The sequence below is a fragment of the Gossypium hirsutum genome, chromosome A02 (genome assembly GCF_007990345.1).
Source record: "Gossypium hirsutum isolate 1008001.06 chromosome A02, Gossypium_hirsutum_v2.1, whole genome shotgun sequence".
NCBI classification, from domain to species: domain Eukaryota; kingdom Viridiplantae; phylum Streptophyta; class Magnoliopsida; order Malvales; family Malvaceae; genus Gossypium; species Gossypium hirsutum.
In genome coordinates this window covers 86,454,521-86,526,609 of record NC_053425.1, presented here as the reverse complement: position 1 = coordinate 86,526,609, position 72,089 = coordinate 86,454,521, and the positions used below count along the sequence as shown (strand labels likewise).

Below are 72,089 nucleotides of genomic sequence, written 5' to 3'. Positions count from 1 at the left end.
AAACATTGTACACTATATGAACTTAGATAAGTTCAAATATCTTGTAATATGTTGTTGTGATAATATGTTAACAAAAATTGTAAAAACATAATGTCACGTCACGACGACAGACCCTCAAAGTTGCAACTAGAAATCTTCAGAGGGTGGCGTCATGATCAGATACCTCTGGTGTCGCAATGTCAACCTGATAATTTTGATAATGTTACATATTATTTCTCAAAGGGTCTCGGGTTATCAAAAGAGCTTTCATAAGATTATTTAAACATTGGAGTTGATTATATAACATGTTGTGATTACGTATTGAATTTAATGGCCTGAATGAGTTGTTTAATTTAATTGTAATTTATCTTAGTTGTTCTGACAATGAATGTGACCCCTTAGCTCGAGTTAGGTGTGGGGTGTTACATTTAGTGGTATCAGAGCTACATATTTAGCTGATTCTCAAACTAAATCGAGCTTAAAATTGAGTTTAGAGGTACATGCTAAAGTCAAGTCGAGTTTGAGTCAAGATTTGAATGTTTATTGTGAATTGTTCTATTTTATAGATAAAAAGTCTGAGGAATCAAGAAATGCTATTGAAGAAGAAATTAACAGCAATGATCAATCTATTGAGGGTGAGAATCGAGTAGAGATCAAGGCACTAGGTGTTGATAAAGTTTATGCTTGAAAAACCCAAAGTCAATAGGCCTTGCTGAGAGGGTTGGGTGATGAGAATTTACTCCACGCAATAGTGGAAGTACTTTAAAGAGTAGCAGGAGCTACTCCGTAAGCTGCACCAATAACTACAGCTCGATAAGCCCCGACAATAGAAAGGTAAAAGTATGTAGCAATTGAATTCAAAGGGTTGAAAGGTGTGTATCATTCCTTATCTGAAATATGGATGGATTCAACTGAGCGAGTTCTCCAACAACTTGTGCGATATCTCTTCTAAAGAAAGAAACATATCAATGGTGGTTAACAATCACCAAACATGTGCCAACTAATCAGATTACTTGGACATTCTTCTAGTCTGAGTTTCGAATGAAGTATGTTGGTGAATTTTATATGGAGGATTGAAAGGAGAATTTATGATGCTGAAGCAGATTTACTAGTAGTCAGCTATGAACAAGAATTCTTGCGACTTAGAAAGTATGCTCTCAAGTCAAATTTCTAGGACGCATTATTTCAGCTGAAGGTATACGGGTTGACCTGAGTAAGCTTTCGGCAGTTGTTGATTGGAAATCACCAAGAAATGTGTCTGAAGTTTGAAGCTTTTTGGGTTTGACTGGTTATTATCGATGTTTTGTTAACGAATTGTCAATGATTGCTACACCTATGACCAAATTTTTACGAAAGGATATGAAATCCGAATGGTCTAAGAAATGTCAAAAGAGTTTTGAACAGTTGAAAGTGTTGTTGGCTGAGGCACCAGTGTTAGTGCAACCTGAGTCGAGAAAAGAGTGTGATTTTCAGCAATGCGTCATTGAATGGCCTTGGTTGTGTATTGATGCAAGAGGGTAAGGTGATAGCTTATGCCTCGAGATAGTTGAAACCGCACGAGAAGAAATATCTGACACATGACATGGAATTGGCTGCTATTGTATCCACTCTAAAAATTTGGAGACATCATTTATTCGATGAGAAGTGTCGCATCTTTACTGATCATAAGAGTTTAAAGTATTTGATGACTTAGAAAAATTTGAATTTGCGTAGTGATTGACTATCACCCAAGAAAAGTTAACATAGTTGCAGATGCTTTAAGTAGAAAGTCTTTATTCACTCTGAAAGCGATGAATACATGGTTAACTTTATCTGATGACGGATCGACTCTAGCCGAGTTGAAAGCTAGACCGGTATTTCTTCAGAAAATTTGCGAAGCTCAAAAAAGTGATAATGAGTTGTAAGCTAAAAGAGTTCAGTGCCAAACGAATTGTGATCCAGACTATCAAATTGGATTTGATGATTGTTTGAGGTTTCGAGATTTCTTCAGAAAATTTGCGAAGCTCAAAAAAGTGATAATGAGTTGTAAGCTAAAAGAGTTCAGTGCCAAACGAATTGTGATCCAGACTATCAAATTGGATTTGATGATTGTTTGAGGTTTCGAGATAGGATTTGTGTACCGAAAGATACTGAACTGATTCAGAAAATTCTTCATGAGGCACATAATGGTTGTTTATCTGTCCATCCTAGAAGTGCAAATATGTATAATGATTTGAAGAAATTGTATTGGTGGTCAAGCATGAAACGAGACATTTTAGAGTTTGTAACAAGATGTTTGATTTGTCAACAAGTAAAAGCCAAACATCAAGTACCTTTAGGTTTACTTCAACCTATGACTATACCCGAGTGGAAATGGGATAGAGTTACAATGGATTTCGTAATAGGGTTACCTTTGACTCCGAAGAAGAAAGATGTTGTATGGGTTGTTGTTGATAGATTGATGAAATAGGCTCATTTTTTTCCGGTACATACCGATTATTCACTTGATGAATTGGCTGAATTATACATTGCTGAGATTGTTAGATTGCACGGGGTGCCTACTTTTATTATTTTGGATAGAGATCCAAGGTTTACGTCACGATTTTGGAAGAAATTGCAAGAAACGTTGGGTACAAAGTTGAATTTTGTCACCGCATTCCATCCGCAAACTGATTGTAAATCTGAGAGAGTGATTCAAATTCTAGAAGATATGCTTCGTTGTTGTGTTTTAGAGTTCAAACATAGTTGGGAGAAATAACTACCTTTAGTCGAATTTTCTTATAACAACAGTTTTCAATCGAGGATTAAGATGGCACCATATGAAGCATTGTATGGTCGCAAGTGTCGAACTCCGTTGTATTGGACTGAGCTTAGTGAGAATAGATTCACGGGGTTGACTTGGTTAGAGAAACCGAAGAGAAAGTGAAAGTGATTCGTGATTGTTTGAAAGCAGCTTTAGATCGGCAGAAATCGTACGCAAATTTGAAACAGAAGAATATCGAATTTCAGGTTGGTGATAAAGTGTTTCTGCAAGTGTCTCCCTAGAAGAAAATTCTTAGATTTGGTCGTAAAGGCAAGTTGAGTCCGTGTTTCATTGGGTCGTATGAGATTATTGAAAGAATAGGGCCAATGGCATATCGACTAGCTTTGCCGATAGAGTTAGAGACGATCCACAATGTATTTCATGTGTCGATGTTGCGACGATATCGATCAAATCTATTACATGTAATCTCACCGAAAGAGATTGAGATTCAACCCAATATGACATATGGTGAAGAATTGATCAAAGTGTTAGCTCGAGAGGTAAACAGTTGAGAAACAAAAGCATAGCTCTAGTGAAAGTTTTGCGGCAACGACACGGGGTCGAAGAGGCTACGTGGGAACTCGAGGAAGATATGAGAAAATAGTATCCTAACCTCTTTTATGGTAAGATTTTCGGGGACAAAAATCCCTAAAGGGAGGAGAGTTATAATAGCCCGTTTTTGGGTCAAATCGAAATAGTGGCTTTGGGACCAAAAATTCGAATATTTATTTTATTGTTTATTTAAGGTCTACAACATGATAGAATAATTGTGTGAAAATTTTGTTAAGAAATTTTATTGATTGAGTACTTAATTTGACTAGAAGGACTAAATTGCAGTAGGTGCAAAATTTGAGTTCTATAGGCTAAAGGTAGTAAGTTGTTATGAAATTCTAAATTAGAGGTCCTTAAATGGTAATTAGACCATTATACTTCTTAGTGGACAAAAATGGACATGGAGTAGGTAAAATTTCAAAGTTTAAGTGACGGGTAAATAGGTAATTTGGTAAATAAAGCCAAAATAACTAAAATAAAAGATGTCATCTTCTTCAATTTCATCCTTAGAGTTGAAATTTCAATGGAGTCCATGGATAGGGTTTTGGCCACTTTCAAGCTCGATTGTAATCCATTCTTGACCCCGTTTTTAATGATTTTTATGTTTTTGAAGTTGTCTCGACCTAATCTAGCCTTTCCAAGGACAAATTTGAAGAAGAATTAAAGTTTAAAATTTGACCCATGATGAATATGTGTGCATTTTGATGTTTGATGGTAGAAAATGCATGTTCGTTGTTAGTTAAACAACGTTTGTAAAGTGATTTTCGATAAAAAATGTTAAATAGGGACTTATTTGTAAAAGTCTATAAAATGTGTAGAAAAGTGTGAATAAATGAAAAATATGGGCTTTTATGAACATAAATAACAATTGCCTTGGCTTAGGTTGTGATGAAATTGAATGAAATTCATTTTTTGAGCCTAGGGACTAAATTGTAAAAAGTTGAAATGTTAGGGATAAAAACATAAATTTTTCCATAATGTGTTTTTGGTCTGAATTGAAAAATGTGATGATTAAATAATTTAAATTTGACATTATAGATTAAAAACAAAGTTCGGGTCTAAATCGAGGGGAAAATAAAATAATTGACGAATAGAACTTTTTATTGTTTTTGTAACCGAGGTAAGTTCGTATGTTAAATAAGCTTTACGTTAAATGTATTTTAAATGCTTTAATTTATGCATGAATTGTGTAATTGATCTTACGGACACATTTGACGACATTTTGACAAACGAGAAATCCCAATCGAACCTTAGGAGTAGATTAGGATACAAGTGACATGTCACTAGGGTTTTATGTTATGTGATTTCGGGTGCTGATCCTGTACATCCTACCGGTGGCTGAGTATACAAACATAAGTTGTGGTTACTTGACAGCTTGTGTGACCAACACAGTCTAGCTACGTCTCACTAACAGCTTGTGTGAGCAAGCTCGTGGATAGCTCGAGAGCGAGCATTTAGGTGATATGAGATAAAGGTAGCAATAGCTACATATGTGGCACCTTGTGTGCAAGGTCCTTCGTGTATCCAATATTATCATTCCGAGTGGTTCATTGGGTATGCTAACGATGAGACTAAGTATGACATTATTACGAGATGGTACATGTATGTACTTAAAGCTTATGATTTTTAATTTTTGAAATGACGATTTCAAGGTAAGTTATGACAGAAGTGAATTATGATCATGAGATTATGGTAAATTACATTATCTTATGTTATATTATTTGCATGTTAATGTATGGTAAAGTTAGCTTATCTCTTTCATACAAGCTTATTAAGCTATATAGCTTACTCTATTTTATTGTCCATATTTTATAGCCTCACCATGCTACCTCAAATTGGAGATCGTCAGAGATCCTATCACACTATTGAACTGTTATTTTTGGTACCGATGATTTTAAACATTTTGAGAATATGACATATATAAGGACTTGGTCATTTTGTTATATGTGTCATTATGAATTTGGCCAAATTTATTTGCTGGTAATTGTCAAAGGCTTGATATAGTGTTTGGCCATATAACTCGACTGATTTCGGTTGAATTGGTTGTAAGCTTATATATATACATGCATGTGCAATTATCTCTTATGTGATATGGTTTATAAATGTTGGTAAAGGGTTGAATGTGGCTTAATGGGTTTGTTGTTGAATGGTTGAGATTGGCTCATTAGTATGCTATGAAATTTATGAAGACTTATGTATGGTAGAAGTATTGTGTTAGTACTTGTGGATTTGAGTTTGGTTTGATTTGGGTTTGGTAGAATATGATGTTGTAAGCATGTTATATGTGATAATGAAATGATATGTCCTAACCTTGATCATGGATGTTTTGGTTGCCTAAGTATACCATGATTTATGTCATTTAATGTGTGTGTGTGTAGGTGTAAACAATGGTGACAAATTGCTTGGTAAATAGCCTTTATTTTGTCCACACGGGTAGACACACGGGCATGTTTCTAGGCCGTGTGTAACATCCCGAATTAGGGTCTGATCGGAACAGTGGTTTTAAGACCACAAATCCAAAGTAGAAATAATTATTTTATGAGCATTATAAGATTTATGATATGTTTGCATGCTTGTGTGAAAATTTCATGAAGAAATTTTATGCGAAATGTGTTCAATTGGACTTTAAGGAATAAATTAAATAAGTTGTAAAACTTGTGTTCTAGAAGCTTCAAGCACGAAATTGCATTGGATTATAAATTAGAGGTCTTTAAATAGTAATTTGACCAAGTTTTAAAATTTTGGACAAAAATGGACATGCATGGTAAAAATTCGAAAGGTTAAAAGGGAATTTTGGTCATTTGATAATTAAATGAATTAAAAAGGGAAAAATCAAGTCAAAATCTTGTCCATCTTCTTCAAGCATGGCCTAATATTGCATGAGACACCATGGCTAGGGTTTCGTCACTTTCAAGCTCAATAGTAAGTGCATTTAAGCCCCGGCTTTGATGTTCTTTGCATTTTTGAAGTCCTCGTAGCATGATCTATCCACTTCTACCCATATTTTGAAGTAGGGTTCATGTTTAAAAATTGACCCATGCATGACATGCTTGTGTTTTGATGATTAACGGAAGAATATGAAAGTTTGATGTGTGTTTAACATCTTTTACTAAGTGATTTTGCATGAAAACACCTAAAAAGGACTTGTTTGTAAAAGGTGTAAAAGTGAGTAGTAAAAATGTGTAATAAAGAAAAACGTGGATTGCTATGAGAAGGGGAATGAATCGGCTAGGCTTGGGTAATAAAGAAAATGTATATATTTCATTTTACAAGCCTAGAGACTAAAGTGTAAATAAGAGAAAGTTTAAGGGCAAAATTATAAATTTTCCAAAATATGATTTTTGGACCGATTTGAATAATGTGAGTGCTAAATAAGTTATATTTGATTTGTTAGACCAAGAAAAATGAAATTCAAGCTTAGATCGGGAAAGAATGAGGTTATAGACTAAATGGGAGGAAATAGCGGTTTTTGGGTTCGAGGTAAGTTCGTATGTAATAATAATGCAATGTTATGTCTGAATTGTAATGCTTATTTATTATTACATAAATTGTATGATTGGTTATACAGATGTAATTGACGAGGATTCGACAAGTAAGTTTCTACAAAATTGTCATCATTGTTTGTGACTGAAACCTGATTGGTATGTTAATTCGATTGTGATAAATTATACGATTAAGATGTTATATGCGTGATAGTGGCATATATCATGAAATATTTGATAATCCAAATATCAATTTTGATAATCCAAATATCAATTATACATTACATAATGATTGAATATGTAAATATTGGAAGGTTAATGGATAATCTCGATGAATACGTCAAAGACAAGAAAGTAAGTTCATTTGAAAATTATGCAACATGCACCATACTTTAAATGCTTGATATTGCATGTATGGTAAGTATATATAATTAATGTGATGTTGTACCATGTGATTAAATGCTTACACTTTTATTATGAATGATGTCTTAATTATTCCATGAGTATGTGATTGGTGCTATGAGTAGTGAAATTGACATTACGAGCGAGCTCAACAGAAATGTGGTATCGAAGAATCACGTTTAAACCTTAGGAATAGTTTAGGATACAAGTGACATGTTATGTGAACTGAACTCATTGAGTTGTGTCTAATTTCATGATATATGTGACATCCGAACTTATTGAGTTGTGGTCTGAGTTCGTGATATATATATATGACACATGTTTTTGCATCCGGTTCTGGTCTCGTATATGCTATTAATGGCGAGGTAGTCCGGCATGTGTTGTGGATACCTGACAGCCCGCGTGAGTAGACTTGTAAGTAGCTCGTAATTGAGCAACATGTGATTTGAGATATGAAGTAGCATTGGCTACATATGAGGCACTTAGGTGCAAGCTTCTGATGTATCTGATAATATTCCGAGTGTTCAACGGGTAGTTCAAGAGAAGCTCAATGAGTAATATTTATGTTTACATTAAGATGAAAAAATAACCTATGTTGTGCAACTGGCACAGGTATGTACCTCGAACTCATGAGAATACCATGAGATGTGACGAATATGTGGTAAGAATGTTTACAAGGAAGTTATGCTTAAGAGAATGATTACTATGATGACCATGTAAGTATAAATCTATATTCATGAGGAATAAATATGTGATGAATTCAATTGTTGAACATGTGTAAGACTTTTAGATCAATGTGACTTGAGACACTATGTGTTTATTCCTTAAGGTTGTGATTCGTTGAATGATGTCAAGTTATATGACTTGAGAAACATAAATACACATAAGTAATGTGTTTGTAGTACATATGTTGAGATGTATACTCATGAAGGGATTATGATTGCTTGACCAAAACCTAAGTACGATAAGCTATGATTATGGTTTTAAAAATAATGAGCTTTATAATCGAATAATTAGTAATTACTGTAACACCCCATACCCGTAACCTACGCTGGAGCGGAGCACGAGGCATTACCTAACTCAATCTCATGTACGCAAACATTCCCCAAGTCACCAAGACTTGGTCCCATTTTAAAACTTTTTCAATTTCTACTTTAAACTTCTTATTATAGGCCTACAAGCCCCAAATCGACCATTGAAAACTATTCGGGATCAGTCCAGGTCCTTAAACCATCTGTAGAAAATTTGACTTTGAAACAGGGCACACGCCCGTGTAGAAGGGCAACATGCCTTTGTGGCTATTTCAACATGGTCATGTTGATGGCCCGTGTGGCTCACACGGCCTAAGCAATACAGGGACACGCCCGTGTCCTCCACCCATATGGAATTAATTCTAAATGCACACGTATAAGGGTTTTCACACAATCTGGCACACGCCTATGTCTCTGGCTCGTGTCCTTCACACGGCCATGACACGCCCGTGTCCTAGCCCGTGTGCAAAAACATGGACATTTTTTTTGACGTCAGCATCCCCAAAATGTCACACGGACAAGGCACACGCCCGTGTGCTAGGCCATGTCCATCACACGGCTGAGACACACGGCCATGTCTCTGCCCGTGTGTTTACTACCATGCCTACTGACTTGAAATTTTTACGTGCAAGGGACACACGGCTGGACCACACGTCCGTGTGTCTACCCGTGTGGACAATATAAGGCTATTTACCAAGCCTCTTTGCCACCCTTACTTACACAACCTACACAAAAGCAACCAAACCAATACAAGAATAACGTATTTAAACCAATCAGCCACAATAGACTACATATCAATTAAGAAATTACTCATTCATGAGAGTAAATTTATTTGCATATATCAAAATGAATATTTTCCATCATTCAAGTCTTAATAGGGTTTCCAACTCAAGCCAACACATTTGGCCAGTTCTCAATGACGCAAAAATAATAAAGTCTAAGCCCTATACATGCCATATTCAAATATATAAATCAAACTATACTGAATGCTTCGATTGATAGTGTGATTGATATCTCTGACTTCCTTTGGTCTTTGAGCTAGATAGGTGGCACTATAAGAAAATGAAAAAGGAGAAGGAGTAAGCATAAAGCTTAGTAAGTTGCACATAAATAAATATTCAACAAAACTTTACCATTCATCAACAAGTATCATAATGCACAAGTGGCATAAGCAAAACTTACTCATCAATATTCAATACACCTCATGTAGCATATATTGAGCTCACATTTCATACATACCATATAGGTACCTGTACCACTCACAACACGGTTATACTTTCCTCGTTAACTTGAAATCATAACTTTTATCGTTGAACCATTTGGAACACTATCGGATATTCATTAAGCCTCAAACATGGGGTAAAGTGCCGATGCCATGTCCTAGACATGGTCTTACACAAGCTCTAGCATATCTGTACCGATGCCGTGTCCCAAACATGGTCTTACACTGACTTACGTCTCAAGGCCGATGCATGTCCCAGACATGGTCTTACACTGGCTCTCATAATGTGGTCGATTCATGTCCCAGACATGTCTTACACTAGCTCACACAAGTGACCCAAACGTCATGCCATAAATATTCGATTTATTTCCTAAGGTTCAATCGGGAATTCTACTATCTCTATTCTCATCACATTTTCTCATTTCCACAATCAAACAATTTATGCTATAATAATTTCAATACAATTTAAATACATATATTATTAATGTAGTTGTACTATTTACATGCAACTTACCTCGGATTACAAAATGTGGCAACTAATCGATTTAGTCGATTTGCTTGGCTTTCCCTCGGTCTAGGTTCAAATTCTGTATTTCTTGATCTATAATGAAAAAATGCACTATTTAATCACTAAATAAAATTAAGCAATCAAAAATTCATATCTTTGGTAAAATGACCATTTTGCCCCTAGGCTTTGACAAAATGACCATTTTACCCCTAGGCCTGAAAATCGATTTTTATCAAATTTCTTCATATCTTAAGCCTAGCCAAACCCTTTTTACTCTTATAGCAACTCTAAATTCCCACTATTTCACATACTTAACATCTATTTTACATCTTATGTAATATAGTTCTTTTAGGTGTTTTCATGCTAACACCTTCCACAAAAGTTGTTTATAAGACACCCAAGACTCATTTTCTTCCATAAAAACTCAGCAACCATTTAAAATCCTTTCATGTCAAAACCTTACACTCTTGATCATTTTGCAAAATAATACCCTCATTTGAAAGCTCATGCTTCAAGGGTCTCAAAAGTACAAAAAATTCAAGAAAAGCCATTAAAATCACTTACTTGTGAAGGCTTAAAGTTGCTGAAATTTTCAAGCTTTCAAAACTCTTCTCTTGGCTGATATTTTCGGTTAAGAAGAAAGAATAGGTGAAAAATATGAAGGCTAGGCACTTAGGGTATTATTTTATCACCTAATATGTCATCACTTACCTAACATTTTGACCATTTACTCTTCTTTCTCTCATGGCCGGCCAAGCTCTTTTAAAAGGGTTTAATTGCCCTTTAAAAACCCCCAAATTTTATTCTCTAGCTATTTGACACTTTTAGCTATCAAATTAGGACTTTTGAACTTTATGCGATTTAGTCCTTTTTCGCAATTAAGCTTACAAATGCTAAAGTTACTTCACCAAACTTTTCATGCACTCTTAAAACCATGCTATAAGATCAAATAATAATAAAATAATTTCTCTGACTTCAGATTTATGGTCCTGAGACCACTTTCCCAACTAGGCCCTAAATTAGGTTGTTACATTTCTCCCCCCTTAGGGATTTTCGTCCCTGAAAATCTTACCAGTGAATAAGTTTGGGTACTGATCTCTCATAGCCTCCTAGGGTTCCCATGTGGCTTCTTGGACTCCATGTCTATGCCACAAAAATTTTACGAGTGCCATACTCTTATTTCTTAACTATTTGACTTCTCGAGCCAATATCTTGACCGGCTCTTTGCCATAAGTCATGTCCGGAAGAATCTCAACCTCTATTGGCGCAATCACATGCAAAGGGTCTGATCTATATCGATGTAGCATGGACACATGAAATACGTCGTGAATCTTTTCCAACTCTGGTGGCAAAGCAAATTGATAGGCAACTGATCCTACTCTCTCGATAACCTTATAAGGTCCTATGACACGAGGACTCAACTTACGTCTTCTACCAAATCTGAGGACTTTCCTCCACAGGGATACTTTCAAAAATACCTTATCGCCTACTTGAAACTCAATTACCTTTCGTTTCAAATCCGTGTAGGATTTCTGTCTATCCGAGATGGCCTTTAAGCAGTCACAAATCACTTTAACTTTCTCTTCAGTCTCTTTGATTAAATTAACCCCGTGAATATGACTCTCTCTGAGCTCAGTCCAATATAAAGGCGTGATACTTTTGCCCAAAAAAGCCTCATAAGGTGCCATTTTTAGACTTGTCTGATAACTGTTGTTGTAGAATTCAACCAATGGCAAGTACCTTTCCCAACTGCCTTGAAACTCGCAAACACAACACCGTAACATGTCTTCTAAAATCTAAATCACTCTTTCCGGCTAGCCGTCAGTTTGCAGGTGAAATGCAGTGTTAAAACTCAACTTTGTTCCCAATGCCTCTTGTAATTTTTTCCAAAACCTCAAGGTAAATCTCGTGTCCCTATTTGAAACAATCGACAAGGGCACCCCGAGTAGTCTCACAATCTTAGAAACGTACAATTCAGCTAATCTTTTAAGGGAGTAGTCGGTACGCATTGGTATAAAATGTGCCGACTTTGTTAGCCTATCTATAACAACCTAAACAGCATCCTTTTTCTTTGGGGTTACCGGTAAACTCGTAGCAAAATTCTTAGCGATCCGATCCCACTTCTACTTGGTGTTCAGCCTTCACTTATTGACAAATAAGACACTTGGAAACGAACTCTGAAATATCTCTTTTCATCCCCGACCACCAATACATTTTCTTCAGGTCGTTGTACATTTTCACACTACCCGGGTGGACGGACAAACACCCGCTATGTACCTTATCTAAAATCTTCTAGATCAACTCTTTGTTCTTAGGTACACAAATTCTATCTTTGAATATCAAACACCCATCAACTCCAACACAAAACTCAGATTTACTTTCCGTCTCATAGTGAGCCATCTTAGCTTGCAACTCCTTATCACCTTCTTGAACTTCACGGACCGCTTGTAGAAATGTTGGTCTAGCTCTCAACTCTTCTAGGATTGAACCATTGCTAGACATAGACAACTAATTATTCATGGCTCTTAAAGTGAACAATGACTTTCTACTCAAAGCGTCGGTGACTACATTTGCCTTTCCCGGATGGTAGTCGATAATCAACTCATAATCCTTTATTAGCTCTAACCATCGTCGTTGCCACAAGTTTAACTCCTTTTAAGTCATCAAGTACTTAAGACTCTTGTGATCGGTGAATACTCGGCATTTCTCTCCATACAAATGGTGCCCCCAAATCTTCAATGCGAACACGATAGCGGCCAACTCTAGATCATGGGTCGGGTAATTTTTCTCATGTGGCTTTAGCTTTCGTGAGGCATAGCTATAACCTTGCCTTCTTGCATAAGAACACACCCCAAACCATTCAATGAGGCATCGCTATATATCACAAATTCCTTACCTGACTCCGGTTGCACTAACATTGGGGCTTCGGTCAATAAAGCCTTTAATTGCTCGAAACTCTGTTGGCACTTTTCTATCCATTCAAACTTGACATCTTTTTGCAGTAGTCTTGTCATTGGGGTAGCTATCATAAAGAATCCATTTACAAACTGCCTATAGCATCCGACCAAACCCAAAAAGCTTCAAACCCCTGTCACATTCTTCGGCAGTTTTCATTCAACAATAGCCGAGATTTTGCTTGGGTCAACTCTATTCCCATCACTCAACACAATGTGTCCTAGAAATCCAACCTCCTTAAGCCAGAATTCGCTCTTACTGCACTTGGCGTACAATTATTTGACTCTCAGGGTCTGTAATATAGTCCTCAAATACTTCGCGTGTTCACTCTCATCACGCGAGTAAATCAGTATGTCATCAATAAATACAACGAAAAACTTATCTAGATACAGTCAAAAATATGGTTCATCAAATCCATAAATACTGCCGAGGCATTAGTCAAACCAAAGGGCATGACGAGGAACTCATAATGCCCATATCTCATCTGAAACGCAGTCTTCGGTACATCTTGCTCTTTAACCCTTAACTGATAATAGTCAGATCTCAAATCAATCTTGGAGAACACTGTGGCTCCCTTCAATTGATCAAAAAAATCATAGATCCTTGGTAGAGGGTACTTATTCTTTATCGCCACCTTGTTCGGTTGGCGATAGTCAATACATAGCCTTATCGAACCATCTTTCTTCTTCACAAATAACACTGATGCACCCCACGGTGACAAACTAGGTCTTGCGAAACCTTTATCCGTCAATTCTTGAAGCTGAGCCTTTAACTCCTTTAATTTGATCGAAGTTATCCTATACGAGCAATAGAAATAGGTGCCGTGCCCGGTACCAACTCGATTCCAAACTCGACTTCCCTTACTAAAGGTAGTCCGAGTAATTCTTCCAGTAACACATCTATAAACTCACAAACCACTGGTACTAATTCTACCTTTGATTCAGACACTTGAGTATTCAGCACAAAAGTGAGATAAGCCTCATATCCTTTCCTCAAATATTTCTCAGCAATCAACGACAATATTATCACGGGAAAATTATTCAATTCATTTGGGCAAACCCAAAGAATATTCCCGTCTTTACATTTCAGTTCAATAACTTTTCTCCCACGGTCCACTACAACACTATGAGAAGTCAACCAATCTATCCCAAGGATTACATCGAATTCATTAAACGAAAACAACATTAAGTTGGCCGAAAAATAGTGACCCTTAATTGTCAAAGGATAATTTCTACACACTTGGTCTACTAGCACATATTTACCCAAAAGGTTAGACACTTTTATCACAAATTCTGTGGGCTCTACTAACATGTTCATACGGGATATTAATTCCATACAAATATAAAAGTGGGTAGATCCCGGGTCAATTAAAGCAACAACAGATATTTCATGGATAGAAAAGCTACCCGTGATCAGATAAGGAGATTTTGCCTCTTCACGGGTAAGAATAGTGTAAGTCTTTACGGGAGCTCTACCCTCGGACCTCACTGTAGCATCTCTTGGCACACCTCTACTGGTGATGTGTCGTTGAGAGCACCAAAAATATCCTATTCCCTGTAAAATAAGAAAAATAGTAGTAAAGGGGAAGTAGGGTCGAATCCTCAGGGACCGGATTGTACAAATGCTTGTTCCTTGAAATCCTGGACAATTTTTTAGCCAAGAAAACCTGCGTTCCTGAAAAATAAAAAAATAAAATTAAGAATCTGGAAAAATAAAAACAGAATTTAAAGTGAATTGAAATTGCGAAATTAAATAAATTGCAGAAATTGAAATAATGAAAAATAAATAGAGTTGGGAAAAGAGAAAGTTTCTTATGTGGCGAGATTCTAGCCTCCGATTATCTCGTTCTACCTTGGGTTCAATCCTTGGCTTTTAAGTAACTCTTCTCAACTCAAGTAAGCTAGTTATAGTAGAAGAGGACGCCTATGACCACCAACTCCAAAGATTAGACTTACGATTTTTAGGAAACCTAACTCTAGCCAGTAATCTATGCTAGATCAACGCTTCTCAATGGTGAATCTCACGCCATTTTGTCTCTTTGGCTCGCCAACCTCTGACGCAGTAAGTTAACGAACCGACTGTGCAATCCTTCCAAAACATACAAAGCGGCCGCCTTTGCATATGCTGAAAAGCTTACTTCTTAAGGGCCATGGACGGAAGCGTCAGCCTGTAGTGCAGAGAAATGATGAATACTTGGCGAGAAGGCTAAGTACGGATTCTAGGCCTCAAGAACCCTTTTTGGGGAATTTGACAACTTTCGGCTAGATAGGTTTTAGTGGCTCATGATAATGGTGGAAAAGAAAATAAATATAAAAATGGAAAAGGGAATTTTATTAAAAGAAAATATGAAGAAACAAAAGCCTAGACTTTTAGGGAGAGAGTGTTTATAGAAAAAGATGAACCACATAGAGTCACTTCACCCCCTATTTATAGTGCTAGGGAGATAGTCTAATTTAACTTAAATTCTAAAAAGATAAATACATTTAATTAAATAAATAAAGATAATTAAAATAAAATCCTAAAATTTAAATAATCCTAATAATTATCTTAATATTAATTATCCTAATATAAATAAAATGGAGTCTTATAAAATAAAATCTCTTCTTTTTGCGTTTTTAGTCCTTGTGTCTTCCATGCTCGCACTTTTGGCACAATCTTTTTCCTGTGTCGCATATCAGCCCATTGTGTCTCCAAATTCGCACTTTTGTCCCTTAATTTTGCTTTTGCCTCCAAATCAGTCCTTAAAAGATAAAAAGACATAAATAGCTCAAATTAGTAGGATCAAGCTCAGAATAAACACATGATTAATATATAAAAATACGTTATTCTAGAGCATTATCAGCTGGTAGCCCCGCTTCCAGAGTTATTTTGTGGTCTACCCCTCAATGCTAGGTATCCAAATAGAGATCGTGGGAAGCAATATTCGAGTTCTAAGGCCCAAACTACGTCAATAGTGAGAGTTGGTAATGCTAGGTCTAATAGGTCCTAGTGTCAACACTATGGTAGACAACATCCCTGTGAATGTAGAATGAATAATAGGCTTGCTTTAAGTGTGGCTCCCAAGATCACTTCATTCGAGATTGCCCTGAAATGACTGAGAAAGATAATTTTTAGAATGCAAGACCAAGCAACATTGCCACTAGAGGGAGGCCACCGAGAAATACGGGAAATGGAACCAGTAACAAAGGTGTAACGAAAGATTTAACTACGACATTAGAGGTCAGAGCACCTGCTAAAGCCTACGCTATTCGCGCTCGCGAAGATGCGTCATCTTCTGATGTTATCACTTGTACAATTTTCCTCTATGATACTAATATAGTTGCACTGTTTGATCCTAGATCGACTTATTCTTATATTTGCATGAATTTGGAATTTAGTAAGAAATTGCCTATTGAGTTACTGAGTATGTGATTAAAGTGTTGAACCCCTTAGGCAAATATATTTTCGTTGAAAAAGTTTACAAGAGTTGTCCTTTAATGGTTCGGGGTCACTATTTTCTGACTGACTTAATGCTTTTACTATTTGATGAGTTTGATGTAATTCTTGGAATGGATTGGTTGACTCTACATGATGTCATAGTGAATTGTAGACAAAAGATTATTGAATTTAAATGTCAAAATAATGAAATTCTTTGGATTGAACCGGATGAGTCGGGTGAGTTACCTATTGTGATTTCATCGATGTCGGCACAGAGGTATGTAAGAAAAGGTTGTGAAGCTTATCTTGCGTATGTACTGAATACAAAAGTATCTAAATTGAAGATCGAATCTGTGCCGGTAGTTTGTGAATACCTGGATATGTTCCCAGAAGAGTTGCCTGGATTACTACTGATTAGAAAGGTTGAGTTTACTATTGATTTAGTACCAGGAACTTCATAGATATCGATAGCTCCGTATAGAATGGCTCTGACCGAATTGAAAGAACCGAATTCTCAGTTGCAAGAGTTGACAGATAAGGGTTTTGCAAGATCGAGTTTTTTGCCTTAGAGTGCACTTGTGTTATTCATCAAGAAGAAAGACAGGTCTATGAGACTTTGTATTGATTATCATCAGCTTAACAAGGTTACAGTAAAGAACAAGTATCCTTTACCGAGAATTGATGATTTTTCGATCAATTGAAAAGGGCAACAGTGTTATAGAAGATAGACTTGAGATCAGGCTATTATTAGTTGAGAGTTAAAGTCGGATGTGCTGAAGACCACGTTCAGAACAAGGCACAGGCATTATGAATTTCTTGTTATGCCGTTTGGGTTAACAAATACTCCTGCAGCTTATATGGACTTGATGAATAGAATCTTCCGACTGTATTTAGATAAGTTTGTGGTTGTATTTATTGATGACATCCTGATTTATTCCTGAGATGACTTTGAGCATGCAGAACATTTAAGAATTGTATTACAGACTTTGAGAGATAAGAAGTTATTTGTTAAATTCAGTAAAAATGAGTTCTAGCTCCGAGAATTCAGATTTTTGGGACACATTATTTCAGCGGAAGGTATATAGGTTGATCCGAGTAAGATTTTAGTAGTTATTGATTGGAAACCACAGAGAAATGTATCCAAAGTTAGAAGCTTTTTAGGTTTGGCTAGTTATTATCGATGTTTTGTTAAGGGATTTCCGATGATTGCTACATCTATGACCAGATTGTTACAAAAAGATGCAAAATTTGAGTGGTCTGAGAAATTTCAACAGAGTTTTGAACAGCTGAAAGCGTTGTTGACTGAGGCACCAGTGTTAGTGCAACCTGAGTCGGGGAAAGAGTTTATGATTTTCAGTGACGCGCCATTGAGCAGCCTTGGTTGTGTGTTGATACAAGAGGGTAAAGTGATAGCTTATCCCTCGAGACAGTTGAAACTGCTTGAAAAGAATTATCCGATGCACGACTTGGAATTAGCCGCTATTGTGTTTGCTTTAAAAATTTAGAGACACCATTTATTTGGTGAGAAGTGTCATATCTTTACCGATCACAAGAGTTTAAAGTATTTGATGACTCAGAAATATTTGAATTTGCGACAACGAATATGGCTCGAGTTGTTGAAAGATTATGAGTTAGTGATCGACTATCACCCGAGGAAAGCGAACGTAGTTGCAAATGCTTTAAGTAGAAAGTCTTTGTTTACTTTGAGAGCGATGAATACACAATTAACCTTATCTGATGATGGATCGATTTTGGTCGAGTTGAAAGCTAGACCGGTATTTCTTCAGCAAATTTGTGAAGCTCAAAAAGGTGATAATGAGTTACAAGCTAAAAGAGTTCAGTACCAATCGAATAGTGATTCAGGATATCAAATTGGATCAGATGATCGTTTGAGGTTCTGAGGTAGGATTTGTGTACCGAGAAATATTGAACTGATTTAAAAAATTCTTCATGAAGCACATAATGGCTGTCTATCTGCTCATCCTGGAAGTACAAAGATGTATAATGATTTGGAAGAATTGTATTGATGGTTAGGCATGAAACGAGACATTTCAGAGTTTGTATCAAGATGTTTGATTTGTCAACATGTGAAAACCGAACATCAAGTGCCTTCGGGTTTACTTCAGCTTGTGACTATACCTGAGTGAAATGGGATAGAGTTACGATGGATTTCGTATCGGGTCACCTCTGACTCCGAAGAAGAAAGATGTTGTTTGGGTCATTGTTGATAGATTGACGAAATTGGCTCATTTCATTCCAGTATGTACCAATTATTCACTCAATAAACTAGTTGAATTGTATATTGTTGAGATTGTTAGATTGCACGGGGTGCCTACTTCTATTATTTTGGATAGAGATCCAAGGTTCACGTTGCGATTTTGGAAGAAATTACAAGAAGTGTTAGGTACAAAGTTGAATTTTAGTACTGCATTTCATCCACAAACCGACGGTTAATCTAAGAGAGTGATTCAAATGCTTGAAGATATGCTTTACTGTTGTGTTTTAGAGTTCGAAGGTGGTTGGGAGAAATATCTACCGTTGGTCGAATTTGCTTATAATAACAATTATCAATCGACTATAAAGATGGCACCGTATGAAGCATTGTATGGCTGCAAGTGTCGAACTCTATTGTACTAGACCGAGTTTAGTGAGAAATAGATTCACGGGGTTGATTTGGTTAGAGAAACCGAAGAGAAAGTGAAGGTAATTCGTGAATGTTTGAAAGCAGTTTCGAATCGACAAAAATCATACGTGAATTTGAAACGGAAGGATATTGAATTTCAAGTTGGTGATAAAATGTTTCTGAAAGTGTCACCATGGAAGAAAATTCTTAGATTTGGTCGCAGAGGCAAGTTGAGTCCGCTTTTCATTGGGTCATATGAGATTATTAAAAGAATAGAGCCTGTGGCATATCGACTAGCTTTGCCATTGGAATTAGAAAGGATCTACAATGTATCTCATGTGTTAATGTTACGACGATATCAATCAGATCTATCACATGTAATCTCACCATCAGATATTGAAATTCGACCTAATATGACAGATGGTGAAGAACCGATCAAAGTGTTAGCTCAATAGGTTAAACAATTGAGAAATAAAAGTATAGCTCTAGTGAAAGTTTTATGGCAACGACACGGGGTCGAAGAGGCTACGTGGGAACCTGAGGAAGCTATGAGAAAACATACCCTAACCTCTTTTCTGGTAAGATTTTTGGGGACGAAAATCCCTAAGCGGGAGAGTTGTAACACCCCATTTTTAGGTCAAATCAGAATAGTAGTTTTGAGACCACAAATCTAAAGTATAAATATTTATTTTATTTCTATTTTAAGGTCAACAGCATGATAGAATAATTGTGTGAAAATTTCGTTAAGAAATTTTATTGATTGAGTGCTCAATTTAGCTAAAAGGACTAAATTGCAATAGGTGCCAAACTTGAGTTCCCTTAGCTAAAGGTGTCTAATTGCTATGAAATTTTAAATTGGAGGTCCTTAAATGGTAATTAGACCATAATAATTTAGGGTGGACAAAAATGGATATGGTTAGGTAAAGTTTTAGAGTTATGCATTAAGGGCATTTTAGTAATTTGGTAAATAAATACAAAATTAACAAATAAAAGATGTCCATCTTCTTCAATTTAGTCCCCCATAACCGAAATTTTGGAATAAGCCATAGCTAGGGTTTTGTCCAAGCTTTCAAGTCGATTGTAAGTCCGTTCTTGTCCCGTTTTTAATTATTTTTATATTTTTAAGATCGTTGTAACTTGATCTAGCTATTACAAGGACTAATTTTAAAGAAATGTGAAGTTTAAAATCTTACCCATGTTGAATATGCTTGTATTTTGATGTTTGATGGTAGAAAATGCATGTTTGTTGTTTGTTAAATAACATTTGTAAAGTGATTTTCAGTAAAAATGTCAAATTGGGACTTATTTGTAAAGTGTTGAAAAATGTGTGGTAAAGTGTGAATAAATGTAAAATTTGGGCTATTATGAGTAAGGGTAAGGTTTGGCTAGGCTTGGGTTATGACAAAATTGAAAGAAATTAATTTTACGAGCCTAAAGACTAAATCGTAAAATATTAAAATGTTAGGGGGAAAATGTAATTTTTTCCATAATGTGATTTTGGACTGAATTGAATAGCTTGATGATTAAAAAAGTTAAATGTGGTATTATAGATCAATAAAAATAAAGTTCGGGTGTAGATCGGGGGAAAAACAAAATAATTGACGAATAGATCCCTTTTGTTGTTTTTGCATTCGAGGCAAGTTCATATGTAAAAAAAGCTTTATTATAATTGTATTTTAAATGCTTTAATTTTGTGTGAATTGTGTAAACGACTCTATGGACACGTTCGACGACGCCTTAGCAAGTGAGAAATCCCAATCAAACCTTAGGAATAGATTAGGATACAAGTGACATGTCACTAAGGTTTTATGTTATGTGATTTGGGTGCTGGTCCTGTACGTCCTACCGGTGGCTGGGTATACCAGCATATGTTGCGGTTACTTGATAGTTTGTGTGAGTAGCATCGTGTAGCTACGTCTTGACTGAAAGCTTGTGTGAGCAAGCTTGTTGATGGCTCGAGACCGAGCATAAATGTGTTATGAGATAGAGGTAGCAATGGCTACATATGTGGCACCTTGTGTGCAAGGTTTCCCGAGTATCCGATATTATTATTTCGAGTGCTTCACTGGGTATGTTAAATATGAGAATAAGTATGAAACCATTACGAGTTGGTACAGGTATGTGCATAAAACATGATTATTAAATTCGCGCAATGATGAACTCAATGTGAGTTGTAATGGAATGAACTATGGTTATAAGATTATGGTAAATTACATCGTCTTAAATTTATTACTTGAATGTTAAATGTGTGGTAAGATTTGCTTATTTCTTTCATACGAGCTTACTAAGCTATATAGCTTACTCCGTTTTACTTTCCATATTTTATAGTGTCACCAAGCTAGCTTGGATTGGAGATCGTCGGAGATCACATCACACTATCAAATTGTCATTTTGGGTATCAATGATCTTAATATTTTGAGTATATGGCATGTATAGGGACTTGGTCATTTTGTTAAATGTGTCATCATGATTTTGGCCCAATGTATTGGCTTATAATAGTCAAAGGCTTGATTTGGTATTTGGCCATGTAAATGGGCTCATTTTGGTTAAATTGATTGTAAGCTCATATATATATATGCATGTATGTGCCAATGCCCCTTTGGTGATGTGGTTTATATAGATTTCCTAAATGTTGATTGTGGCTTAATGACTTGATTTGTGAAATGGATAAGTTTGGTTTATTGGTATGATGGATTATCTTTACAAGTTAATGCAAATTGAAAGTAGTCTTAGTGGTGTTTTGAATGTGAAATTGGTATGTTGGATTAGCATAATGAAATGTCATGGGCATGATAGATGATGGTATTTCTTTGACATGTATTGGCCATGATTGTGGATGTTTTGGTTGCCTAAGTACACCATGATTTATGTCATTGAATTTATGTATGTGTATGTGTAAATGAGGGTGGCAAATGGCTTGTTAAATAGCCTTTGTTTTGTCCACATGGGTAGAGACACAGGCGTGTGTCTTAGCTGTGTGAGGGGCACAGCCTCAAGCATGGGCGTGTGTCCTGGCCGTGTGAAGTCTGCACCTATTTTATGAAAATTAAATTAACCACACGGCCTAGCACACGGGCGTGCGACTTCAATTTGTTCAAACCTTGCAAGTTAGAGAGTTATACGGGTTAAGGACATGGGCGTGTCCCAAACCACACGAGCATGTAACCCCTGTTTATAGCAAAAATTTTCTATGTTTTGTAAAAATTTCCTGAGTTATCAGTTTAGTCCCAAACCACTTCCAAAGCATGTTTTGTAGGCTCGTATTAGGGACTTTATGATTGAATACAAATGGTTTTTAATTTGGTTGAAATTTATGACTCGGAATTGTATGTTTGCCTGCGATGTAAGTCTAGTAATGCCTCGTATCCTGTTCCAGCATTGAATAGAGTAAGGGGTGTTACACTCTCCACCATGTCTTAACATTCAAATCTCATCTCCATGTCTACAAAACACACATCAAAATTCAAACCACAAGAAACCCCAAACCAAATACATACACACATATATCTGAAAAAGTCCATTTGGGTAAAAACAAAAAGAAAAGGCCTTTGACAACAAACACCTAAAAAACCCAAGGTGAGTGCCGGATGGTGGTGAATGAAGTCGAAATCGAAGGTGCGTCACTATTTTGGGTTAAGGATTTTGGGATATTTCAATTAGGGATTTTGGGTGAAGTCGAAATTGATGATGGACGAATATCAAATGATGATGGTGACTTGGTGGACGTCGAACAGTGTGACTAGTGGACGTCAGATGGTGGTGACTAGCAATAGGGAGTAGGGATTTGAGGAGATTTTCAATTTAGGGTTGGGGATTTTTTATTTTCTATGTGAGTGTAGTAGTGTGCATTATTTTTAGACTTTAGTTTTTTTGGATTTTATGTTTTCTTTATTAAATTATTAATTTTTTTTTAGTTTTAGGATTGGGTTGGGTTAGGTTTATAGATATATATTGGATTGGGTTTATTTTGGGAGTGGGCTGGTGTTTGGGGCCTAGGTTTAGGTGGCTAATGGGTTGATATATAATATTAATTATTAGTTTGGTTAAGTATCTGATTTCAAATCGAATTAATTGTTAACCAAACTTCCAAAAAATTATTAACTGACCACTTAACAAAGTAAATCAGTTAATCGGCCGATTAACCAAATTAGTTCAATTCGATCGGTTAATACAGTTTTAACTGAAATATGAACACCCCTGCTTGGAATACTCCAGTGTTCCATTGTGACACTGCAAATAGTACAACTGACTTGTATGCTTGCAGTAAGACCACACTTTAAAATTGTTTTATAAAATCATTTGTTTTATGCGCATGTGTAAACGTGGTCAGTTACTTGCTGAGCTCATGTATTATTGGTTTAAAACGCGCAAGGATAAGACTGGTCAAAGAGCTTGGACTTTTACTTGGGATCATCATGTCATTGTTTTAGGTTTTAAAGTTTGTAATTTAGTAATTCATTATTCTTGACATTAAGATTATGGCATGTACACTAATACTTAGTTTGGATTTGAATATGAAAAACATTGTTTTGTAATTCAAGCCATTTATGCATTTTTACTCAAACTTTATCCCATAGTTTACATTGAATGCTTTGGGACATATGGAAATGGTATAGAAATATTTAGGCAAGACTTTTAAATGTTTTTGGGCTATCTTTTAGCTTCAAGTGCCCAAGGTTTGGTAACCTTACCATAGGTATTGGACTGGAACAAGTACGTAGCTAAAACTCTACAATTTCAAGTCTAGGTATTGACACCTAGCCCCTAAATAAGGCCCTTACACTATTTTGGGTGTTATGCCCCCTTATGAGCCTTGAAATTGACCTTAGATACCTCAAATCACCCACGGAAGGTTTCTAAATGATTCTAAGATCATTTTAAGTTCTTAAAAATGATTTTATCTCATTTTATGACCTCTATTTAAGTCAAAAGGTTTCAAACACTTTCCTTATGATTTGGTAAGGTCCCTATATTTTTAATGACCCAAAATGGTTTCAAATCACATTTGATTTTTTTTTAAATTCTGACAATGGTTTTAAGAAGTTTTATGAATTTTCCAAATGGTATTTTATTAAAATAATTTTTTATTTAAGTTCAAAAGTGTTTCGGTAACACCTCCATTCGTACTGCATGTAAGGAGGAGTAAGGGGTGTAACTCCCCAACTGGACTTGATAAACAAAATTATAGTCCCTTGAATCAATTGTTCATTTTAATTTATGATACTATGTACCATTTAGATTATCTACTAATAAGTTGTCTTGCTGCATCATAATTCATTCCTTTGATGCAATTTAGTATTAGTTAAACCTTACGTAATCAATGAGCCAATATTTTCTATGTTCATTTTTGTTTTTGAGTAAAAACCAGTGAAGACAATTACACAAAAGCTGATAATTTAACTACGAAATTTTATTAACCAATCTATTTGAAAAATTACAAGCAAAATGACAAAATAATTGCTTTAAGTGCTTAAAATCCCAACAAGGTGACCTTAAGTCTTGAATGGCTTTGTAAGCAAATATGGCAGGGATGCTATTTCTAATTTGATATTGAGTTTTGAATTTGATTTTGATCTTGAAATATTTTCGATGAGATGATGAGGTGATTCATGTTTTAACTTGAGTTTTTATTCCCTTTTATTTGCATATTTGATTACTTTGTGTAATGGAATGGTTAAGAGGTGTATGGAAGTTGTTTTAAGGTGTTCTCAAAATTGAATTTTGGTCTTTTGCACCTAAGTTTTGAAACTTTGGGAGTAGGTATCAGAACTTTACTAACTAGTGACCTAAATTTGGCTCTAACGGTCCCAATTTCAGAACCTATAGTAAAGGTATTGAAAATTTTGAAGTTAGTAGCTAAAAAGCTATAGTGTAGGGGTGTAAGTGTCGATACCTTGCTACTAGGTACCAATACATAGCTCTTGGTACCTGTTGGGGATAAGCCCGATTAAGTAACGAACATGTAAAATAATAAATAAAATTGAAAAGATCGAGCACACATATTTACGTGGAAAAACTCCTCAAATGAGGATAAAAAACCATGGGCAAAGATAATTTCACTATAATGTAAAAATGAAGAGTATAAAAATGGAAATAAAACTAAACCCCAAAATAAAAGCCTTTAAAATATAAACACAAAATTCTGTGATAGTTACAAGCTAATACCTGAATGTGTTATGGGTTATTTTTCTAGGGTAGAAAAATGGCCTATTTATGGGTTAAATTCGTAGGTCAAATAATATTAAAATAACTTACACTAATCACAGTTTAAGCGTGAAATTAAAAACAAAGTTTAATTGGAATAAGAAAAGCCAAAAATGTAAGGCATAACCCCACATATCTCCATCTTGACTCGTATTTTCACAACGTCTTCTTTGCCAAAACCCGCCACGGGCTTATCTCAAAATATGCAGGATATTAATTGAGCCGAAGTTGTGCTTAGAAGTTGGAAAACTTCTAGTCTTCGACTTGTGTACTGCCAAATCAAAATTGACTCGGGTCTGATTTCCATGAACATAATGCAATGTCCTATCTTTTCAAAACCTATATCCAAAAGAGAACCTTCATTATACGAAACTATCATACATTTATCCATTCTATGACCAAGTTGTCTCCACTTCAAATGAGTTGACTTCGACTCCTTAACAGATGAGGGATGTCTTATTTCATTGATCACTATTGATCCTTCCAGAACATAAAGACTGTCAATGTTTTTACCTTTCATCAAAATGAGATCCCCACGGGATACCTTAATTTCATTTGACTCGATATTAATTCTACAACCCTTTGAGTCCAAAATTCCTAAAGAGATGAGATTTTTCTTTAAGTCAGGCACATGCCTGACATCTGACATTGTCTTAATTGTCCCGTCGTGTATCCTGATCTGAACAGTACCAATAGCGGTTATCTTATTGGGTGAACCATTCCCCATGAGTACAATTCCACTTTCAACTAAACTGTATGTGGAAAACTAGTCTTTATTAGGACGCATGTGGAAATAACACGCTGAATCCAGGATCTATTCGGATGTAAGCTCAGAGCTTTCACTTGTTGAAACCAACAAAAAATCATCGCCCTTATCATTGGCCAAATTTGCACCAACTAAATCTTCCACATTGCTCTCAGCAGCCCATTTCGCAATTTGTAACAATCTGCCTTGACGTGACCTAACTTTTTACAATAGCGACATCTCTTGTCTCGCTTCCTTGGTGCTACCAAAATCGAGGCTTGTCTATTTGACTTGCTATTCAAATCAAACTCATTGTTGAATTTTTCTTTACTCAACAGATGACCCTTCATATCTATGAGTGAGAGATTATTTCTGCCATAAATCAGAGTCTCCCTAAAAGACTTGTATAAATGGGGTAAAGTGCACAATAATAGCATAGCCTAATATTCATTGTCAATTTGAACCTCAACATTTTTTAAATTATTCAAAAAAGTAATAAATTAACCGATGTGACCTCTAAGGTTCTCACTTTCGTCCATGTGGAACGTGTATAAACATTATTTCAACACTAATTGTTAGTTAGAGACTTTGTCACGTAGAGGGTTTCTAGCCTTTTTCATAAGGTGAATGTCATTTTCTCCATCAAAATCTCTTGCAACACATTATTTGTTAGACATAATTAAACTGAGGATAGAGTCTTTTTATCTAACCTATCCCATTCTGATTTATCTATGTCTACAAGTTTCTTCTTTATAAGGACCTTCTCAGAATCGCTCTGAATCAGAATTGTCGTCATTTGAACTTGCCACAGATTGAAATTTGTGAGGCCATTGAACTTACCAATATCAAACCTTGTTGTTGTCATATTTGAATAGGTTGATTGTGGAAATTGAACTAGCTCTAATACCAGATTGCTGGGGATAAACCAATTAAGCAACGAACAAGTGAAATAATGAAGGAAATTGAAAAGATCGAATACAAATATTTAAATGGAAAAAACTCCTCAAATGAGGATAAAAAATCAGGCAAAGGTAATTTAATTATAATGGCAAAAGCGAAAAGTACAAATATAAAGATAAAACTAAATCCCGAAACCCAAAATAAGAATCCTCGAAACGTAAACACAAAATTCTCTGGAAGCTTGTAAAGTTAATGCCTAAATGTGTTATGGGTTATTATTCTAGGTTTTACAAAGGGTCTATTTATAGGCTAAATTTGTAGGTCAAATAATATTAAAATAACCTACACTAATCAGAAGTTAAGTTGGAAACTAAAAATAGAGTTTAATTGAAAAAAAAAAGTTGAAAAAATGTAAGGCATAACTCCACAGTATCGAACCTAGGGTTATGTATAAGTACTTGGCCTCATAGATGGTGCCAAAACATTGTTTTGTAAGTTTTGAGCTCTCTTAAGCTCGCATATGGTTCTGGAAACCTTCAATCAACCACAAATTGATTCTAAATTATTTTACGATGATTCTAAAACCTCCAAATTGATTTTATCTTTGTTGAATGGTTTTATTAAATTGTTTTTAAGTTTTTTTTTCGAAAATGTTAAGGTTTTTTTCATATATGTATTCTAGTGACATCTTTCATCCGTACTGACCAACAGAACAAATGAGGGATGTTACAAACTTTGAAGAGAGAAATAGAGAGATTCTAGAGTTAGCAAAAGATAAGGAAAAAAAGGTAGGGTTTAAGGGATTATAATTTTTAATTAATTTTTTATAATCTTATATATATATATTTAATATTTTTATTTTTTGATAATGTTTAAATTTTTTTACAATTTGTTTTTATTTTTAATAAAATTTTATAGTTTTAATTAATTTTTTATAATTTCACTCTTTTAAAATTTAAATTTTTAATTATAACATCATTCTCCAATACATGATACTTTAGGATTGGGTCATGACACTGATTAAATATCTTATTTGGTGTTTTTAACACCGAAGGATTAAATCCATGAATATTTTATAACGTTAGATGACTAAAAGTCAGCTAAAAAAGAATCTTTAAAGATCAAAACGGAAAAGGGAAACGATATACTTAAGGACTGACTTGTGCTTCAAAACACTAGTAATTTTAAAAAAAAAATTAATAATTACGATTAAATAAAATATTTGGGTAGATTAAAGTCAATGGAGTGAACATTTCCGAGTTTCAATTTCTTTTGCTGGGTCCATGTTTCAATATTTAATAATTTCAGTGTGATACTTGCCGGTCTAAATATTATAATGTTTGTTACATAAGACTTCAATAAGTTCTTTATTTATTCACAATATTTGTTTAACCATCAATGGCTTTCTGCTATCGTCAACAAAATATGTAAGGGACCCTTAAAAAAAAAAAAACCAAATTTGTAAGGAATCAAACTGACCCGAGACAAATCATTTGTGCCAGCACCGGCATTTTCAACGCCTATTTGCTTGCTGTTAGCGACTGTGACATTATCCATTACTCATTGCGTTCCCTCTTCAACTTCCAATTTATGCACATCTTTATATATATATAAACTCATGTACACTCATGTCTTTCTTGTTCTAACTTTTTAAGTGCTTGCAATCCAATCCTAGAATGGCTCAACTGGTGGGTTCCGATGAGATAGAGTCTTTGCGATTTGAGTTGGCACAGATCGGAAGGAGCATCAGGTCGTCGTTTAGAAGTCGAACATCAAGTTTCCGTGATGGTGATCATAGTGAATATGAGTTGCAATGGGCAGAAGTTCAGAGATTGCCGACGTTTGAACGGATTAATACTGCCTTGTTTGACGACGAAGAAGAGAATGGAACGTCAGGCAGTGGGAATTATGTCAAAGGGAAACGGGTTGTTAATGTCACCAAACTTGGAGCTGATGAACGCCATATGTTTATTGAGAAGCTCATCAAACAAATCGAACATGATAACTTGCGTTTGTTGAAGAAGCTTAGACATAGAATTGACAAGTAATCAATGATCGTTTCTCACACATTTGCTTTAGTTTTTTTATGCATGGACAATAGCTAAAATAATATAACTCAGTGAAACATTATATTATTCTTTTTTATAACTTTGTTTTTCAGGGTTGGGGTAAAGTTGCCGACTGTGGAAGTAAGATATAAGAATCTACATGTTGAAGCACAATGCGAGTTAGTTCGTGGCAAGCCTCTTCCCACACTCTGGAACACAACTAAAAGCCTGCTTTCAGTGAGTACCTCTCCTCTTACACTTTTTATTTATTTCAAACACAATTTCGGACATATGTGCCTACCAAAAATACATGGAAAAAAAAACTTAGAAATATTGAATTTATTGATGTTGGACATTGTTGGTGTTATGAACAAAGAAAGAAAGCAAAACAGAGAATTGGCAGTATAATGAGTCTACTCTATATTTTATTTTCTTCAAACTTTACAATAAGTTTCTTTCCAAGAGGAACTCAACAAACCCCACTACTATAATCTTGAAATTTGAAACTTGAAAAAACATTTCGTATGCGCAAACTAAACATGCAATTCAATACCTAAACACATAAAAAAATCTACCAACTAAGATTGGTTTTACCTATAACAAGCATGCACTCATCACTGGTAGCGTGCACCAAAACATATTCATTCTAACTGCGGATACAATCCACAAACACATTTTGCGGATACAATCCATAAATATCTGCATTTATTCAATCTCGCCATATAGACCACAGCTTTGTTCTTACTTGGAGAGTCTGCTAGGCTTGTTGCGTATGAACTGTCTACAACATGGTTGTCCACATGATAGTTCGCATGTTCACATGATGGTCTGCATAACGACGGTCCACAAGGCAATTCGTCATATGATTTTCCACCACGTGGTTCACATTTGGATTGTTCACCATTTGTGCAAGCTATTGCATGGTTGGCCATCTTGCAACACTCCTCCTTGGCCACCATGTTGCGAACACTGATTTCCTTTTCTGAGCTTTCTGAACCTTGCCTTTCCCAGAGGCTTGGTTAGAATATCCGCTGGCTGATATCCTGAGCTACAATAAACCAAAGTCACTTACTTTATTAAACTTCTCTCACAAAGTGATACTTTACCTTTAAGGTCTTTGTCCTCCCATGAAAAACATGATTCTTTGCAATTGCAATGGCAGATTGATTGTCACAAAAAATCTGTGTTGCTTCAGTTTGCTCAAGATTCAAGTCACCAAGAAGTTTTCTCAGCCAAATTTCTTGGTTGATCATTTTTTCTACAACTACATACTTCACCTCAACTAATGACTGATCAACAATTTGACGCTTCTTAGAGCTCCATGAGAATATGCCAGATCCAAGTGAAAAGAGATAATCAGTGGTACTTTTCATATCATCCACCAATCTTGCCTAATCACTGTCAGTGTAGCCAACCAGCTTCAATGCTTCTACCTTCTTAAACCATACACCAAGGTTAACGAACCCTTTTATGTATCTTAGCACTCTCTTAGTAGCCTTAAAATGCACTATGTTGCAATAGTGGATAAATCTTAATAACACTCCCACTGCATACATAATGTCAAGTCATGTTGCTCTTAAATACAACAAGCAGCCAATGGGACTTCTGTAATTCTTCTAATTGACCCTCTCAAACTCTTTGTTATTGCTAAGCTTTTCTCCAAGTTCCACTAGCGTGCTGATAGGTTTGCATCTCTCCATGCAAAACCTTTTCAAAATCTTCAAGGCACTGATAAATATCCCTTCTTGGACTTGTAATACCTTTATCCTAAGAAAATACCTCATTTCTCCAAGATCTGACATCTTAAATACTTTCTTCATCTGCAGCTTAAACACCTTCACCGAGTTATCACTGCCCCTAATCACCAACAAGTCATCAACATATAAAGAAACTATTAATGTTGTGACCTTTTTAACTATCTTCATATATAGAGTTGGTTCACTTAGGCTTTTCTAAAATCTCAAATTATGCAGGTATTCATCAATCCTTGCATACTAGACCCTTGAAGTTTATTTTATCCCATAGAATGCTATCCTAAGTATGTAAACCTTCTCTTCATTTCCTTTAACTCTGAAACCAGGTGGTTGTTCCACATAAATCTTTTCTTACAAGTAACTATTTTAAAAAGCTTATTTAACATCCAGATGATTATTTTATCATCCCATCTATGATACCAAAGCTATTGGTGCAAAGGTCTCGATGTAATCAACCCCATATTGCTGACTGAACCCTTTCACAACCAACCTTTCCTTCAACCTATAGAGTGAACCATCAGCATTGAGCTTGGTTCTATGCACTCATTGGACACCAATAACTCTTTTGTGTGATGGTTTATCAATAAGCTCCCAAGTCTTATTATTGTGAATCATTTTCAGCTCAATTTGCATTGTTTCCTTCCAACCTTTTATTAATGCAACTTCTTCATAATTTGCGGGTTAAAGAATTGTCATATCAGCCCTTTCATAAATTTCACTGATAGGTCGAGTCCCTATTACTGGAAAATCATCAACATCAATCTTTTTTTGCTCATATACTTTAGCTTTAACAATTATAACAATCTAACTTCCATTGTCTTGTTCTGGTTCTGATTTGTCCCAATTACATATTGCATTTTCAACAAACACAACATCTCTACTTGCAAACACTTTCTAGATGATGGATCAAAAACTCTATAGTCATTCTTGTTGCTGCTATAGCCCACAAAAAATACTAGATTGTACCTTCTTCTCCAACTTGTCCCTCTTGACAACTGGAATATGAGCATAACAGATGCATACAAAAATCTTCAAGTGAGCAACTAAAGGTTTGAAGCCAAATCAAGCTTCAAACGAAGTCTTCTCCTTCATAGCCTTGGTTGGCAATTTGTTCTGAAGATAAATAGTTGTATTTACGGCTTTATCCAAAAATCTCTTAAGCAATTTTTTCTCAAACACGAGGCACCTGGCCATATCCATCATAGGTCTATTTTTCCTCTCACCTACACCATTTTATTGAGATGTATAAGTGCTAGTGATTTGGTGTTCAATCCCTAAATCTTCACAAAATTTCTCAAACATCCCTGAGGTGTATTCGGTTCCATTATTAGACCTCACAATTTTGATCTTACACCCAAACTGAGTTTCAACTACAGACTTGAACTTCCAGAATACATGAGTAACCTTGGACTTCATTTTTAAGAAATAAACCCAATAAAACCTTATACAATAATCAATAAACAAAATAAAATGCCTACTTCCACTTAATGATTGAGTTCTTATAAGTCCGCACAGATTGATGTAAAGTGAAGCTTTTCAAAGGCACTTTAAGCCTTGTTAATAGGAAACGATAACTTACTCTACTTTTCCAACTGACATACTTCACAGACATCTTTATGCTCTACCTTTTTTGACAGGTTTTCAACCAACTTAACATTAGACAATAGAGATAATGACCTATAATTAACATGGCCCATTCTTCTATATCATAACTCAGATTCATCTATTGAAGCCGTATAGGCTCTAGATATTGCTAAGTTCCAATCCACAATAAAGCTTCTATCAAACATCAGTATAAGCTCACATTTGCATGGATAAAAAATCAAGCATTCTCTATTCTTAAACACAACAGAATAGTCTCTTTCAAGTAACTGACCTACACTTAGCAGATTCTATTCAATTTCAGGTAAAAGAAAACATCTGAAACAAGTTTTGTACCTGATGGGGTGTTAATTAAAACATCTCATTTCCTTTCTATCTTGATGTACTACCCATTTCTAACTTTGACCATGGAGTTGAAACTTGTGTTAGTACTCTTGAAGATGTTTGCATCTGAGGTCATGTGATTTGTACAACCACTGTTAATGAGTCAGTGTTTTCTAATACTGTTACTGGTGGAAAGGTCTGAGGCAGTGGACATCAGCTCCTCTTGAGCTTGGTTTCCATCAGCTGTCTATGCTTGAGCATTTTACTATTGTAGTAGTAGTTGTTGTGGTTGCCCATTATTCTTGCACACCTTCTCTATATGGCTAAGTTGTTTACAGGCTCTACATTGAACATCAGGCATGAACCAAAAAAAACCTTTTCGATTGACATGTCTTCTTGCAATGAAAGCATGGTGGATGCTTCTTCTTTCCACTATATCTCTTAGGTTTTTCCCTCTTCTCTATCAAGACCTTCTTTCCTTTGTAATTTGTGGAGGTAGAGCCTTCTTTACCTCTTGCTTGAAAGGCTCCTTCAGCACGCTTCTCTTGTCTTGAGCATACAATACATTGTTCAACTTTGGTAGTGATATTGTTGACATGTCTATTGAGTCTTCAAAAGAGGAAATTTTTTACTCATGCCTCTTTGAAAACGTGGTTATGACCTTCTAAACCACCCTACTATCATTGAACTGGTCTCCAAGCAGTCAATGTTATTGGCTACTACCATGATTTTGTTTGCATATTGCTTCACTATTTCAGCTTCCTTCATCTTTAAATTCTCAAAATCTCTTCTAAGATTAATGAATTGTTGCTGCCTAGTTTTATCCGAGCCTTAAAACTCCTCATTTAGCTTATTCCAAGCTTCTTTAGGAGACTCACAGGCCATAATCTTGGTGAAAGTCACATTTGAAATACCACCTTATAGGCACGACATCACCTTGTACTTCTTAGAACGATTATCACTATGATGTTTCATCTGGGCTATGGTAGGATTCGCCCTTAATGGTAGTGGCTCAATATTAGCATTCACTACTTCCTACAAGTCAAAAAGCTGAAGGTAGGTCTTCATCTTTACTACCCAAATATGATAATTTTCACTATTGAAAATAAGCGGTGGAGGAGGTGAAAAACTTGTTGAAGACATTTTTGTAAAAACACAAAAAAATTACCTTCAAAGATCAATGGCTCTCAATACCAATTGTTGGTGTTATGAATAAAGAAAGAAAGCAAAATACCGTATATTTCTTTTTCTTCAAACTTTATAGTATATACAAGTTTCTTTCCAAGGGAACTCAAAAAACCTCACTAATACAATCTTGAAACTTGAAAAAGCATTTCTTATATGCAAACTAAATATGTCATTCAATACCTAAACACATCAAAAAAATCTACCAACTAAGATTGGTTTTGCCTAAAACAAACACACTGATGGTCACTAAACTAACTATAAATACAACAAAGACAAGCACACTTATCGAACAATAATATAGCTATGGTGAGTAGGGAATATTGTATCCACGAAGACTAAAAGTACTAGTAATTACCGTTTTTCTATTATTTAGCCGACAATTTGGAGAGATGTGTCTTAATCTAAATTTATGAAACTAATTTAACTATGAACGCAACAGAGAATGAATCAAGAAAATAACCAAATATTAGCCAATGAGATAGACAATACCCAAGAAAGAATCCACCTAGACTTCACCTATTATTATGAATATGAATTAAATGATTTATTCACTTGTCACTTGATTAGTAGAAATCCCTAAATTATGTTAATATCTCTTTCGAGAGTGAGAACAACTAACTCTAGATTGATTAATTGAAATCTCTTTCTAATTAAAACCCCTATCATCGCATTAACTCGATCTATGGATTCTCCTATTAGATTTGATTCTAATCTGGTAGATTTATGTTGTCCTATTTCTAGGATTGCATGCAACTTCACTCAATTATGCTAGATCTACTCTTAAATAGAGACTTTTGCTCCACTGAATTAAGCACATTAAACATGAATTAATATCTTGAAAATATTAAAATAAGGAATAATCATACATAATTGAGAATAAGAATCAAGTATTTATCACATAAAATAAAAATTAAATTATAAGATTCATCATAGGTTTCATCTCCCCTAGGTATCTAGGGTATTAGTTCATAATCTTTAATGAAAACATCTTAAAGTCAGAAAAACCACAAGACACAAAGAAACTTAATAAAACTTCTAAAGAAATTAAAATGAGATCTTCAATCTTGATGGAGATCTACTTCTGAGTTGGCTCTGATAGTGTTCTTCGAGTGTTTTCTTTGATATTCTCTGATTGCCCTCTTATGTCTTCTTCTAATGGGTATTTATATACTTTAGAATGCTCAAAAACCATAAAAATTAGGTTTTTCTACGTATTTGGGAAGTAGGGTGCGAAAGCGACACAGGCTAGCACATGGGCAGTGTCCAGCCCGTGTGAAAATGCCTAGGTCGTGTGGATCCTAAAAATAGCTCTATTTGTCTAATTTTGGCTCTTTTTTCACTCATTCGCTCCCAAATGCTTTCCTAAGTATAGAAACATGAATTTAAAGGATTAGGAGAATTAAATTCACTAATTTGCATAATTAATCATCCTAAAATACATTAAGAATAAAATTAAAATATGTTACTTTTATAGCTTATCACACGCACTCATCATTAGTAGCGTGCACCAAAACATCTTCATTCTAACCGCGGATACAATTCATAAGCCCATTTTGTGGATATACTCCGCATTTCATCAATCTCGCCATATAGATCACAACTCTGTTCTCACTTGGACAATTCGCTAGGCTTGTTGCGTATAAACTTTCCGCAACATGATTGTCCACATGATAGTTTGCATGTTCACATAATGGTCCGCATAACAATATTCCGCGAGGCAATTCGTTAGATGATTATCCACCAAGTGATTCGCATTTGAACTGTTTGCCATTTGTGCGAGTTGTTGCATGGTTTGCCACCTCGCAACAGACATATACTTATATCCAACGCTCACACTAAATTTTGAGTGATGTAACCTTTTCTCCTTAGTTGGATTAACTTTCTAACTACATCATAGATATGGAAATCACCTTTCGAGGCTTTTCGTGTTTCATAACTTTAGAAAAACAAAAATCCTTCTTTTATAAGCGGAAATTGTATGAATAGAGGATCCAAATATGGCTTAAGCTTTCTCTGAAGGCAACGTTGTTGACAATTCTGCATTTATCTATTGAAGAATCCTTGAATTGTTTAATATAAATTTTCTTTATATGCATTCCAATAGTGGATTTTTTATCATATACTCGTCTAGCAATTGAGCCTTTTATTTGCTACGCTCTCTCATAATCACATATAGGAGACCAGCTAAGTTTCATTTGTCCTTCTTGTAACAGGGTTTAGCCAATCTACCAGGTTCAAAACAAGAAGCTAAGATAAGCATCCTAAATGGTGTGAGTAGCATCATTAAACCGGGAAGGTATATCCATGGAGTACTCAGAAGTTGTTAAGTTTTTAAGTTACTATTTTATAGCTAAAGAGGCACCCATGATAGGAATAGTGAATTTTCTGCTTTATTGAGTAACATTGTCCACATATCTGACCTGGGTTGACTATGACTCGTTTTCTTCATGCAGAATGACTTTATTGCTTGGCCCTCCAGGATGTGGCAAAAGCACGTTTTTGCTGGGGCTTTCTGGGAAGCTGAGTCATTCCCTAAAGGTAATATCTTAGAAATATCCGGAAGTGTTGATTGCGACATGAACTGTTGCAGTTACATACTGAAAATAGAAGAGAAAGATAAGAAAACTTTACGGTATATAATTCACCACATTTAAGCAAAAGTTCACTTTAAGAATGTCTTGGAACTTGGTTCAACCATTCCAGAGTTTACTTGGTATACTAATGTTTATGTAAATTGAATTTAGCGGTTACGTATTGTTGTTCTTCCTAAGAACATTTAAAAAGATTAAAACATGGTTGGTTAAGATTTCTGTAACCTCATCTATGCTGCATTTCATGATATTGATTATGATTCTTGCTTGGTTTTTCACCATGGAAATGTTTTCCCTATATTACTCAGACTCTTCATTTTCTTGAAGTATTAGTATCCAACACCCATGTCAAACACACATTTGGACATTGTTATAGAAATATGACCCTCCAAATAAATAAAAATCCTTAGAAAATACTAAGCATATCAATGTTAGACAATTACCCGTATCCAACAACCATTCCCAAGTCTGAGTAGTTAAGATAGGTTTTTCCAATAACCATATCTGTTTGTAACTCTTGGCTCACCGTTCTAAACTTCTTCTCGTACAATTTTCTTTTGTACGCGTATTATAGCTGAAAATTTTGCAAAGAAGTGCTTCGTGGGAATTTGATCACCAGGCCAATCATGTGTTGCTTATAACTTTTGTTTTCTTCCCACTCTTTCCTCCTTTAAAGGTTGCGGGGGAAATAACATATAATGGCTACCGACTAGAAGAATTTGTTCCTCAGAAAACCTCTGCTTATATTAGCCAATATGATCTGCATACCCCAGAGATGACAGCTAGGGAGATACTTGATTTTTCTGCACGCTTTCAAGGAATAGGCAGCCGAGCTGGTAAGAGTTCCTTGACAAATATTACTGGTGATTTTCATGTCAATGTTGTAGTCTTGTCAGGTTCTCAACTAGTACTGTTTCATTTACTTTTTTTTTTTCGGTGTATGAAGAAATCATGAAAGAAGTCAGCCGAAGAGAAAAGCAGCCCGGAATTGTACCTGATCCCGACATAGATGCTTACATGAAGGTAATCATCAAGCTTAGTTGCTTTCAAAGTCATAAGATATTATGGAGACACTGATCCACAATTCAGACTGGAATTTGAGAAAGGCCAAAGTGAGAGTTTGCTATATGACAGGAAACTGATAAAGGAAGAATATTTAATGCCTTTCAAATTATAAATTTCTAGAATTTTTTGCTCCTCCTTATTCTTGCTCGACACAGTGGAATGTATGCTTTTGATGATTGTAACCATTATTTGAAACTGTTTTCACAGGCAATATCAGTTAAAGGTCAGGAAAGTACTCTCCAAACTGATTATATTTTGAAGGTAGTTCACCACCTCTCTTTTATACAGCTGAATATTTTAACAAACTTCTTATGGACTGTGAGTGATTTTTGTTATTTAAATGTTCTTCAGATTCTTGGACTAGACATCTGTGCTGACACCAGGGTTGGGAATGCCATAAGAAGGGGAATATCAGGTGGTCAAAAGAAAAGATTGACAACAGGTAGTGGATGTTTGCGGGTGAACATTTGATAAGTTCTTGGAAACAGCATTGTTTTCTCTGCTGTTATGATTGTCAAGTTTTTCTCAATGAGTGTAGGTGAGATGATTGTGGGGCCAGCAAAAGCTTTGTTCATGGATGAAATATCAAATGGCCTTGACAGTTCAACCACTTTCCAGATTGTGTCCTGCCTTCAGCATCTCGCGCATATTACTGATGCTACTGCATTGATATCACTTCTTCAGCCTGCCCCGGAGACCTTTGATCTCTTTGATGATGTTATTTTATTGGCAGAAGGGAAAATTGTGTATCAAGGCCCTCGCACTAACATTTGCAAGTTCTTTGAGGACTGTGGATTTAAGTGCCCAGAAAGAAAGGGCATTGCTGACTTCCTTCAGGAGGTATGCTTTTGAGATTTCTAGTAGCAAGTGTCGAGTAGGAACATGTGCCTGACAAGGTATTTCAAGAAAAAAAAAACAGTAGTTGGTGCAACATAGCCTAACTTCTTGTTTTTCATTCATTTCTTTGATGGTTAGTTTTATTTTTTAAAACTTATTCAGGTAATCTCTAGAAAAGATCAAGAACAGTATTGGCACCATAAACAGCAGCCTTACAGCTATGTTTCAGTTGATCATTTCATAAAAAAATTCAAAGAGCATCATATTGGTCAGAATTTAGATGAAGAACTCTCAAAGCCATTTGACAAGTCTCAAAGCCACAAAGATGCTCTATCCTTCAAACCATACTCCCTAAGTAAATGGGAGCTTTTCAAAGCCTGCTCCATGAGAGAATTACTTCTAATGAAGAGAAACTCTTTCACTTATGTGTTTAAATCTGTACAGGTAACTTCCCTTTGGTGTTGCCTTATTTTCTTTTTTGTCATTTGTGAGCTGAAAGAAAATATTATTGGATTGTTTCTTTATGCAGCTAGTCATTATTGCCTCAATAACAATGACTACTTTCTTGCGAACTCGAATGGCTGTTGACGTCATCCATTCAAGTTACTTTATGGACTCTTTGTTCTATGCTCTTGTGATACTTCATGTCGATGGGTTCCCGGAATTAAGCATGACTGTATCAAGAATTGCAGTGTTCTACAAGCAGAGAGAGTTGTGCTTCTACCCTGCATGGGCTTATGCGATTCCTGCGGCAATCCTCAAAGTTCCTCTTTCACTTTTGGAGTCGTTTGTGTGGACATCTATGACTTATTATGTCATTGGCTACAGTCCTGAGGTTGGAAGGTCAGTTGCGTTATTTGTTAGTTCAAATCTTCTTTCAAGTACCCCTGTCTTCTGCATATCTGGATATGGGTATGGGAGATATGATCCTCCAAGGACTCCAATTGTATGAAAATCTTGGAAAAAATTGAGCATACTCTTATCGGACACGTACCAGTGTCTGACACTCATTTCCAAATCCAAGTAAAATAGATCGTATCTAGAGAACTTTTGTCGTTCAACAAAAACTGAAGTCTTATACTAGTAATGTGGCATTGTAACATGAATTTCGACAATATCAACACTAACTTTCATGGATGTCATCTAGCACGTATACAGACATGGTATGAAGATGTGATCCTTCATGGACTGCAAGTACATGAAAAAAAATGGAACATCCAGTTGTGTATGTACTGGACAGTTATACCCAAGTCTCAGAAACTAAGGTTGCATTTAGAAAACTTTTGTTGTTCAAGAAAAGCTAAAGTCATATACCGGTCATGTGGCATAGTGACATGAAGTCTGGGGATATCTAAACTAACTTCATGGATGACCTAGTAACGAGTTCAATCATCTAACTCATTTTCAAATGATGCACTTTTAGACATGGATCAAGTTCAAGAAAACCACAAGGGAAGTTAACTTCCATGTCGCCATTTCTCATTCCTTCAAGCCTAATGTTAGAAATTTTGAATTTCATATATGATCTAATTTGGTTTATATTATACTCTCTTATTAGGTTCTTCCGCCAATTCCTTATATATTTTGGTGTTCACTTAACATCCATATCCATGTTTCGTTGCATTGCCTCTCTCTTCCAAACTATAGTTGCTTCCACAACAGTTGGTGCTCTAGCAATTATGATTGTTTTGCTGTTCGGTGGCTTCATTCTACCGAGACGTAAGATTTTATGATGCAATGAATTTTCCATGTGAATAACATTTTGTTTACCTAAGAACTAAGCTTTTCTGTTTATTTCCACCCTTGCTTTTATTGATTGCAGCATCTTTGCCTTCTTGGTTGGAATGGGGATTTTGGCTTTCTCCATTGACGTATGGGGACATTGGCCTGAGTTTGAACGAGTTCCTTGCTCCACGGTGGGAAAAGGTAATGTTTCGCTGCTCAAACCATAATAATTGTAGCAAAAGTGCTGTAGTTGGTATAGTCCTATATTACTCAGACTCGAGTGGGTGTTGGATACCGTATATGTCCAACACGGGTAGGTTCATTTTTCGTGGAAATTTTTCAATATATTTGGAGGGTCACATCTCCATATCAGTATCTAGTTATGTGTCAAATATGGTTACTTCGAGAAAAGGAAGAGTCATGGATGTTTGCTATGACTTCTTCCATTATTTCTTTTATTCCTAAAAAGGATTTGGTATGAAGTTATCTAATCTGTTTGTCCACCACTAAGAACTCTCATGTTCATGACCAACCGTTGTATTAAATCTCTGTTTAAATTTGGGGAAAAAAAAGTGTAAATTCTAGCAGTTAATTCATTTGTAAATGATTGTCATCTCTATTCAATTATATTTACAGGTGATGTCTGGAAACACAAGCATAGGGCAACAAACTCTGGAAAGTCGAGGATTGAGCTTTGATGGCTACTTTTACTGGATATCAGTCGCAGCATTAGTTGGGTTCATATTACTTTTCAATGCTGTTTTTACCTTTGCATTAACTTTTTTGAACCGTGAGTTCATCTTCTTCTGAACTGTAAGTTCTTTAATTCGCATAAACTTTTCCTTCATATGTGCTAAGCCATACATTTATATGCATTCAGCCCCAGGAAAGTCTCGCACAATGATTTCTTTTGAAAGGTGCTCTCAACTACAGAGAAAAGATGACAAAGAAGGTTTACATAAAGAAAGTAAACACGCTGTTAATGATCCAGGAAATGTGGCAGGACCAAAAACTGGTGAGCATTGCAATAGAATTCTTATTTTCCACTACATCGGATTTGTTGATTATATACATCTTTCCAGTTTTCTTACTTCTGTTATTTGTAATCTCACAGGACAAATGGTTTTGCCTTTCGAGCCTTTAACTGTGACATTTCAGGATGTGCAGTACTATGTAAACATTCCTCAGGTAGATACTCTAGAGTTGGTTTGCATTTATCTTTCATGTAATTCTCACCTGCAGTTCTTAATTTCAAGTCGGCAATGCCATTTTTTTCCCAGGAAATTAAAGGAAGGGGCTACAAGCATAAAAAGCTACAGCTTCTCTCAGGCATCACTGGTGCATTCAGGCCTGGTGTTTTGACAGCATTGATGGGTGTCAGTGGAGCAGGGAAAACAACTCTAATGGATGTTCTTTCTGGAAGAAAAACTAGTGGTATTATAGAAGGAGATATTAGAATTGGTGGGTACCCAAAGGTTCAAGACACGTTTGCAAGGGTCTCAAGTTACTGTGAGCAAAATGATATCCACTCTCCACTAATTACTGTGGAAGAATCGGTAGTATATTCTGCTTGGTTGCGCCTCCCATCTCATATTGATTCAAAAACTAAAGATGTATGAGTCGATACCTCTTCTTTCAGCTCATGAATAAACATTTTATAGTTTGTTGCAGGATTTGATAACTTTTCTATTGATTTTTACTCAGGAATTTGTCAATATGGTCATTGAAACTATAGAGCTTGATGGGGTTAGAGATTGTTTAGTAGGCATTCCAGGAGTCAATGGGTTATCAACTGAGCAGAGGAAAAGGCTAACTATAGCTGTGGAGCTTGTTGCCAACCCGTCTATCATATTCATGGATGAGCCCACTTCAGGTTTAGATGCAAGAGCGGCTGCAATTGTAATGAGAGCAGTGAAAAATGTTGTTGAAATGGGAAGAACAGTTGTTTGCACAATCCATCAACCAAGTATTGACATATTTGAGGCATTTGATGAGGTAATAGTAATTATGTATACCTTTTATTTTGCCAAAAAACAAAGGGTTAACGGTGAAATTTTAGCTTATATGAGACCTTATTTTTCCAAAAGCTCCAAATGTGGAAAACAAAACCAAGAGAAAAATCATTCTGTTTTTCTATTCCTGCAGTTGATTTTGATGAAAACCGGGGGACAGATTATCTATTCTGGGCCACTGGGGCAGAACTCCATGAGAATTGTTGAATACTTTCAGGTCAGTCAACTTGTGGAATTATAAGAGTAGTTTTTTTAAGACACTGCTTTGCGATACTGCCCTCTAAAGAACCTTAAAATACATGAAAAAAGATAGAAAAAAATTAAACTTACTTGTGTTGAAAACATACTCGTATCCGGCACTCATGGTCGTGTTTGAGCAATGTTGCTCCTTATTGTCTGAGATTCAATATGTTGTGGTATTCGATAAGAATAACTTCAGTCCAGAAGCTGATTAACTCTTTTTCCAATTGTTGGTATAGAATATACCTGGAGTGCCCAAGATTAAAGATAACTACAATCCAGCAACATGGATGTTGGAAGTCACTTCTACATCCGTAGAGGTTGGAAATGGCATAGATTTTGCACAAATTTTTAAAGGCTCCACCTTGTGCAAGTAAGTAAAGATACTAGGATTTTTTGTCGGCTTTCGTTAACAAAATAACCAGGTTTATCAAAAGCAAAAAGAAGGTGAAAACTTCGCATTACTGCATCATCTTTCAATGCAACATAGACTGCATATTGTGGGCTAAAAACGTACTTTTAATCTTACATTTAGCTATGAGTGTGAGTGTTTTGGTCTTGCATTTGAAGGGAAAACAAGGAGCTGGTTAAGCAGTTGAGCTCACCAACTCCTGGTTCAAAATGTTGGAGCTAAGTGCAACAAATAGCAAGGTTCAACAAAAAGCTTGCCGAGCAAGAATCGAGACTTGCGGCAGAAACAAAGAAGAAAAATGAAATAAATTTTAAGCAAAGCTAAAATAGAGAGTATATGGATGAAATCTTGATTGAATTCATTCATATTTTTTTAAAATGGCATAAAGCCTATTTATACAAGCTTACAACTTGACAACTTAGTTGGAATACAACTAAGTTTCATCATTACATCCACTTAAAATAAATCACCACCTACTACACTAACAAACTTAGTTGGAATACAACTAAGTTACATCATTACATCCACTTAAAATAAATCACCACCTACTACACTAACAAACTTAGTTGGAATACAACTAAGTTACATCATTACATCCAAATAATAATAATAATAATAATAATAATAATAATAATAAAACATGTGATTGCTACATGCTAACCATTGCTTCAATACTCCTCCTTGGTTTGCATGGAGCAAACACCTAGCTTCCTTCTTAGACATTCGAACCTTGTGACATTAAGGGCTTTAGTCAAAATGTCTGCAAGTTGATCCTCAGAATTACAATGGATCAGCTTCACTTCCTAAGCTTGCTCCATTTCTCGAACAACATGCAACTTGATGCTGAAATGCTTTGTTCTTCCATGGAACACTGGATTTTTAGCAATTGCAACTGAAGATTGGTTGTCACAGAAGATCTCAGTAGCTTCCTTTTGATGCACTTTCAAATCAGCTAAGATTTTCCTTAGCCAAATGGCTTGGTTGACAGCACTTGCAGCTGCCACATATTCTGCTTCAGCAGTAGATTGAGCCACCAGACTTTGCTTCTTCGAGCTCCAGCAAAACATGGCTGAACCAAGGTTGAAAGCATACCCTGAGGTGCTTTTCATGTCATCTATCGAGCCAGCCCAGTCACTATCAGTGTAGCCAACCAGCTTCAGATTTCCTTCCTTGCTGTACTTTAAACCATAGCTCAAAGTGCCTTTGACATATCTAAGCACTCTCTTAGCAGCTTGTAAATGCTTTTTATTGCAACAATGCAAGAACCTTGAGAGCAATCCTACAGCATACATTATGTCTGGTCTAGTGGCAGTTAAATATAACAGACAACCAACTAGACTTCTGTAGGTTGTTTCACAAACCTTCTCAAAATCACCTTGGCTCGATAGTTTTTCTCCAACAGCAACAGGTGTTTTAGTTGCTTTACTGTTTTGCATGGAGAACTTGGTCAGAATCTTTGTGGCAAAGTTTCTCTGACTTAGAAAGATCCCATTTTGTGCTTGAGTCACCTCCATTCCAAGGAAATAAGACATTTCCCCTAGATCAGACATTTCAAATACTTCTTGCATCTTGGTCTTGAAATCGACCAGCACTGCTCGATCTCCTCCTGTCACCAGCAGGTCATCAACATATAGGGATACAATGAGCTGTGTTTGTGTCCCTTGCTTCTTGACATACAGTGTTGGCTCACTCTTGCTTCGATCGAATCCCAAATTAGTCAAGTAGCCATCGATTCTGCTGTACCAGGCCCTTGGAGCCTGTTTTAAGCCATATAGGGCCTTCTTCAGTTTGTAGACCATATGCTCTCTGCCAGCTATCTTAAACCCTTGTGGTTGTTCAACATAGATCTCTTCATCTAAGAAACCATTCAGAAAGGCTGATTTCACATCGAGTTGATGGATCTTCCACTCGAGCTGTGCTGCTAAGGCAATCAGTAATCTGATGGTGTCTAGCCTGGCCACTGGTGCAAAGGTCTCCAGGTAGTCCAGGCCATACCTCTGACTGAACCCCTTGACAACTAGCCTTGCTTTCAGTTTGTTCAAGGTACCATCAGCATTTTGCTTGGCTTTGTACACCCATTTCACCCCAATTATCTTCCTTTTGACTGGCCTTTCAACTAATTCCCAGGTCTGGTTCTTCTCAATCATGCTAATCTCCTCAGCCATTGCCTGCTTCCACTCTTGCTGAGCTTCAGCCTCTTCAAAATTGCTTGGTTCAGCTATGGCTACATGAGCTCTTTCATAAATCTCAGTCAATGGTCTTGTTCCTCTAACTGGTTCATCATCAATGTCCATTTCAGGAACATTTTGATCTGGCTCAGCTTGATCTGCTGCAAGTCCTTCTGAAACTTCCTCAGGTTCATGTTTTTCCCAGTTCCAACATGACTTTTCATCAAATACCACATCCCTACTGACTGACACTTTCTTTGTTGAAGGATCCAAGATCCTATAGCCCTTCTTAACAGTGCTGTAGCCCACCAAAATACCAGGTCGAGCCCTTTCAGACAATTTGTCCCTTTTGACAGCAGGTACATGAGCATAACAGATGCATCCAAAGACCTTCAGATGAGCCAGTGATGGCTTGAATCCAAACCAGGCTTCGAATGGAGTCTTCTGATCCAAGGCCTTGGTTGGAAGCCTATTTTGAATGTAGTTTGCAGTGTTAACTGCCTCTGCCCATAGTGCTTTAGGCAGATTCTTCTGAATCATCAAGCACCTGGCCATATCCATCAAACTCCTATTCTTCCTTTCACTTACACCATTTTGCTGAGGTGTATATGTGTTGGTAAGTTGATGTTTGATGCCTGCCTTATCACAGAAGGCTTGGAACTGAGCTGAGGTGTACTCAGTCCCATTATCAGACCTTATGGACTTCAGCTTGCAACCTGTTTCAGTCTCAGCAGCAGTCTTGAACTTCCAAAACACTGAGGCCGCCTCTGATTTCTGTTTTAGGAAGTAAAGCCAGCAATATCTTGAAAAATCATCAATGAACAGTATAAAGTACCTGTTTCCACTTAATGACTCAGTCCTCATAGGGCGACACACATCAGTGTGCACCAGTTGGAGTTTTTCAGAGGCTCTCCAGGCTTGATTCGAGGGAAATGGGAGTCTGGCCTGCTTTCCTAGCTGACACACTTCACACACATCATCATGATCCACTAAGTTGATGAAGTTTTCAGCCAAGTCCTCTCTGACCATTCGAGCCATCGATCTGAAGTTGGCATGTCCCAGTCTTTGATGCCAAAGCTTGGATTCATCTGATGTGACTGTGTAGGCAATGTTTGACTCACTGGTCCAGTCAACTACAAAGCTCTTATTAGCCATAGGAACTGCCATCAGCTTGGATCCACTTGGATCATTGATTTGGCATTGGTTGTCTTTGAACACAACAGAATAACCTTTCTCCAGCAACTGAGCTATGCTGAGCAGGTTTCTGTCAATTTCAGGCACCAAAAGCACATTTGAAATCACTTTGGCACCTGTGGGGGTGCATATCAGCACATCACCCTTGCCTTCAGCTTGAATAAAATGTCCATTTCCTATCTTGACTTTAGTTCTGCAGCTTCTGTCTAAAGACTTGAAGATTGCAGCATCAGGTGTCATGTGGTTGGTGCATCCACTGTCTAGAAGCCAACCAGATGAGAACCTTTCTTGAGCAGCTGAGCATAACACAGCAAAGACTTGCTCCTCTTGGTCACTGTCCTCCTTAGCTACTCGAGCCTCAGCTTTCATCTGTTGAAACTGACTCTGCCTTGATTTGGCCTTGCTCTTGCAGACTCTCTCAACATGACCCTTCTTTTTACAATGCTGACATACAGCATCTGGATTGAACCAGCATTTTTCTTTTGGATGACCAGCCCTTCTGCAGTGCTTGCAAGTCTGACCCTCTTTTCTTGCAACATCAGTCCTTGGCTTGTCTCTTCAGGCCTTCTTGCCTTTGTAGGCAGTGTTTGTTCTTGCCTGAAAGGCACCTTCTTGATGCTCCTCCAGTCTGCTTGCTCTTCTTTGCTCTTGAGCATATAAAGCATTAATCAACTCTGTCAGGGAGATGGTGTACAGGTCCCTTGAGTCCTCGAGAGATGAGATTTTTGCCTCATACCTCTCGGGCAGAGTTGCAATAACCTTCTCCACTATCCTAGCTTCCTTGAGCTGCTCTCCAAGGAGCCTAATGCTGTTAACCACAGCCATAATCCTGTCAGAGTACTGCTTGATAGTTTCTTCTTCCTTCATCTTCAAATTCTCGAAATCTCTCCTTAAGTTCAGCAACTGTTGCTGCCTTGTCCTCTCTGTCCCTTGAAACTCCTCTTGCAACTTGTCCCAGGCTTGTTTTGGTGATTCACAGGCCATAATCCTTGTGAAAATCACATCTGACACTGAGTTCTGGATGCAAGACATGGCTTTGTGCCTCTTGGTCCTCTCATCAGCATGCTGCCTGATTTGAGCTACTGTTGGATTGCCTCTAAGTGGCTCTGGTTCAACATCTGAGTTGACTACCTCCCACAGATTGAAAGCTTGTAGGTAGGTCTTCATTTTAACCACCCATATGTGGTAGCCTTCTCCATTGAAGACTTGAGGTGCAGCTGGTGAAAAGCTTGATGAAGCCATGAATTTGTATAACAGATCCCTTAAGAAATAGGCTCTTGATACCAATTGTTGGAGCTAAGTGCAACAAATAGCAAGGTTCAACAAAAAGCTTGCCGAGCAAGAATCGAGACTTGCGGCAGAAACAAAGAAGAAAAATGAAATAAATTTTAAGCAAATCTAAAATAGAGAGTATATGGATGAAATCTTGATTGAATTCATTCATATTTTTTTAAAATGGCATAAAGCCTATTTATACAAGCTTACAAATTGACAACTTAGTTGGAATACAACTAAGTTTCATCATTACATCCACTTAAAATAAATCACCACCTACTACACTAACAAACTTAGTTGGAATACAACTAAGTTACATCATTACATCCACTTAAAATAAATCACCACCTACTACACTAACAAACTTAGTTGGAATACAACTAAGTTACATCATTACATCCAAATAATAATAATAATAATAATAATAATAAAACATGTGATTGCTACATGCTAACCATTGCTTCAATACAAAAGATCTATATTTTCCTACTCGCTTCCCCCAGAATGGTCTGGAGCAATTCAAAGCATGCCTCTGGAAACAGTGTTTATCCTATTGGCGAAGCCCTGCATACAATTTGACGCGCATTGTTTTTATGACAGCCTCATCTCTAATGTTCGGCGTGCTATTCTGGCAGCAAGGAAAGAATATGTTAGTATATACGTTCCATTGATTCAGCCTTATTTTACATTTGTTTGGCTAATGATGCTTAAAAGTTTGGAACTGCTTGCTCTCTCTGTATCTTCTCTAGCTCATAGCAATCAGTAATGCGTTCTTGCATGAAGGTTTCCATTTACTTGGTCCGAAAGATATGTGGCTATGAAAATAGGAATCAAGTGGAACGACTTTGATTGGATGGCAGTGTAACACCCTAATTCTACATTAAGACAGTTCATACCATTCATACATAATATGTATGTAAAGGCTTAAGCTTACATTTGTGAGGCATCTTTCTCGTCAAATGGATAATACTTTGGGTGTTGGTCTTCACAAACGTATCGAGCAATTACCACTAAGAACCCAGGACTAAGTGGTACACTGTGCAAGCTGGTTTTGCTTGTTCCATATTGGGTTTGATAAGGATGTCAACCTTTAATTCTCTCGATATATAGAGAGAGACTTAATCCGTATTTGGAGGTCGTGAGGCTTTCGAGTCAAAGCAAACAATACCGTGCAACACCTGTTTTCTTCTATGCTTGCGCGTAAACATGGAAGAATTAAGATCTTAGATCAAAACATTATGTATGAATGGTATGAACCGTCTAAACAATAATTTTTTAACAGTGAGCAACCAGAGCTCTCTTTCTATATTAAAATCATTACTGATACGATGTGGAAACCTTTGCATTGGAATCTGTAAGTGGTTATTGGATATAGTTGAAGGAGTATACCATTTGGAAAGGACTGAATTTCATGGTCTGTTCCTTTGTTTTGCAGAAATAACCAACAAGACCTGTTCAGTATAGCTGGTTCGATGTATGCAGTTACAATTTTGTTTGGCATAAACAATTGTTCGACAATTCTGCCATTTGTTTCAACGGAGCGCACAGTTTTATACCGGGAAAGATTTGCAGGAATGTACACTTCATGGGCCTATTCTTTTGCACAGGTTTAAACTTCTCATACTTCCTCAACAACTTTAATTGGTTTGCAAGCTAATAATCAAAGGGTTTTTCGACTGGCTCTTCTCGATGACGTTGGTCGGACTTTCTTTTTGTTTGTTTTTTTTTTCTTTTGAAGTTCCTTTATCTCGTTTCTGTGTATAACATAGTTTTGAATATGCGTATAAGGTTATAAACTTTTAAGGACTCTAGATACATGAAAAAAGAAGCATCTAGACAATTGAACATACTTGTCTTGGGTGCATATCCATATGCTACACTTGCATACAGTCCAAGTGAATAGCTTCTTGATGTTGCTCTGACTCTTCATTTTTCTTGAAATATCCATATCTGGCATATATACCAATATCCGAATGGGTATAACACCCTTCAAGGATCCTCCAAGTCCAAATACATAAATGGACTTAGAGAAATATTAAACACATCCCTCCTATTTGAAACTGAATTTGAGTAACATAGCTTCTTGATTCATCCTAAAGACTTGGTTTTTGACATTGTAGGTGCTTGTTGAGATTCCGTACTTGTTAACCCTAGCAATTATTTATGTGATCATCACATATCCAATGATAGGATATGAATGGTCAGCCTATAAGTTATTCTGGGCACTCTACAGCATGTTTTGTACACTGCTATATTTCAATTACTTAGGGATGTTGCTGGTTTCACTCACTCCAAATATTCAAGTGGCTTCCATTGTGGCTTCATCTGCCTACACCATGCTGAATTTGTTTGCTGGATTCATAATTCCAAAACCAGTAAGTTTCTAATTTGCAAAGTACTTATCCTTAAGTAGTTGATGATTGGATTAGTCAATTCGATCAAGCTATAATTAATGACCTCTTTGATCCAATATATACTATAAATAAGGATTTTTGCTACCTACAAAGTACTTATCCAAGTAATTTCTTAAAATCTTAGATGATGATCAAACTAGTTTTTTAGATCAGTTTAATTACTTAGCCAAGTAATTTCCTAAAATCTTTGTTGATGATCAAACTTGTTTGTTAGATCAGTTCAATCCAAAATTAGTGGCTTGTTCAGTCTAATTTATATCAACAAACGGGACTGTAGTGAACCGGTTCAATTGGTAAAAAAACTGATTGTTTTATTGAACCTTTTTTTTCTTTTTTTTTTTGTAAATGATACTTTTAACCTCTTAGCCATATATTGAAAACTACAGCATTAAGCTAAATACATATTGCTATCAGTTAATTACTATATTTAACCTTTTAGAAAACTGCACAACTGGTTGAACTGATGACCTAGATAACTCACCAGTTTGACCTCTAATTTATTTGTTTTATTCATAATGAAGGTTCATGTACAAGGGAGACAATGTCAAATCTTGCCATCTCGTACATAAACTGATAAAATACACAAAAAAATGTGATCATTGCATGTTGTGGTCAAGTTTGGAAGTATATGTATATGTATTTACCAACTCAATGTGTGCCCATTGTTGGATTCTAACTTAGCAAACAAAGTTTAAAAACAACTTAGATGAATGTTTTAGATGTTTGAAAGCTTAAAACAGGAGCAAGAACAAGGAAAAGATGAATGAGCAAAGTGTTTTTCTCATTACCCGAATAAGTGCATGGTTACATACATAAATAGAACAAAGTTACATAGAAAGAAAACACAGCTTGCTTGTGCAAGTAACTAAAGGTTTACATCAACAAAATGACAACCTAATTTGACTACTAAATCAGCTAAGCACACATTTTAACCTTAGCTGATCAAAGCATATAATGATTACACCATAGACTAACAAAAGTCAACTAAATAAACAAGGCTTGTCGAATTGCACAACGGATTTCAACATGCTTCAGCCGAGTTTCTGGTTTCATGCATGCAACGTAAGTTTGCATGGATTCTTCAACTTGCTGCTGTCGTTGCCACCTTTTAAACACTCCTCCTTGGCTACAAAGCAGCAAACTCCGATTTTCTTCTTCAAATATTCAAACCTTGAAGCAGCCAATGGTTTGGTTAATAGATCAGCAAGTTGATCTTTTGAGCAGCAGTGAACTAAGCTTATCTCCTTGGACATTTCAGCTTCTCTCACAAAATGATATCTAATTTTAAAATGCTTGGTCTTACCATGAAAAACCGGATTTTTGGCAATGGCTACAGCCGATTGGTTGTCAACCTTAATCACAGTGGCCTCCTTTGGATCAGCATTCAGATCACACAATATTTTCCTAAGCCAAATGGCTTGATTTACAATAGAAGCAGCTGCGATGTATTCTGCCTCAGCAGTGGATTGAGCCACTGTCTGTTGCTTCTTCGAGCTCCAGCAGAAGACACTTGAGCCAAGGGTGAAGAAGTAGCCTGATGTGCTCTTCATGTCATCAACAGAACCAGCCCAGTCACTGTCTGAATATCCCACTAGTCTCAGCTCCTCAGCCCTTTCAAACTTCACTCCACAACTCAGAGTCCCTTTGACATACCTTAGGACCCTTTTTGCTGCTTTAAAATGTGCAACTGTGCAGCAATGCATGAATCTCGATAGAAGACCAACAGCATGCATGATGTCTGGTCTAGTTGCAGTCAAATAGAGCAGGCAGCCAATCAAGCTTCTGTAATTCTTTTCATCCACTCGATCTTCATCTCCTAGGCTGGTGAGTTTTTCTCCTAAAGCCACAGGAGTGCTAGCAGGCTTGCAGTTTGTCATGCAAAACCTGCTCAAAACCTTCGATGCGAATGCCTTCTGGCCTATGAAAATACCTTGTTCATTTTGTTTCACTTCCATGCCAAGGAAGTATGTCATTAATCCAAGGTCAGTCATCTCAAACACAGTTTGCATTTGCTTCTTAAAGGTTTCAATTTCCTCCCTTTTGCAGCCAGTGACCAGTAAATCATCAACATACAATGAAACAATTAGCAAAGTTTTATTACCTTCCTTCTTAACATAGAGAGTAGGCTCACTGGTGCTCTTTGTGAACCAGAGCCTTGTCAGGTAGGTATCCATTCGATCGTACCAGGCCCTTGGAGCTTGCTTGAGACCATACAGGGCCTTTTTGAGCTTGTAGACCTTCTCTTCTTCTCCTTGAACTTCAAAGCCTTCAGGTTGATCTATGAAGATTTCCTCCATGAGAAATCCATTTAAAAAGGCTGATTTGACATCCAGTTGATGCACCTGCCACTGTTTCTGGACTGCTAAGGCAAACAACATTCTTATAGTGTCCAGCCTTGCAACAGGAGCAAATGTTTCAAAGAAATCGACTCCCTGCTGTTGGCTATACCCTTTCACAACTAATCTAGCTTTGTGTCTGTTCAGTGATCCATCTGCATTATTCTTGATCTTGAACACCCATTTAACTCCAATGATCTTCCTACCTTCTGGTCTATCAACCAGCTCCCAGGTTTCATTCTTTTGAATCATCCTTAGTTCAGCTTCCATAGCCTCTTGCCAGCATTTCTCTTTCGAGGCTTCAGCATAGCAGGATGGCTCAACCATGGTCACAGCACATCTTTCATAGATGTCTGCCAATGTTCTGGTGCCCCTAACAGGCATATCATCAAAATCATCCATAGCTTCATTTTCAACTTCAGCATATTGGTGATCAAGGTCCTGCAAGTCTTCTTCAGTTAAGCTTGCATCTGTCCCATTCCACTTCCAACAGCTTCCTTCATTGAACTTGACATCTCTGCTTACAATAACCTTTTTTGTTGATGGATCAAAGATCCTATAACCCTTCTTCACACTGCTGTAGCCTACAAATACCCCTGGCACAGACTTTCTTTCCAGCTTGGTTCTCTTCTCTGCTGGCACAAGTGCATAGCATAAGCATCCAAACACTTTCAAGTGTGACACAATTGGTTTCTGCCCGAACCAGGCCTCAAAGGGTGTTTTACCTATGACTGCTTTAGTTGGTAGTCTATTTAGTAAGTAGACAGATGTGTTTACTGCCTCAGCCCAGAAGTTGTTTGGCATTTTGGCCTCAAACAGTAGGCATCTGGCCATATCAAGAACAGTCCTGTTTTTCCTCTCACAAACACCATTTTGCTGTGGTGTGTAGACAGTGGTCAGTTGGCGTAGGATGCCAGCATCATCACAAATCTTCTGGAACCTCTGAGACACATACTCGGCTCCATTGTCTGACCTTAGGCTCTTGAGTTTGCTGTTGGCTTGGTTTTCAGCCAAAGCCTTGAACTTGCGAAAGAAGTTAGTGACATCTGACTTTTGTTTCAAGAAGGTTACCCAACAAAACCTGGTGCAATCATTAATGAACAAGGCAAAATACTTGCAGCCATTTAGTGAGCTGGTCTTCATAGGTCCACAGATGTCAGTGTGAACCAACTGAAGTTTCTCTTGGGCTCTCCATGCCTTGTTGACTGGAAAGGGCAGTCTGGTTAGCTTGCCAAGCTGACAGACTTCACACACCTCTTTGTTTGGCTCGAACTTAACCATATCTTCAACCAAATTCAGTTTTTGCATTTGCCCGAGTAAGTTGTAGTTCACATGCCCCATTCTTTTGTGCCACAAACTTGCCTCATCAGTCTGAGCTGCATATGCTCTTGCTTGCAACTGATTTACATCCACATTGAAGGTTCTATCTTGCATAGCTACTTTTGCCAACACTTGGTCAGTAGCATCTTTGATTGTGCAGATTTTGCCTTCAAACAGGAGAGAGTACCCTTTCTCCAGTAGCTGACCAACACTTAACAAATTTTGGTCAATGTCAGGTACATAAAGAACTTCTGAAATGGTTTTAATACCTGACTTGGTGCAAATCACTGCTTTGCCTTTGCCTTTAGCCTTAAGAAGCTCACCATTTCCAATTCTAACATTGGATTCAAATGAGGTGTCAAGCTCCTTGAACATGCTTTCCTCTGAGGCCATATGATGAGTGCATCCACTATCGATCAGCCAAATCTTGCTGACTTTGCTTGAGCTTGCAAAGCAGGAGGCTGTGAAGACATGTTCTTCCTGTGCCTCGATGTCTTCAGCTACTTGAGCCTGATTATGATTCTGTGACTGAGCTTTTGGTTTGTTCTTACACACTTTCTCAATGTGACCAAGCTGTTTGCAGCCTCTACACTGATGTCAGGCCTGTACCTGCAATATTTCTCAAGGTGAGTTGTTTTTTTGCAATGAGCACAGGGTGGAAACTTCTTCTTGGCAGCTTCCTTCTTTCCTCTTTCTTTCTTTTCTGACATAGGCTTCTTGCCTTTGTGATTCGAGCTGAAGCTTGAGCTCTCTCTACTCCTAGCTTGAAAAGCTCCCTCAGAATACTCCTCTATTCTGTTTGCTCTTCTTTGCTCTTGAGCATAGAGAGCATTTATCAGTTCTGTCAAGGGAATGGCAGATAAGTCCCTCGAATCCTCTAGGGAAGAAATCTTGGATTCATACTTCTCTGGCAAGGTTGTTATGATTTTCTCCACTACCCTCTGATCACTAAAGTCATCTCCAAGCAGTCTTATGTTGTTGACAGTAGACATTATTCTGTCAGCATACTGCTTGATGGTTTCTGAGTCTTTCATTCTCAGATTCTCAAAGTCCCTTCTCAAGTTAATGAGTTGTTGCTGCCTGGTTTTGTCTGAGCCTTGAAACTCTTCCTTGAGTTTGTCCCAGGCCTCCTTTGGTGTGTCGCAGGCCATTATCCTTGTAAAGATAGCATCTAAAACTCCACTTTGAAGGCATGACATGGCCTTGTACTTCTTTGCACAGTCTTCATTATACTGCCTTATCTGAGCTATCGTGGGATTAGCTCTTAAGGGTGGTGGTTCAGTGTCATTTTGGACAACATTCCACAGGTCATGTGCCTGTAGATATGTTTTCATTTTGACAGCCCATATATTGTAGCTTTCACCAGCAAACACGGGTGGAGGTGTTGGTGAGAAGCTCATCTTCACGCAGCTTCCAAAACTCTGAGCAACAAAGATAGTTCCTGCTTCTTTTCTTTCAAACACACAGCACACAACAAGAGGCCCTCAAAGACAACAGGCTCTCGATACCATTTGTTGGATTCTAACTTAGCAAACAAAGTTTAAAAACAACTTAGATGAATGTTTTAGATGTTTGAAAGCTTAAAACAGAAGCAAGAACAAGCAAAAGATGAATGAGCAAAGTGTTTTTCTCATTACCCGAATAAGTGCATGGTTACATACATAAATAGAACAAAGTTACATAGAAAGAAAACACAGCTTGCTTGTGCAAGTAACTAAAGGTTTACATCAACAAAATGACAACCTAATTTGACTACTAAATCAGCTAAGCACACATTTTAACCTTAGCTGATCAAAGCATATAATGATTACACCATAGACTAACAAAAGTCAACTAAATAAACAAGGCTTGTCGAATTGCACAACAGATTTCAACATGCTTCAGCCGAGTTTCTGGTTTCATGCATGCAACGTAAGTTTGCATGGATTCTTCAACTTGCTGCTGTCGTTGCCACCTTTTAAACACCCATTTCTTTTGTAGCAAATACCAAAGTGGTGGATTTGGTTGTATTATATATGTCCCACATCTTGGGCAATGAATGGCATGCTTACTTCCCAGTATGGAGATGTTGATAAACAAATACTAGCTTTTGGAGAAACAAAAACTGTTGCAGCATTTATTGAAGATTACTTCGGTTTTCACCACAGTTCTTTAGGCATTGTTGCTATTTTTCTCTTTATCTTCCCTGTTATTTGTGCTACCCTTTTTGCATACTTTATTGGAACACTGAATTTCCAAAGGAGGTAGATGTTCTTGATTGTCTATATAAGTATCATTTGCCATTGGTAGAGATTGTGAAATTATTACCAAAAGAAAAATGATATTTGAGAGTCTGTCAGTATTGCTAATTTACTCGTAAAGCTTCGTTGCATCTTAAGAGTTCTATTAGTTAGATTTGTTAACAAAATCTGTGAGTGGACAAATAACTCTTATCCCCTAAAGCCTTATTTCATATGTATTCTCCTTCATTTTTGATGTAATGTAGAGCTATATGTTTATTAGATCATTATGCCTGTTGAGGCAAGTATGAAAAGTGGTTCATGTAGTGTCACAAGCAGTGGCCATTGCAGTCATCACTGTGTAAGAGATTTGAATGATTTTCCATATTGAATGTTGGCAATATTTTGAAACAAAATTTTTGGGTTGTAATTGTTGTTGATATTGTGGACTCCTGACAACTATTTTTCAAAATCAATCCATTTAAAGTAACATATCTTGAAGATTGGATTGGATCAGATCAAGCAATCAAAACCCTTTTAATAAGGAGATTGGATCGAGATACCTTGAAGACTTATCGCTTACATCTATACATTACCTTGGATTTTATTATTATATTATATATGTTGTTTTAGTTGCATTTTTGTAGAGGAGATGGATTGTAATTGATCTATTATGTTAGCAAGTCGAAATCACTATACAATGAGGAGACTTGTACAGGTTATGTACTGAGAGTTTTAGCACTTGTCTATTCATTTAGCATCTGGGAACTGAGAGTGCATTGATAGTTTAAACAGGTTTATTTCTTTGTTTACATTCTAAGTTTTTAGGGGGGAAATAAAGGAAAAAAATTTAGATCTTTAAAGGTGAGGTTGCAAAACTGGGAAGTGTTAAGACTTAAATTACTTGTACAAGCCTAAAAGATAGTGGATTTTATCTTTAGACAATGCCTCACAAACGTAGGGAAACCGAACTGCTTAAGAAGTCTCATTGTATTTCATCTTTGTTTATCGTAGTTACACTCCCAATCCCACTACCTATGTCACTACTCATATCACTGCTCATACCCAAGGGAGGCGATACTAAACTAAGATTAGTTCTTACGCTAATGGGTCTTGTTAGTAATTTAATCATGTAACATCCCGAAATAGGGCCTAAACGGAATAGTGGTTGCGAAACCATAAATCTGAGGTAGAAAAATTTATTTTATTATCATTTTAAGGTCTATGGCATGATTGCATGATTGTGTGAAAATTTCGTTTAGAAATTTTATCGATAGAGGGTCCAATTTGATATTTAGGACTATATTGCAAAAGTTGTAAAATGTGTGTTCTAGTTCACAAAGGTATTAAGTACTTGTGAGTAATGGGCCTTGGATAGTAATTAGACCATTATACTAGTTTGTACAAACATACCTAAAGGAAAATAAAACACCATAGTTTTTAATTAAGGGCATTTTGGTCATTTAGTTATTAAAATGAATTAAAAACAAAATTAAAAGCCAATTTTTGTCCATCTTCTTCATTAGGCCGAAATTTCAAGGTTTCTCCATAGCTAGGGTTTGTTCCAAGCTTCCAATCTCCATATTAAGTGATTCCAAGCCCCGTTTTTAATGTTCTTTACGTTTTTGGAGTCCCGGTAACTTGATTAAGCTTATTCTAACAATAATTCAACCTAGGGTTCATATTTGGAAAAATACCCATAGGCGAAATTTGTGTATTTTGGTGTTTTATGATAGAATATGAGGTTTTAATATGTTAGACAACTTGTGCTACTCGGTTTTAAGTGAAAACGAGTAAAAGGGCTTAATCGGTAAAAATACCTAATAGTCATAAGTACATGTTAGAGTGAGAATTTGATTTGTCATAGAAGGGAAAAATGATCAGCATGTCATAAAACATAAGAAAATAGGATGAAGTTTAATTTTCGAGCCTTGGGGAAAAAGTGTAAATATGTAAAAGTTTAGGGGCAAAAATATAATTTTGCCAAAGTTTGGGTCAAGGATTGTTTTAATAAATGTGAGTATTAAATAAGCTAAAATTTTTTATTATAGATCAAGAAGAATAAAATCCGGAGTTAGACCGGGGAAAGAAAAAGATAGTGGACTAAATCGATATAGTTGATCGTATTTTGTTTCGTGGTAAGTTTGCGGTAAATAAATGCAATATTCTATTATTTTATGTTAATTTTGTTAATTTCCAGCATGTGTATATTTATTTTATGAAATTATTCAAAGAAGACTCAAGCATGAATTGACGAAGAAGTAATTTCAGAAAGTCCCGGTTGAACCTTAGGAATGTGTAGGATACAAATGTCATGACATTAGGGTTTAAGGATACCATGTAAGACCATGCCAAGGCATGGCAATTAGTAAGGTTTCTAAGGCAAGGAAATCATGTAAGACCATGTCAAGACATTGATAAGTTACTATAAGGAAAAGGTCCCATGTAAAACCATGCCAAGGCATGGCATTGGTGAGTTCATAAGGCAAGGATACCATGTAAGACCATGTCAAGACATGGCAATGGTAAGTTTCAAAAGGATACCACGTAAGACCATGACAAGTCATGGAAATGGTAAGGTACCCGCGTATCCTTAGTATTCCAAGTGGTTCAACGAGAAAGTTTAAAGAGAATATCAAGGTAAGGTAAGGTAAGACGAGTTATACTAAAAAGGTAAGACAAGTTCATGCTAGAAGAGCAAAGGTGAGTACATAATGTTCATGTATGCTTGATAAGGAAAAAGGTAAGTAAAATGTATTATTAAATTTGATTAAGTAAGTAAGTATTTAAGTAAGTGAGTAAGTGAAGAAGTTTAAAATATGTCTATGACAATCAATGAAGTTGCATTAAGTAGTATCATGCCAAGTAGTAAGATAATTCTTATGAATGTTGTTATTTATTTGCATGCAAACTTACTAAGCTTAATGCTTACCCCCTTTATTTTCCTTATTTTTATAGTTTTTTCAAGCTAACTCGGGGATCGTAAAGTACGTCGGAGGTCCGGGCACACTATCACGAGGATTATTTTGGTATAGCTAGACGTTTCATTTTGAGTATGGCATGTATAGCATCGTAGCCATTTTGTGTGTATGATCTTATGATATGGCTGATGAATGGTATGTAAATGCTTGATAATGATTAGCTATTAGAATGGCTAATCAAGGACATGTTTGGTGTTATGTATGCCTAAATGCTAGTTATTCCATGGAAATCATGACGTGAATTTGGAAAATCACTAAAAATAGTAGAAATGGATTTAGATAGTGAATGAGATATATAATTAAAGCTTGATGAGTCTATTTTCATATGGATGGAACAAAACAGGTATATGAGTGATATTTTATGAGATATTTAAATTTTTGTGAAACAGGGCCAGAGCGATTTCTGGATCCCCTGTTCTGACTTTGGAAATTCACCAAAAATTGTACAAAGATAATTAGAAGTCATGCTTTACATGTACAGATTCCTTTTTATGAGAAACAAACGACATAATAATTGAAACTCTGTACAAGGAGATAGTTAATTCGTAATACACAAGGGTCAGAGTAGTCGAACCCCAAAACAGGGGAGACTTTAACTAATAAACTGTACCAGTTGGCCCGACCCAAAATTCTATAAAAATTTTAGTTGATAGATATATGAGTCTAGTTTCAGGGAAAATTTACGAAATTGGATTTCGAGTTTCGTAACTCGAGATATGAATTTTTAAGCGACTGTGATGCAGTTAGCCAGCTTGTCTGGAAGTTCTAAAATAAATTGTTTGAGCTGTTTAATTAATGAATTAAGTTCGTTAACACCTCGTGCTCGACTCTGGCGACGGTCTCGGGTTCAAGGCGTTACAAATCAAATTATATTACGATTAATACTAAGGTGATGAGGAAATATATTTTGTAAAAATATAAAATAAGTAACAATGGAGGCAGATTACAATTTCTATCAATTCTAATGATGGAAGGCTAACTTGTTTTAGTATTTATACTTCACTATTATTTCGGGTTCTAGTCAATCAACTAGTTATTAATCTAGCAAGGCCTCTTGGCCATCCACAAACATAAAAAGTTGGGAAGAACTATTGGAACAATAGAAATGTACAAGTGTACACAACCGCAACAAGTAACAAAGTGACAAGTAAATGTCGAGTTATCGTGCCCACAGGGACTGTGAAAGAAATATATTTATGAAATATAAATTAAACACTTTGGTGATGGAAAAAATATGATGTTTTGATGGCTTGATTTAAAAACTAAAAATTAACTAAGTAATAAAAATAAAAAGTAAAAATTCCAATCATGATTTTAAAAGGATGAGTTTTAATCAATATAACATAATTGTGTTAGATCAATTACATTCTTTAACTTAGAACTACTAAACCCATGTTCATGTTGTTACGAATATTTTTACGACAACTTGGTAATTTGTTAACTACTGCAAATACATACTTACTAAATTAACCAATCTCTTGAACATTTTTCAATGTCAATTTAAACAATTAATCAATCTTCATAAACACATATAAGATTAAGTGAGGTAACAATATATCTCTTTATTGAAACAGTTTAATCACAATAATCTTATAAGTTATGCAAGGCTAATGTACCATTTAAACCGTCGCGAATTTAACCTTCAGCTACCTTAGAAGATTAAATATGCACCAATTAAATAATGTGTCAATTAATTATAATTTCAATATGTTTAATAATTAATTAATTCATTACCTTACATTTTATAATGCAAGTATAACATAAGCATGGTTTTATTTAATTGAACAACTCACCAAGGCCTATAACAACACAAACATGATTTTAATAATTCAAGTGGACAAAATGCAATCAATCTTACACGAATTAATTGAATTCATTTGTAACACCCCGAGTTTTGGGCCTAGAAGTATTAGGTCTTGAGCATGGGAACAGTTAGGAGGCTGCACATAAATGTTTAGTTGTGTAAGAAAGTGACACAAGTACATGTCTGCTTTAGTGGTTAAGTGTTCTGGATGTGCCTGAGAAGCCTTGGCTTGTGCAAAAAGTTTTATTTTATTTGAATAGACCCCTAGCTCTAATTAGTGAGCTTGTTATTAAATATTGGAAAAATATGTCAGAAAGGGCCTGCTGGTTTGGTGGTTAAGTGAAGTGTAAATAAGCTGGAGGCTTGGAGTTCGAGTCTCTACGCAAACAAAGGACTTATTTTATTGCTTGTGCCGTGTAGGTATTCTAGTTCAGCCGAAATACTAAAGAGTTTGACTGAGGGTTGGTTTCGGTTGTTGAGAAGATTATGGCGGGTTAGTAGTGAGGATTTTATGGAGAAATCTTAGGGATATGAAGAGAGAGTTAGTGCCGAATTGAATTGCTTTTGCTTTCTCAAATTTCGGCTAGGGATTTGTTTTCTTTTCATTTTGTTTCTATCGACTGTTTTCCATTCTAGAAGGCCGCATATTGCTGAGGCTTCCTATTAGGTTTTTTTGTTTCCTCTATTCTTTTTTGACTTTGTTCTTCCCTACAGCAAATTACTCTTCCCCAAACTGTTGCTGTTGTCTACTTTCTCTTTTCCTACCTTACTCTTTTCCTTGCGGAATTTTGGGCTCTATGCTTTTCCTTCTAACGTCGATTTACCACCTCCCTGCCGAAATATTGTTGTGGTCTCTCATTGATTTTCGTTTGGTTCATCCTTGCTACCGAAATTGTGGTTGCCTTCTATTTCTTGGTTTCGTTTGTTATCATCCGCTACACATTCTTTAACACTCTTTTGGTAAGTATTCGTTTCTTCACCGTTAGGTTACTTGAAGTTAGTTTTTAAAGTGTTGTGTGTTGTTTTGATCAGGAGTCGACGAAGGGACTGGGGACTGTCGTTGATGCGTTAAGGGAGTGGAATTTTTCTGTTATTGGATTGACGGTAGGGATTGTCCCACTAGAGGTTGGATAACTTGTTTTGGTTTAAGATTAAATTGATTGTGTAGTGAATAATTGAATGGTAGTTTGATCAATCTTTAGGTTTAGGATTCTTCTAAAGTGCTTCGAGCCGTATTCGACATAGGTGTGTAAACACAACTCTAAAATCATAAATCGGCAAAAAGCCAAAAAGTGCGATTAGTCGACACCACACGGGCGTGCGGCTACCCGTATGGTAGCCCCTGTGACTAAACATGGGCAGATGGTCGACAAGGCCAACATGAGCGATTTCGTGGGTCGAGGCTGTATTGGGCCATTTTGGGCCAAGTGAGCCATGTGGGCCCCACAGACTTGTGGCCCCCACACGGGTAAACCATACAGACGTGTGGAAATTATTGGGCCAAGCTGTGTAATACACATGGCCCAGGCCATTATGGGCTGTGTGGGCCACAAAGGCCTCGTGGGCCCACATGAGCCTACAATATAGGCCGTGGGCCCATTTTCACTGTTGGACTGTTTAGGTTGTACGAGTCACCCGAGACGACTGTGGACCTACTGTTGGGTCGGTAAGTTTACCTAGACCCCCTATATATGATTAAATGACTATTTTGCCTTTATATGGTAAGATGACTGTTTTGCCCCTATGTGATGTATATATATATGTACATGTATGACCGTATTTTAGCATGTTATTTAAACTGTAATGGACACATGTATGGTTCTATGATATGACATTACATGATTGTATGATGCATTGCATGGGGATGGGTTTATAGTGATCGGAGGAAGTGTACTGAAAGGCTTCGAGCCTAAATTACTAGCAGACCAGCTGCATATTACTGTATAGTGCTGCAACTGGTACTACTTGGAGTGTAGGGATGGATGGGTTGATTATATCCCCACATGGAGTGTAGGGTTGGACGGAGATGGAGTGTAGAGGCTGGCTGGGTAGGATCTCTTAATTGCATATCTGTGCTGTTACTATCAATGAAATGGGCTAAGACCCAAATTGATATTGATACTGTAATGGGCTAAGGCCCTAACGGAGACTGAACCATTACTGAATTGGGCTTAGGCCGAGACTGTATATGCTCACTGTTTGGTTATTTGATATGGGATTACACACTGAGTTTTCATAACTCACCCATCTGTTTATCTGTACAGGTAATCCCCAGTTTTAGGCGGATCGGTGCTGCGAGGGACTCAAAGGTGGCCACACAACCGCACATACTTTCTTGGTTGATTTTTAAAGTAATTTTATTTTGGGTATTTTTATTGTAATAAGGCCTCTTTGGATTTTATTTTTAATTTGGTATTTTTATTTTATTTGATTTATAACTGCTAGTAGTAGGAAAAGACACGAGTTTTCAAAAAGATAAATGTTTTTCAAAAATACAACGAGTACGTAATCAGTTTTAAAAGCTTCCGCAACAAATAACATTTTAAATAAAAAATAAATAACAATGTTTTAATATGATTAAATTTTGACAAATGAATCACATTTGGAAAATAAACGACATGTCTTGAAATCATCTTTAAGAACATTCAAAGAGGTCTAATAGAGAATGAGTTTTTCACCATATCGCACTTTACAAAAAACACTTTAATGTGACATCGCCAGATTCAGCCATAACATCCAGGCTGAGTTTGGGGTGTTACATCATTTTAATTAGAATAAGAACAACAACAAAAAAATTATTCATATTCATGATCACAACATAAATAAGAAAATTAAAGAGAAGGGAACTAAGAAGCAAATCCAACTAAGAAACAAATCCAATGTTTCTTTGAAGTCAGATTAGTGCACTCCCCTTATTCTCTGCTTATTGTGTTGAACCGAGGTCTCTACGAACAATTGAATGATGTTATTCCAAGGTTCAAGAGGGAAATCAGCAAGGGAAATGGGAAAATAAGGAAGGGAATGGAAGAGAGAAAAACAAGTGAAAGAGAGAGATGTGTGGGATTGAAGGTGTGTTGAATGAGGAAAGGAAGAGAGGTATTTATAGGTCAAAATTATTGCTAAAAATAGAAAATAAATAGCAGCCACTCCTCTTCCCTTGGCCGACCACATATGGTGCAAGTTTGGATGGCTCAAACTTGCTATTTTAAGCTAGGGACAAAAGTTTGAAAGCACGAAAAGTGAAGGGGTTTGAATAGGATTTTAAGGAAACTTTAAGGGCTGTTTTGAAAGTGTGGAAATAAGCTAAAATCAGCTAATTGGGTCAGCTCTATGGATAGTTTGGGCTAACCCATTTGTTAAGTGGATCAATCTTCTTTACTTAACACAATTGGGCCTCTTTTCATTTTCGTGCTTATAGTTAATTTTTAACCCAATTAATTTTGGATCAAAATTAATTATTAAAATATTTTTAATACATATTCTTGGACTATCCATGGTTGGAAAATATTATTAGTCTTGCTCTTGATCACTTGATGTACAACATTTCCCTAACGGTTCAAGCCTCTCGAGGTGTCTGCCAAGCCAATTTCACCCTTTGTGCAAAACTATCAGAAATAAACCAAATTTGTGTAAATTTATTATAAAAATATTTAAAATTCAATAAGCTAATAATTTAAGTGAAAATTAATTATTTTATAATTGAAGTATGAATTTCGACAAAAATTACTACGAAATTGCACTAATTAGAGCTCAAAAGGTGCTGAAAAAGTATATATATATTTTTGTTTCCACACCTCCAAACTTAATCCATTGCTTGTTCTGAGTAATGCACAAATTGTAAAAGAAATTGCTTGAAATCACCATTGAAAAATATTTTTAGAACATATTTCCTCCACAACTATGAGTTTAGTGTAATTATGCTGAAGAACAAGAATTTTGAAATTTTGCAACTCAAGTATACATATTGTTCAAATTATTCTCAATTATTATCATGATGGCAACAATAGACTAAATGCTTTCTCAATAAAAATATGCTAATTCTTACAAATTAATTTTTATTCCCTTATTTAAAACTAAACTATAGCCACTAAGTTTAACTTATGCCTTCATGTGTTGAACTTGTCAATTTTTCATTACTAATGTAGGCAACACAGAAATTTGAATCGAAAGGTCTTTTAAATAGGTTGTAATGTGGTTAGGCTAGGGATAGGTAAAAGATTGATAAATTTAAGCTAAAAACCCTAGACTCATGTAGCACCCCCAAACCCGGCCCAGACGTTAAGGCCGAATCCGACGTGCCACATTGAAGTCAAAAACCTGTGTTCCCTTTTTAGTGTTTTAAAAGCCGACTTTTGTTAAACTAACCAAGTGAATGGAAGCTGGGCACCAGGTAGGTATCCATAACAGAGGAGGTGAGCCATGAAGGCTGCTTAAGTACCAAGCTCTCCGATTGGATCCAATCCAAGACATGTCCACATCTATTGCCACACTTGGTTATAACAAGTTGAAATTTCTTTGAGTGGTTATCTTTGGTAAATCGAGTATTCGTGACGTCGTGTTATTTAAATAAAAAAAAACAAGTATCGTTTTGAAATCACGCCCTAAGTCTAGCCCATTTGATTTATTATCCATCAATTTAAAGTTGTTTAAAATAATATAATCCCAGAAAATCAAAGAAGAAAATAAAGTTAAAATGGCCTTATTACAACCCAAAAATTAAATAGTAATTAAAAATAACTTAAGAAAACCAGTCTCTTTTTCAAACCCAAAAGTATTCACCATGGCCACTCTGAATCCCCTCCGGCTCCAAGTCACCCACATCAAGGCTCACCTGCAAGGTTAAAGAAGGGATGAGTTTGGGGAACTCAGTGTGTAAGGAAAACCCATTCAAAGTCCAAGTTAGCTCAAGCCCATTGGGCCTAAGCCCATTCAGGTAACAGTGATGCTGGGCCAGAGCCCTTTTCAGATTACAATAAACTAGGCCTTAGCCCCTTATTCAGATAACAGTATGGCCCATAAGCCCATTTCAAAATACATACAACATCAATAAACATATGCAAGCCCATTTGGGGAGACTACTCAACCCACCAACCACTACACTCCACCCGTACCAGCCATACACTCCATGTGGGGAATAGCTCAACCCACTCAGCCCAACACTCCACAGTTGCAGCTTTGCTGCTTAGTAAACAGTAAATTGAGGCAAAGCCTCCAGTACGTGGACAAGCCACTTTCAGTACTTCCTCCGTGTATATCCCAGTCCCATGCATCAGATAATAACAACATAGCATGCAGTAAATAACAACAGTCCAACATGCATTTAGGTCAATTTAACCCTAGGGGTATTTCGGTAATTTATCTCCTAGGGGTAAAACTATAAATTTTCCAATTTTAAAGGTATTTCAGTAATTTATCTATTTTAGGGTTTTTCATGCATATTCCTACCTTTCACATACTAACAGAATCACTACCGAGGATTCTTACCGAATTGGGCCCGTTGGCCCATCATTCCAATTTTGGCTCATTAAGCCCAAAAATATCGAGGGCGCAGAAATCATGCACTTTGCAGTCCAAACATTGCAGCTTACCAAAAACATTAATCGATTTACCTTACGAGCATTCGTACACTCGCAAATCTACAAAAAACTGGTTTTCGGCATTTCGGCTTTTCGACTTTTGCCGATCTAGACTAAGAAAGAGGGTGTTAGTTACACACCTGTTTGTGACGATATGCTGACGAGATCCACACCCGAACCGCCTACAAATGGATTACTAACATGTTAATCTAACTATTCAAATACAACTACGTATTAACCCCTTACAATATTCGGCCAACCACACCTACAGGTCATAGTAAGCTTATAAGAAATCAATAAGCAACTCATTAACAAATTTTTGTCAATGTTTACCACATAATCATAATTTCACTGCAAGCTATCTTCCTGAGCAATAGTCACTAAATCATTTATAACTGGAGCTACAAAACTCCAAATCAAGTTCTGTTAATTTTCCCTGAAAATAGACTCATATATCTTCTATGCATAAAATTTTCAGAATTTTTGGTTTAGCCAATCAATACCAGATATTTCTCAAAGTTTCCCATGTTTCACTGTTTGACTAATCTGATCACTCTTTATTACGAATCAAATTTCTCATTGTACAGAATTCAAAATATGTTCTCGTTTATTTCATTTGAAACTAGACGTATTAATATTTAATTACATAATTTATTCAGCTTCTAATTCATCTCCCACAATTTATGGTGATTTTCCAAAGTCACGTTACTGTTGCTGTCCCAAGCAGATTTATTACTAAATCACTCTTTCACACACCTATCTTGCATGCATGTTATTTAAACATATATATCACCAATCAATCGTCACATATCTATGATTTTTACTTAAGCATAATCTCCATTTCATCATTTCAAAGCACAACATGTTAGCCGATTTTTCCCTTTAGCATCTAAGGCACATGCATGCTCATTTGTTTGGCTCAACTTCACCTATCTTCCATTTTTCATCAAAAGAACATGAAACAACAACCATTTCCTTCATTTTAATTCACAACCAAATGCTCACAACGCAACAAAAAACCAAAATATGCTTCATGAGTTAGGGTAGAATCAAGAAGAACCCATGAACATCAAAATAGAAGCAAAGTACCAAGAACTTACCTTCAATTTTCCTCCTCCTAGTGACCGAATATTCAAGGGTTTCCTCCCCTATTTGCTCTCTCTCAAATTCGGCTATGAAGAACAAAGAATGAACAAAAACCTTCCTTTACTTTCTTTTTGTTATTCTTATCACTCAACATTTTATGACACATAAATGATATACTAATATTTGTGCCATACTCATGCCATAATTCCAATAAAAATGCCCATAATGCTTATCATGCCCATCATGGAACATTTTCCTAACCCATTATCAATTTTTAATAATTTGTACCATAAATTATTAATATCAAGTGCACATATTGTCTACCACCAACATGATGACCAGCCACTACATGTAAAATGGGAGGTTTGACATGCAAATCCTCCTATTTTGCACTCCTATTTATTTGGCCACTACAAATTAGCCTATAGCATTTTCAAACATTTTCACATAGGTCCTATTTCATAATTTAACTCCCTTTTTCTTATGGAACAGAAATTAACTAAAATTATCGGGTTCTATCTTAAGCTTGGGCCTTCTAGAGACCCACTAACATAATTAAACCTATGCCAACATTCACAGAATTCCCAAAAATTGGGGCGTTACAACTCATCTGGCATCAGACCTTCAGAATAAATACCTTCAATACACCAATTAATTTTGGTTTCACATGCTCTTTTGTGCATCTATTTCTTTCGAGTACATATGATCTTTTTTTATATGAGCATTTTACTGTGCATACTACAAATTTTTGAGCATTTGATACTTCTTTATTTGGTACTTCTTTTCAACTCCCCTAAACTTATTTTTAAAGAATATTCTGGATAGACTGAGTCTAGTGTTTGAGACAATTTAAAGATAATTATGAGAGAAGTGATGACTAAATATTGCAAAGGTTCAAATAAAATTAGGCCATATAGTCTTAAAGTTGGGTTTCAAGGGATAAATATTCATTAAGGTTGGCTTGAAAAGCTCAATCGATTCAAACAAAGTTTTGCCAAATTCATTTTCAAAATTCCAAGCTTCTTAGGATTTTGTTTCAAGAAATTACTAAGTCAATTCTAAAGGCTTAAACTTTCATGCATGTCTAGCTCTCCTAAAGAATTAAAAATTTTATGGTATGATTTGTAAACTTTATTAAGAGTAACATTATGTCATAGTTCAACTAACATAGCAATTATTGAGGTAATAGAACTTTATTTATACTAGAAGTTAGCATAATTAAAAAAATTCAAATTTTTGAACAAAATATAATTTAATCATAATTATAAGAATAATGTATCTTGAAAAACAATTTCAATTTTTGGTCCCCCTTACTTAGGATGAGCAATGTCCCCATTGTTAAAAATAATGAGAGAATGAAAATATATAAGTGAAAGTGTACACCATGTAGGACCTCAAGAAAAGGATGTGAGTCAAGTTTGACTGATTAAAAACCAAGCTTTTCCAAAGAAAATCCAATCCTAGACATGTACATATCTATTGCCACACTTCTTATTTTGCAATTTGTTCAATTTTATTGATGATTTTCACCTCTTATTTTATTATGCGAGAAATAAATTCCTAAAAGATCTTAAAACTAAAAACTTAAAATATCATAAAAATTAAAATAAAGTATGTAACACCCCTAACTCGTATCTATCGCCAAAATAGGGTTACGGAGCATTACCGAACTTATTAATTAAATAATCATACAGTTCTCATATCCCAACAAACATCATTCAAATACAATCATATAGTCCCTAATACGAGCCTTTGTGGCCTAAAACAAACATTAAAAGCGGTTCGGGACTAAACTAAGAATTCAAGAAAATTTTGGGAAAATATGGAAAATTTTCAAAATACAGGGGACACATGCCCATGTGGCCCGGCTGTGTGTCTCACATGGTCAAAGACACGCCCATGTCACAGGCCGTCCGGACATTCAAAATGGTCATGTCTCAGCCCATGTTCTACCCCGTTTAACTCACTAACTTGGGTCACATGGCCAACCACCTGCCCGTGTGACTAGCCTGTGTACCCTTTAAAATGGCCTCACATGCCCGTGTGCCAAGCCATGTAAAAACTGGAGGGTATACTGACTTATGCCACACGACAAGTCACACGCCCGTGTACTAGGCCGTGTGAAGCTACTGACTTAGTTTCTAAATTAAGTACCAAGGGACGCACGACCGTGTTGCCTGACACACGGCTATGTCGACAAAAATAGGCTTTGTTTCAAGCCACATTTCTCACCCAAATTGTTGTCAACCTAGGTTCAACAATGCACATACTACTAATGCTTAAATAGACACTTATAGCTAACCAATTTCAAAGCCTATATCATGTACTATTAATACAACAACCACAATACTCATAAGCATCACAATTAGCCATTCAAAAACATACCAATGGGACTCCAAAGTATACCTAAATGATCAAACTCACCTATCCTAAATCAACATGCATACCACATTCTCAAATTCAATCATTTTGTACTTAAAATACCAATTCACAACAAAACATTCACATAGCTACTATAAACCAAATATCAAAGGCCAATTACACATATTTACATAACCAAGTTTACCAAAATAAGCCAAATCACATGGCTAAACACATAATCAAAACATACATTATTTCTAAGCCAAATCAATTGGCTATATACATTACAAACATATAGGCCATATTAACCACAATGCCTATACATGCCATATAACCGAGTACACAAGTTGAAAAGTACCAAAACAACGACTGGATAATGTAATGAGATCTCCGAAAACTCCCAATTCGAGCAAGCTTCGAAATCACTATAAAACACGAAAAAGTAAATAGAGTAAGCTATTAAGCTTATTAAGTTCATGTAGCTAATAAGTATAACTTACCATTCATTCACAATTTAAGTAATATAAACATAATATACTACAATTTCATTTAATCACAAGGCTAACATATATTCGTTCACATAGCTAATCATGTAACTGGAAACACAAAATATACACACTTTTTGATGCCCTTTTTAACTTAAATTCATGCAGTTTTGATAAAATTCCTATCAAAAAATAATTAATTTTTATAAAATAATTAAAGTGTACTTAAAATATGAAAATTTTGAATTTTAATTAATTTTATAATCAATTTTGATGAATTTTGGTTATCTTCGACAGATTTGCACAAAGGCGAAAAATAGCTCGGCAGACACTGCTAGAAGCACAAAACCGAGAAGCAATTTGAAGTATCAAGGTGAATTAATTTTTAGCCTAAGAACGGTCCAAATTATGTGTATTAATTCATAATATAATTAATTTTAATGTATATCCAATTTAAATTGGGTTAATAAATTATTATTAATAAATTATCACAAGTGGTCCAGTTGAGCCGAACCGAGTGAACCGAACTAACCAAGTAATGGACAGCCCAAACCGCCCCATGTGCTGACCCAAATCAGATTATTAGCTGATTATTTATCTTGCAAAGAGGCCCTTGAAGACATGTTCAAATAGCATTCAAACCCCTCCACAAATGGTGGATTTCTAGATTTACCCCAAACTTAATTTAGTTAGTTTGAAATCATCAAACTTGCCACATATGTGGCTGGCCAAGGGAGGGCTCTTTGACTGCTAATTTTAGCTATTTTTAACATCCCTCTTCAGCTATAAAAACCCCCTTAAGCTGATCATTTGAAACACACCTTAAGCATTCACATCTTTTCTCTATTTTCTCCACTTTCTCTCTTCTTTTCCATTCCAAATTCTTTTACTCTCTTGCCCATTTATCCTCTTGGAAAAGGGGCATTCATCAACCATTTGGAGCAGCAATTAAGTTTTCATAGTAGCCTTGGTCGATGAGGACAACGGAGAAGGAAGAACTGAGCAAACGAGTCAAGCCACGGAAAAACACCGGATTTGATTCTTGTTCACTATCTCTTTAATTTTTGTTGTTGTTATTATGAACATATCTATGAATATTTGTAACAGCCCGACTTAGGGCCTAGTCAGAATAGTGGTCTCGGGGCCACAAATTCAGAGTTGAATAAATTATTTTATTTTTATTTTGGGGTTATAGCATGTTAATATTAGTGTATGGAAAATTTGGTGAATTAATTTTAGCGATGGCTTGCTCAGTTGTGAAAAAATACTAAATCGCATAAAAGGAAAAAGTTGTAAACTAGTGTCCAAATGTGTCAATTAGCTAGAGGACTTAAATTAGGGGTCTTTAAAGGGCAAATAGACCCCTAGGGAGTAGCTTGGCCAACTATGAGATGAATTTTAAACAAATAGTCAAAGTTTAGGTAAGTGATGTCATGATTTGGTGATAAAATAATGCCCAAGACCTATCTAGCATTTTTATTCTTCTCCATCTCTTCTCTCCACCAAAAATATCAGCAAATATGGAGGTTTGAAAACTGAAAATTTGCAGCAACTTATTCCTCTCATAATGTAAGTGATCTTGATGATTTTTACATTTTTGGCATGCTTGTGTCATGGGCTTTCAAATGAGAAGACTATTTTGCAAAATGGTAATAAGTCTAGGGTTTCACTATGTGAATGTTCATGTTATTTTCTGAAATTTTATGGAAGAATATGAGTCTTAGAAGAGTCCAAAACAACTTTTGTGAGAGGTGTTAGCATAAAAACACCCAAAGGGACTATTTTGCATAAGTTGTGAACTAAGGGATAAATATGTGAAATAGTGAGATTTTGAAGTTTCTATAAGAGTAAAAAGGGTTCGGCTAGGCTTAAGATACGAAGAAATTTGATAAAATTTGATTTTCGAGCCTAGGGGCAAAATGGTCATTTTGCCAAGGTCTAGGGGCAAAATGGTCATTTTACCAAGGATGTGAATTTTTGATTGCCTAATTGTGATTAGTGACTAAATGTGTGCATTTTACTATTACAGATCAAGAGTTGTCAAATCCAAACCTTGACCAGGGGAAAGCCAAGCAAACCGACTAGTCGTGTGCATTTTATAATCCGAGGTAAGTTATATGTAAATAATACAACTATGTTGTTGATATATGTGTTTGAATTGTCATTGAATCGATATAGCATGAATTGATTGACTATGAAATTTGAGAATGTATAATGATAATTGAAATAATACAATTTCCGTTAGAACCCTAGGAAGTAGACCGGACTTT

At 36.1% G+C, this 72,089-nt stretch overlaps 1 protein-coding gene across 3 annotated transcripts; it reads left to right on the top strand.

Moving 5' to 3' along the window:
* The first annotated feature begins 28,349 nt into the window (after positions 1-28,349).
* LOC107952146 (pleiotropic drug resistance protein 3) lies at positions 28,350-58,545 on the top strand. Of its 3 annotated transcripts, XM_016887428.2 has the most exons (25): positions 28,350-28,846; positions 28,964-29,087; positions 35,932-36,014; positions 36,172-36,256; positions 36,986-37,145; positions 37,256-37,332; positions 37,582-37,635; positions 37,726-37,816; positions 37,913-38,214; positions 38,374-38,655; positions 38,741-39,054; positions 39,770-39,930; positions 40,034-40,137; positions 40,573-40,726; positions 40,817-40,951; positions 41,051-41,124; positions 41,217-41,549; positions 41,641-41,931; positions 42,082-42,165; positions 42,428-42,561; positions 42,759-42,811; positions 47,712-47,886; positions 48,673-48,844; positions 49,358-49,612; positions 55,288-55,554. In XM_016887428.2, exons 1-25 carry the CDS (start codon positions 28,479-28,481, stop codon positions 55,552-55,554), a joined length of 4,332 nt encoding a protein of 1,443 aa, XP_016742917.2. In that variant the 5' UTR covers positions 28,350-28,478. The 3 variants fall into 3 exon arrangements, with proteins under 3 accessions (XP_016742917.2, XP_016742916.2, XP_040941652.1); XM_016887427.2 differs by lacking the exons at positions 42,759-42,811; positions 47,712-47,886; XM_041085718.1 differs by lacking the exons at positions 42,759-42,811; positions 47,712-47,886; positions 48,673-48,844; positions 49,358-49,612; positions 55,288-55,554 and adding an exon at positions 58,485-58,545.
* The last annotated feature ends 13,544 nt before the right edge of the window (positions 58,546-72,089 follow it).

Coding starts and splice junctions, on each gene's coding strand:
- LOC107952146 (XM_016887428.2), top strand. CDS start 28,479: ATGGCTCAACTGGTGGGTTCCGATGAGATAGAGTCTTTGCGATTTGAG. Junction 29,088..35,931: donor CAACTAAAAGCCTGCTTTCA/GTGAGTACCTCT, acceptor TTCTTGTAACAG/GGTTTAGCCAATCTACCAGG. Junction 38,656..38,740: donor ATGTGTTTAAATCTGTACAG/GTAACTTCCCTT, acceptor TTCTTTATGCAG/CTAGTCATTATTGCCTCAAT.